Source organism: Prosopis cineraria, unplaced genomic scaffold (genome assembly GCF_029017545.1).
Source record: "Prosopis cineraria cultivar Desert tree isolate PC_DT_omini unplaced genomic scaffold, ASM2901754v1 PC14, whole genome shotgun sequence".
In the NCBI taxonomy this organism is placed as follows: Eukaryota; Viridiplantae; Streptophyta; class Magnoliopsida; order Fabales; family Fabaceae; genus Prosopis; species Prosopis cineraria.
Window position 1 is genome coordinate 8082464 of NW_026555345.1, and position 72089 is coordinate 8154552.

The window sequence follows — 72089 nt, forward strand, 5'->3', positions numbered from 1 at the left end:
ATGGAAAGGGATCAATTTCACAAAACCACACATTGTCACTGTCAAGTTTTTCAAGTTGCTAAACAAGCTGTGTGGAAGTCGATTCCAGAACCATAGCACCTGCCCAAAGAAAATATGATTAAAAACGTCACTTCTGATTTGTAGACTTGTTCATGAAATATTATATCAATGTTTATATGTTCGTGTGTTTGGATATATTAAAAATTGTAAAACTGAAATTTCCTTAAAATGAAGTTTACAAACTGAAGTTAGGATAAAAATCAGATACTGTAATGTAATTTATGTTTGAATAAAATATTCTTAACATGATTTATGTTTTGATAAATAAATACAAAAGCCAAAAGTCAAAAGCAGCTTCTATCCTAATCTTAAGTATGAGCCAAAATCGGTTTTCTTACAATTTCCATACAAATAAATTGTTTTCGATCCAATCTGACTTTGGGACCCAAAGCTCAGTTTGGATTTAAACCAAACAGACAATTTTATTAGCATCACTCAAACACACACACACACACACAAATTATCGCTATCAATTATTTGAATACCCGAGTCTTTAGCACCTGCCCAAAGAAAATATGATTAAAATTTGGAAAAACGGAGTTTTTATATAAGCTGAAATTAGGATAAAAGTCAGTTACTGTGATATAATTTATATTTGGATACATTTTTTTAATGTGATTTATATTTTTATAAATAAAAAAAATCAAAAGAAAGAACAAAAAAAAAAAAAACAGCAGCTTCTATCTAACTCAAGTTTGAGGCAAAATATAGAATTTTAGCATTCAAACACTTTCGCGTGCGCATATATATGTGGGTGTGGGTGTGGGTGTATATAATTTCACTATCAATTATGTGAGTATCAGAGCATTTAATTGGTACAAACATTGTGAAAGAATCTATTGGCTGACTTGTATGAATTATTTTGGCATGAAAAGTTGTTAAACCAATAAAATGTAGGCTAAAAGTATATATTTAGTTTCTTTAATTTTATATGAAGTTTTGTTTTAGTCCTTTAATTTTATAAAATATTTTTATAATTTTTTAATCTTAAAACTGTTAGTTTCATCATAAAAAAATTACATATTAATTTTTTAAATATTAACAAAATATTTTTAAATACTAACCTATTAAGTTTGATTTTACTAAAATAACAATGATTAGCACAACAAATAATTATTTTTTTAAGACTAACAATATTATGGTTAAAGAATTGAAAATATACTGTTTAAAATTAAAAAATTAAATTAAAACATTATATGAAATTGAATGATTAAAAATATACTTTAATCTAAAATGTAAGAATGAATTAAGTTGAATATACCGGATAATCCTGCATCATTCCTTCATCTGTTCTCTTCCAGCAACTCAAATTTTGAAGCTTCAAAGTCTCGAGTATTGGGAAGGCAATTACTTCAAGAGTACTTGTCGAGTTAAAAACATCTTCGATGTCATCATTATTTTCAATATGAAGATGTTTTAAATACTGAAATCCTCTCCCACCTGGATTGCATAGAACATCTTCGAGCCCACTGATTCCATCTAAATACAAATCTTCAACTCTCTCCAATAACTTTCGAATTCCACTGTCAGAGTGAATAATACTTCTATTGTTCTTCAACTCTAGTTTCAATGTCTTTGAGTTTTCATAATTGCCTTGCCATGCCCAATGATCTCCGATGAATATTCTGTATCTCTCCAAATTCTTATCTAAGAACAAGTCCTTTGGCAAAATAGAGGCATCAGGAATATGAATATCAAGAGAAGAGATTGGCAAATCCTTTAACTCGTCAAGACTTGCATTTGCGTTGCTATCATTGTCAGATCCTTCAGCTTCCCACTCGTTAAAGCTATTTTCCATGTGCAAAGCCTCCAATTTTTTCAATTTAGATAACAGTTTTGGTGGAATCACTCTGAGTTTGGAGCAATGGGCCAATTCAGCATTTGTAGAGAAGTCAATTCCCCTAATTCAATAGGCAACCTTTCGATTTCAGAGTAAGCAAGACTCAGGATTTTCAAGTTCTTCAAGCTTCTAACCTCTGTAATGTCTTCCAGAAAACAAGAGTGTAAGCAGAATGTTCTGAGCTTTTCCAGGAAACGGAGTGATGATGGTAGTGATGAAAACTTCATATTGCTGAAACCCAACAATCTAAGTTCCTGAGCAGATCTGAAAAACATACTAGGTATGGTCAAAGTAAGGTCTGTACTATTTAGTAAAAAGAATTCTAATCTTGGACAATTTAGCTCTTCTGGAAGGTCTCCAATATCACTTTTTTCCAAGCATATTCCCTTGTAACCTTCCAAGGCATTTTCATCTGGCCATTCATTCAACGTTCTATGTCTAACAATGAAAGCATACTGTTCATTGGAAGCAATCGATAGTGCAACATCTCTAATGACATCATGTATTGTAAAACTATGACTAGAAGAGCTATCAAGCAACAAGTTTGAAGCTTTTAGCTTACTTATAAAAGCAAAGATTCCATCCTGAGCTTCTTCCAAATTTTCTGCACCTTAAAGTAAATCTAGCCCCACTGAGTACATGAGTAGGTCTTTAACTAAGGTGTTAGGGGACAGCATAGCAGAAAGCAAGAAAATGGGTTTGTGCTCTGAGCTTAAATGATCATAACTCAACTTCAAAATGGAATCAACCTCTTTAATTCCTGTGGTGTTTCTTCGTAAAGGGTTTTTCAATCTTTTGAGGAAATCTCTCCATTCAGTAAGATCTTTTCCTCTCAGTGCTCCAGCAGGAACAACTATAGCTAATGGCAGCCCTCCACACTTTTGAACAATCTCAGTGGCTATAGTCATCAAATCTGGACTGTTTGAGTAAGTACTAAGTCCAGCAATCCTCTGGAACAGATCCCATGATTCCTTGTCATCCAAAACATCCACTTTGATAGTTCTTTCACATCTCATTTGGTTTGATAGCAGCTTTTCATTTCTTGAAGTCAGTAAAACTTTGCAACCAGCTTCTTCTTCTTCTTTTGGCCTTGAACAACCAGCTTCAGCATTCTCATGTATCTTATTATGATTTCCAATATCATTGATAAAAGGAATTCCAACTTTGGCTAAATCAAGCTCCTCCCATAGATCATCCAATATTAGGAGCATATTCTTCTCTTTCTTCATCCTCTCACACAAACGAAAGGCTCTTGTGCTTTCAGTTTTCTCATCAAGTTTCATTCCCAACATCTCAGCAATTTGGTCCTGAATGTTCTCAAGGTTCATGTTATGAGAAACAATTGCCATGCTCACCTTTTTAAACATGTTTTCATCTCTTGCTTTCTTTGCTACTTCATTTGCTATTGTGGTCTTCCCAACACCTGGAAGCCCATATAATCCAACCACACTAACACTAGGATCTTTTAGTGCCTCCATAATCTGCTTCATAATTGGAACTCTTGATTCAAAGCCTTCATTGCTTTTCTCATTGGCTGAGTCTGGAATAATCCACTGGGGAGCATCAAGATATGAAACTTTATCAAAATCTAGCAGTCGAAGAATTTCAACAACTTCCATTTTCATCTTCTTTGCTCTTTTACTTGTTTGATAGCGTGACCACGGATTTGAACATGATGTTTGACTACACCTAATGGTGTTTGCTTCGTTGTTGTTTTCTTCACTGAATTGTTGTGCATGCCTTGCAATTATCTCATCAACTTTACTCGTCAAGTTCTGAACTTTGGCAACAATGTTTTCCCCTCTTCTTTGAGCTTCATCGATTAAGTGTTGTTTAGTGCCTTGTTCATTCTTGAGTTCCTCAACTTTCTTCTTTAGCTCTTCAACGTTGCGATGAAAGTAAATCAGATAATCAACCTGTCTCTTAGGATAATCCCATAACTTCTCCAATAACTTCTCCAAAAACTTCTGAAGAGCGCATACACAACAAGTAGCAAGTTCCATTGTGAATGCTGTTGAGCAAGAAAATCCCAATTAAAACCAATCCTAAAAAGTCAATTTAGCAAAATAATAAATTTATTAGTAATCTTAAAAGTAAAACAAATAAACGAACAAACAAACAAATTACACTCTCACTCACCTCTCTCTGAAGTAAGTAAAGATAGCGAGATGTTGTGCAAGCTTCTCTTTTTCTTCCCTTTATCTTTTTATGATCTGAAAGTCAATACAAAGAATTGAAGCAAGTGAAGAGAATAGTTCACGCTAATTGGGGAAAAAAAACTTATAACAACGAAGAGTAAACTTAACAAATATAGAGGACAAAAACAAGTAAAATCAAGAGTGCAATACCTTAATCTGATAATATAGTTAGAAGAGGCTTCTCTTTTTCTTCTATTTTGTGCGCTGCTCTGAAAGTCAAGAATATGTGACCATATATATAAGCGAATGAATTAAGGCCGCAGAAAAGTCACACAAAACAAAACAAGAATGCTTGAAAAATTCAAACATGCATTTACCCAGTAACTATATCTGATGCTTTGTAATAATAATTAAATCCATGAGAGCCTATCATTCATCAGCTAATTAATTAAGAGGCATAAATCTATATTTTGAACTCACCGTTTAAACTAAACAAATGTGAAGTGAAGTTCCTTTGAGATGAAAAAACTAAAATCAGCCTCTCACGGTGCAAGACAGATGAAGGATATCACCAAAAGGGAAAAGCTATAAAAGTTAAAGGAATGATGAAAGATTAAGAGTTTGTCACAAACTTGATCTCAGTTTTTTTTTTTTTTGGCTGTGCAGCAATAATTAAGACGCGCAGAGGGAAGAAAGTGAATAAGAAGGCAAAAGTCGAAGTGTGTCTGAGAATTGAGATGAAGCAATATGTGCAGAATCTCTGTGAATGAAGATGAAGACGACGACGATGAAAGTCGAGACAAATGCTTTACGTTGCCAAAAGCTCGCAGCTCCCATAAAGCCCCAACGTTGTGAGAAGAAAGTTGTTTTATTAATTGTATGAGCGTGTGTGCGCGGGTGTGCGCGCGTGCATGTACTGTATAGTATTTGTCAAATGCTCAATTATTAGTGAGGAAACATCATATAATTAATGTTATCAAAAGTTTAAAATATCAATATTAATAATCACTTGGAGTTAGTCCCTTTCATCTTTATCATAAGACACCTTCAACTATACCTCACTGAAATTAAGAAGATGGGGGTAAGTGATTAACTTATTTAAAAATAGAATAAATTTTTAATTTTATTCCTATTTTTTATTTTTTTTAATTTATATTATATTTTCTCTCATAATTGATAAATTTAAATAGAAGTAATATTAAAAAAATGTAATTAATACTCATAACTTGCCTTATATTAAGGACAAAAAAATGTTTCTAGCTAGGAAGTACCTAATAACTCAAATGAAAATGAAGAGGTGAATAGTATTGGTAGAGGTTAATGACTTAAATTTAAATCTTTTTGAAAGACTAAAAAAATGTCGATATTAATATATTCATGAGCCACACTGATTATGAATTATGAATAGTGTAATTTATCTCAACCACGCACAAGTATATATACTAGGTCAACTCAAGTTAATAATTTAATATGTTTAATTAATCAACAACAACATCAAAAAGTCTCTATTACCTATATGTGTGTGTGATATTCGATAAAAATTTTAAGTTAGCAGTCAAGAACTGAGAATTTAACACAACTTTCCTTCTTTATCTGAACTTTTTAATATATTTAATTAATCATAAAAACAAAAACTACAAACTAACTGTTATTTTACATCCGACAAGGTAACATATTCTCTTCTCAAGATTAATAAAGCAGAGAGGAAAAAGATTATTATCAGCATATTTTTCTTTTATTCTCTTTTCAAAAGTAACATCAATATGGACCCAAGTGATGACTACTTATTTTTCACGCCACAAGGTACATATTCTCTTGTTAAACAAAAGATTGATTTATTTCAGTGGGAGAACATCAAGAATGGAAGATAGGGAGACCAATTCTCAAGAAATTATAGAGAGGATCAGCATATATACTTTTTTCTCCTCCTTCTTTCAAAGGTAATAGTTGTATTTATGTTTAATTAAATCACTAGCTAAATATTTTATGTCTAGACACTTGGTTAAACTTGACTAGTTAATTAACAAAAAAAAACTATATAAAATTGTTTCCTTTTCTCAAAATTTGGTAGTAACATTTTTAAAACTTAATAATGGGTGTCGTTAAATCTTATAATAACTTTACACTCCTTGAAATTCTTTATTAAAATTTTAAATAAATTTAGTTAATCTAATAAATCTAATTCATTTAAATTTAATTCTTTAAAGCAAGCTTTCTTCTTTTTAAAATCTTATGTTTTAAAAAGGATTTGATCATTCCCAAAAGGGAAAAGTACTAAAGTTAAAGTAATGGTAAAAGATAAATTAAGTGGGTCTATATTCTCAAAGAATATGAATAAATAAAGAAGAGATGGATTTTGACCTAAAGGGAAAAGCAAATATTGTAAAGTATTGCTTACTGGCCAAAAATAAAATGTAAGACATTAATAAAGTAAGCTTGGCTCTCTTTAGGTAAATACTTTTTTAAAAAAAAATGTTTGGTATGTTTTACTGTTATAAGTGTGGTATTTAAATATTTTGATAATTTATATGAAGAAAATAAACCGATGCAATTTGTTACAAATTGGGACTAAACGTTACATTCTTTGGTAATATAAAAATGGTTAAATTAATATTTATACTTTAACCCCTTGACTTTATTTAATATATAAAATAGATGGACCGTTTCTATTGTATTACACCATGAGAGTTTTGTTTTATAACTTTGAGTCTTTTATACATTGCATTTTGAGCATTTTTTTCGGAAGAAAAAGGGAAAGGGGAGAAAGCAAGGAGGAAAACAACTCAAAATATTCACTCCCTCCGTCTCATTTTATGAGACATATTTAAAGGTGATTTGGTGTCCAAAAATATAAAATGTTTTGAAAAAATAAAATTACATTCATGATTATTTCAATATTACCTTTTGTTATGTTATTCCTTGAATAAATTTCCTTCTCTCCCTTTCTTATTAATAAATAGTATTTTTGAAAGTTTATAAAAAATTAAGATTGTAAATTGTATTTAACAAACTTTATTTGTATGTGTAATTTTATCAAAAAATACCTTATAAATTGAGATAAGAATATTATTCAATCACAACAAGAGTGAAGAAGAAATTTACATTGATAGCGATATTTAAATATGAGCTAACTGGGTTTGATTATACCTCAACTATGCTCTCTCTAGTCCTATTTAATATTTATAAGTTGTTTTTGAAACCCAAAAAAAATCTTAATAAATATCATTAGCTCTATCTTAAAATTTAATAAGTTTCTGCCTCTAACCTTAATAATGACAAAAATAATTATTTTTAATAATTTTTTTAGTATTTAATAAAGGGAAAAAGATAAAGATGAATAGTACAAAAATTAATATTCTCTTAACTCTATAAATAGAACTAAAAAAGTACTCCATCCATTCAAAAATGTAAGACATTTTTTAAGAAGTTATATATTTAAAAATGTAAGGTATTTTTAGTTTTTCAAGGTGTAATAATCATTTTTTTCTAAAGTGTCCTTATTGATGATGACTTTATATTTATTATAGGGTATTTAATAAAGATAAATATAGAAAGATAGGGTTAGTTTGAAAATATGTAACTACTTTATTGAAGGTGAAATTTGATTAAAAATACCATACATTTTTAAACAGAGGGAGTATTTGTTTGTTATAATATCTCTTATAAACAACAAATTATACTATTGAGTCCAATAACAAATTAAATTAGACTAACTATACAATCAACATGCATTGATCCTCACAACTTAACAAATCAAAATTCAAATTTTCACTAAAAAAGGTTTTCATGTTTAGAATTCGACGATACCTCAAATAAGAGGATACCTGTAGATAAAAAAAAAAGTATGTTGATCCTAATAAAAAGGGTTATCACCAAAAAAAAAATACATATTTATAAATGCAAAATCTGCCTTTGAAAAGAATTACCTTCAATTAGATTCGAGAATGCTTGAATATAACTCAATTAGATAGCAGTATAAGGAAAAAAAAAAAAACAACCTAACTATACAATCTCCATAACCATGTGACATTATGGGATTTGGTTATAATTGATTTTGTAAACTTTAGATTCAGTCACAATTAATTATATATGGATTTTATTTCTTCAGAGATTATTTTGACAAAATGAAATATGTTTGTATGATTTTAATCGAAAACATTTTTAATCGAAAATGTGTTTTATTACATATGATTTAATTTATTTAGTAAATAAAAAACATAAAATATACATAAAATAAAAATCTAAAAATATAAAAAATGTTATAAGATGGGCAACAGTAGTAGTTCAAATTTTTACTGTATTTAAACACTTTTCGGGGTGATTTTCAAACGCAAAAGCAAGTCCAAAGCTGATTCTCTGTATTAATATGCAAATATTCGAAGTTATAGCCTTTTGCGTTTAATCAGCAAGTTACCCCCTCCAGTTTTTTATTGTTAGAGAAACTATTATTTTTAAATTGTATTTTTTATAAGCAAAATTACTCATTTTGATGACTCCCTATTTTATATTAGAATTGGTATGTTTTTGGTTATATTTTGATAGTCATCAATAAAAAAAAGAAACACTTTCTTGCTTTTTTTAAAAAAAAAAATAACTAAGTGCCTCATGTGAATTTATTGTAATATTTTTAAAAAAATTATTTAAAATGATAAAAATTAAAGTAAGCAAATATTATATTCATATTAATTAATTGTGGAAGGTGGAGCATGTATACATCAAAGCAAGAAAGAGAAAGGAGACAAAAACATAAAAGCAAAAGTTTCTACGCATTGTTAGAATTTTTAGAATTGCTCATTGGTGCCATGGCACCACTGAATGCAGAAACACACAATTTTATTTTCTATGTAAAATTAACCTGCATAACTCATTTTTCTAGACAAGAGAAGGCACTTTTCAGCTATTGTAACTAGAGAAAATTCTAAGAGAACAAGAGGAGGAGTCTTGAAGCTTGGGATCAAGAAGAAGTGGAGCAAATATTTATTCTACCTCAGTTTTTTAGTGTTTTCTCTTCTCCTTTTCCTTTATGCTGATAGATTCAAATCTTTTCTATGTTGTTACAGTTTTCATTTTATTTATGTGTGGTTAAATCTTCTTGTTTTAGAGGACTAAGAACCTAGTTATCTGTGTAAATAACCTTGGATTTACGATTTAGTTGTTGAGAAATGAAGTTTTGATTACTTATTCTTGAGCTATTTTGTTCTTGTTCAGTGATTGGCTACCACTAGGTGAGATTTAGGCTAAACTTTGAAAGATAAGACTCAAATTGGATCTTGAGAACTAGTAGCCTAAGATTAGTTTAACTAATTTGCTATTAGAACAAGAATGTATCTAATGAACCTAGGTAATCCTTATGGGTTAGGGTCTCTAATGCAATTAATTAATTAAGATAATAATTTATTTTAATTGAATTAATTAGGATCCTTAGTAATCGAAAGATATTTTGGATTGATTTAGATTCTTGGATTATCAAAACTAAATTTCAAGACAATTAATGTGGTAATGAGAGGGTTAGGAAACAAATAGGAGATTATGACTTTAGAACACTCTTCTCTTAATTGACTTTAGTTGTTTGTGGATTAAAAGTTATTTTAATTGATCACTTTTTATATTTTTATTTTAATTTTTCTAAAATTAATCTCTAGTTTTATTAGCTTAACGTGAATAAATTTAAAAATTTAATGCCTAATAACCATTTTAATTAATTTATTGAAGGATCAATCTTGATTTATTACTAGCTTCAATTACGACCCGTACACTTGTGGTGTCTTTTAATTTTTGTGGGCATCACATTTCAATAAGTATTTATTACACATTTTTTAAATCACCCTTCATAATATACATTAACAAGAAACAATTAATGCATAGTTATATTGATTAACACATGGTATCTTAGTCCTCTTTTTTATTTTTAGAGATAATTATTATAATTGATCAACTTTCTTAAATTGTGTGATACTTTTTTTTTTCTTATATATAAAAATGATGGGAGTATGACATACTCAAATATTATTAAAAAATGAATTCAACTATTATATATAGATTGTATTTAAAAAGTTAGATATATACTCATTTCGTTCAAAAATGAAATGCATTTTTTTAGGGATGGAATGTTAAAAATATAAAGCATTTTTAGTTTTTCAAAGTGTAATAATTGTTATTTTTTTTTTAAAGTACCCATATTGAATAAATCACTTTATATTTATTCTAAGATGAAACACTCTATTAAATTGAGATAAATATGAAAAGATAAGGTTAATTTAAAAACAAGTAACTGTTTTATTGAAAAGTAAAATTCTGTTAAAAATGCCTTATATTTTTTAACGGAAGGAGTAATAGTTTTGTAATTATAATATTATCTGCCAGTCATTCACTGTGACATAGTTATTCATTACACACATAATTAAGTTAACATAATTACTTTTCAAGTAAACATAAACCCAATCCATTCTAAAACAAGACTTGAAGAATCTTCACAAAGTAAAACGAAATCGGAATAAAAAGAACAAGACACAATTCTACAAGCACACACAAAATCCCATATTGTCTCGAATTTGTTATCACTCTAATGAACTCGATCGTTTTCGTGGACCAAACCTGCAGTTAATTAATTAATTCAAGTGCGCTTGAGGACAAATAATTGTCCCAAGGTCTTGAATGATGGGTCCAAAAGGAAGATGGATTCTGCCAATTTCTTCTCATAGCGATTGAAAATGTCATCCACAAGGTCTTGTCCGAAGTGTTCCTTGAAGACACCTTCCCACACGGCTCTCATGTGCATGCAAGCACTGCGAACATCTGGAAGTTGCTCGTTGAAGAGCCGAAGCAATAATTCTGACTTCTCAATTATGAACTTCCCATTCTTCTCTATCAATTCTTTCACTTCTTCTGATCCTGGCATGTACATCGGTATGTTGAACGAATCTACCAGCTCTTCCCCAATGAGTCCCTTCATTTTCAAAATATGTTAATTGGTTTTATATATATATATATATATATATATATATATGAGCTTATCAATTTATTCAGTAATGTCAAATTTGTATCAGAAATCAACCATCAGATAAATAAAGCTAAAGTGTGAGCTCCTGAACCAAAGAAACACAAATATTACAATATGTGACTAGATTTCTATTATATTAATTAACCATTCACTTAATTATTTGTAACATAAAGATAATTGGTTCTTCATTTAATTTTCCACTTCATTTCAATATTTAACAAAATTCATAATTTGCTGAGTAAGTTGGGCGATAAAATTGAGTGTAAGCGTTGTTAAAATCTAAGTCAGAAGTTACATGTTAATGTTAAATTTTGGATAAAATATGCAAAAAGGGGAAGAAAATTACATCTTTTAGAAGATAATGCATATGATCTGGTTTTGAAGTATGTATTTAAGTGAATTAATTTAGTCCCCCCCCCCCCCAACCAAAATATCATCTTACAACAATCCTTCAACACTTCGGCCTACACACAACTTACCTGTACTTTTGTTTTTTTTTGGTCAAGCCGTTTTACAGCGTCTGAATTCGGTGCTCATTACTTGCATGGCTAGGAGCAATCTTGGCCTCTCTGTTGTTTATTTAAATTAATTTTTATATATTTTTAATATTTTACATATTAATATAAAAATTTTTAATATTAAATCTGAACTATTCACAATACATTGAAATTGTTAGTTTATAAAATTTATAAATTTATGATATTAAATTACGTTATCCAGCTTATGTCTAAATTATCTACGTCTATCTGGACAAATGAATAGATTTATTAAATTTTTTTATATTTTTTATAAATTTTATTTTAATAAACATAAAATAAAAATAAATTTTAAAATGGTCCAGATCTCCTTAAAAACGATGAGTATCATTGTACTCATTCCCTAATAAATACTAAAGACAACCCAAATTTAATATTAAAATTTTTCATATTAATAAATATAATATTAAAAATATTTATAAATTAATTGAAATAAACGACAGAGATTATTTTAAAGTAAAATGGCTCCCGACCAAGCACCAAACCCCATTTTACATGGTTACCAGAACTATTCATATAGAAATATTATATACTCCCTTCGTTATCAAGTATAATATTAAAAAAAAAAAAATTGAAGTTGGGCACGCATGTTAAGAAACAATTTTGTGTATAAAAAAGTATTTTATCTTTCCGATTTTACCCCCGTAGAGATATGTGGTGTTTGGGCCGACGATTAATTTACACTTTAGTTGATAATTAAATATTCTGGGAAGTTGAAATATTTCTTATATATAATGATAATAAAGGATTTTCCTAATTTGTTGCTTATATCCCCTTCAGTTTTTTTTATATACAAGTCCACTTTCAACATATTTTATCAAAAATAAAAAAATTAAAATTAATTAAATTTATTTAAAATTTAACAAGTTTCTAACATTGTCTCTATTTAATAATATATACTTTTAGTCTGTACTTCCTCTCATCAATATTTAAATGGGATAAAACGGAAAACTTGTGATAAAATTTAATGACATGAGTTTTAAATAGAACAAAAAACCATTTTCTATTTGCCTTATAAATAAAATTAAAATATAGTTAGAATATGAGCCAACCTAAATCATATGAGTTAAGTTTGGGTTCAACCCTTTTTCATATGGTTTGAAAAAATTCAAATCCAAACCAACTCTCATGGATTAGTAGGTTAAATGAGTCAACTTACCAATCCATTTAATATTTTTTTGCTTGAATTTAAAAAAAAATTACACCCAAATGATTAGTTTTAATATGATATTCCATAAAGTTGAAAAAAAATTCACATCCTAAATGTATGAGATTGATCAATTCCATCATGATTCATTTTGAATATGATGTTCTTCTGGAGTTGTGGTGCTAAAACTCCATCCATTTGTATTCTTTAATAGTTTTTTTAAATTTTTTTAAAAATAATATAGGTTAAATAAGCCAACTCTAACTTATTAAAGTTAACCCGTCTGCTCAGAAGTTATTTAGCTAGTTTAGGCTAGAATAGATCTGTTTTAATCTGGGTTAATTTTTTCTAACCCAACTCAATCCTTTAATAGGTTATTGGGGTAGCTCATATTTCTATTTCATGTAAAGGAAGTATTTGATAATGGAGGGAGTAGATGCTTCAATAGGAATTGAAAAATCATGTGCGTGTGTGCGTGTGTATGTAGAGAGAGAGAGAGAGAGAGAGCAATTGTAAATTACCTTATTGACCATATCCACAAGGACATTCCCAATGATATTTGCATTAGCTTCAAATCTGTTCTTAGAATTTGGAGGGATACTGGGAATGAGAAAAGTGACGATACCTCCAGGAACAAGCTCTAGAGCTCTTGAATTCAAGACGCTTTCAATGTCACTTTCAAATTGTGCAGAATAAGCCTCTATAACTTTCTTGTCTTCACTCGTGAAGTAAATTTTGCCTTTATTATAAGCAGGAGAGTTCTTGTCAACTATATCTTGAGGCACCTTCGAGAGCCAATGAAGAGCATAAGATGAGTTGAAGACATGAATGCTTGATTCTGGAAACAATCTTCCATGAAACGAACCAGGCACAGCGGCTGCATAGTATTGCTTATCCTCAGGAAGAGACTTCAAAAGCGTGTTGAAGTCATTACCAGCATGATCATTGAAGAATACTTGAAATTCAAGTGATGAATCTAAACCATGTTCTTCAGATTGAAGCTTGAGGTTCACCGAGTCTATAATGTTTTGGACAGTGAAGAATGTGTTAGGTCCAACTGAACAACCCAAATCTGCTATACGAAAAACATTATTAGATGAATTCTGCAGAAGTGTTTCCAGATCAAGCTTCTCAAGAATGGCTTCTTTGATAATATCTTTAGTAATATTCGCTCCTGTTCGCTGCAAAACAAGGATTAAATAGCTTCAAACTTCGTGTAAATAAGAATATAAAAGGTCAATTCTGGTTCTTGGTAACACTGGCTAGGTAGGAACCTGATGGTTGGAATTTTGAGCATAGCTATCTTGGCCTTGTCCACCCTTCATTGGGAATGCTTTAGAAGAGTTGTTGTCTCTTTCGCTTGCCATATTTGTGAATTTTTTGAGCGTTCTTCAGTGACACACGTGTTTGATGAACATTATGCTCTCTCTGATATCTATATATATATATACACACATCATAAATAGGATTTGGATCTATCTTAAGCCCCTTCACTCAATAAGTGTCCTTATATTGCAAGATTACAACCATTTGATAGCTATAAAAGATTTTATCATATAATACTAAAAAAATATATCAAATCTCATATTTTGAGAGAACAACTCATATGAAGAGCGTTTTAATTGTAAGAAGTGTTTTAAATTTTTGGATATAAATATATCTTGTTAATTTTCAAGTATTGATGAAATTTAATGGTCGTAATAGAGATACTTATTGAATGAGTGGACTTAAGTCACTCACTGAATCCAAATCCTAGGTCACTCACTGAATCCAAATCCCCTTAAATAAAGTTATATCTACTTCGTTCATTGTTCATTATTATAATGTTGCGTGAGATTTTGAGAAGAAGATTCTGGAGCTTAATTAAGCAAGCATATGATCACACTGATGTACAATTAATAATATATTTATGTAAAATTCAAATTAATATGTCTGCTATATGAGGCCAAATGATCGGGTCTGATTCAGGAGAGTGAGCGAGCATGTACATAGTATATATTATTTAAATATCTACTGTGAATGAAATAAGTTATCGTGTATAAGTTAAACAAGTGGTTTGTAATTCAATTCATATAATCTTTGTGTATAAACAAATCTAGTTGTGATAAATTTATCCTTGTTCACCCCATACCTTAAGAGAACTTAATTAGTTTTTTTTGCGGGCATAAGATACTTCTCGTCTAAAAAAAAATTCTACTGAAATTATTATTTTCCTCATTAAGTATTCAGATATGGAAGATTACATTTTTTTTTAATTCAAAAATTTTCCTTATTAATTGTTCATATATGAAAGAAAATTTCCTTGATCCTTTTCTGTAATTTTTTTGTACTTGTCTGTAATTTTGAGACTTCTTTGTGTATTTTTGGTCCTTTTAATGTCATTTTTTATAATTTTCTGGTTAACTAATATTTAAAGTTAATATTTGTTAATGGTATAAGTGATATTGCATTGTTTTCAAAAGTTGAAGGATAATATTACATCAAAAATGATATTAGGGTCATATATGAACCTATAATTTAATAAAATTTCCCTCTAATTAATTTAAAATTACAAAGAAATTATAATAAGAAATCAAATTTAAATCATCCAAATCCAAATCTTCATTTCCAAACACAACATAAAAGAACTTTAGAATCTTTTTTGCAGGTAGAAGATCCGTCTAGCCTAGTATCAAAAAAAAAATCTACTTAAGTTATTTTTCTCATTAAACTTCATATATGAAATATTAGATTTTTTAATTCAAAATAATGTGTTTAAGTCTACTTTGGTCAAAATTTTCCTCGAATTCTGCCAAATGAATATCAACATGAATACTATGTATATGTAAAGTACTCGTTTATGATTTTATTTATAAGACCATCCACATTGATCTTTATAATATTATAAGGCCATTTACCAAATTTAATGAAATATTTATATTATTTTCAAAAATACTCTTATATTTTTCCTCTTATCTTAAATAATGGTTTAAATTTGATGAAGGTTAGTTTAGCGAATTGCAAAATTTTCTTAAATTTAATTAATTTTGACTAATTTCTTTACTTACAAGAAATTACTTAACCAGGTCTTCTAAAAAGGATCCCATGATGTGTACAACAATTCGTATTATTTATAAATCTTAAAGAATAATTTATTGTTGACGTCCCCCCGGGCCAAAAAAAAAAACATCGTGAAACATTCAAAATCTAGAATCAAAAAACTTATGTCTTGTTTGGTACATAGAAAATTTTTTATGAAAGTGAAGTGGAAGAGGAAGAGAGAGTAAATGAACGTCTTCGTTGAAGAAGATGAAGAACATATTAGGATGATGGCAAAACAGCTGCATTGGATGCTAGAGATGGTGACTTTGAGATGCCATGGAGGGTAAAGGAAGTGCAAGGGTAAAATAGTCACAAGGGTCATTGGTTATGACAGAACTGTGTTGCATGGGTAGGAAGGTAGAAGTGATCAGTTCCACCAATTTATTGATGGAACTAGATTTTCTAGAAAAGTGAGATCTCTATTATATCAAATAATTTATTTTTTCACTCCCACTCCCACTTCTTCAATTTCAATTCCATGCTACCAAGCAAGACTTTATCAACAAATGAAAAAAAATTTAAAAAATACAATATTTCCTCGATTTTTCTTGTGTCTTATGTATAGGAATTTAGAAGACATGTGAAGCATGAACCTTGCTTAATATAAGCTGAATTCTCATGGTACTAAATTTCGCCATTGCAAACCTTCTAATAAATTAATTAATGTATTAGTCAAAGATATGTTTGATTACCAAGTGACATGTTCCAAGTCAAAACGAGTGTGAAACTTTTCAAAATCTAGGAAACCTGGGATGACGGATCCACAAAATGACAAATATGAATATATATATATATATAGAGAGAGAGAGAGAGGGGGGGGGGAGAGGTGGGCTATATTACACTCCCTCCATTTCAAATTATAGAAAACTTTTGGACAAAATTTTACATACTAATAAACCTCATTAAATACACTTAACAACCTTATTTTTTTAAAATAAAAATATAAACTTTTAAAAATACCTATAATTTAATACATTGAAAAGAGAATGAACAAAAATTAATTATAGAGAGAGAAATGATAATATTAAAAATGGTACATTTAATGAAACCTTAATTTACTCAAAATGTCTTATATTTTATGATGAAATTTTTTTTCAAAAGTATATTATAATTTGAGGCGGAGGGAGTATATAATTTCTTTAAAGTTTGAATATAACTTTGTAGACTGTAAAAGCAGACAATAAACTCCTTGAAACTTTTCGTTTATACAAATAACAGTAATTCCTATACAATTAATTTGTCTATTGTTTTACTAAAATAATATAATATATGACAGAAAATTTATTTGTACATGAGTTAAAATTCAATGCAGCTATCTATAAAATTTTCTAATATGCCATTTGTTAATTATTTCATAATTAATTCTCTCTATTATTCCTTGATTAAAGTTAGTGCAGATATATATAAGTATGATTGAAAAAAAAAATTAATGATATGTTGAACCTTAAAAGTGACAAATAAATTTAAACAAAAAATTCTTAAAATTGATAGTTAATTACATGTTATAGAATGATATAGATTCATCCTGATGTCAAGTATATAATAATAAAACCTCAAGATTAAAAATTTAACAAATTATTTTATTAATAATTTCTACTTGTAAAGTAACACTCAGGAAGTTTTACCCCAAAAAAAAAATAGTAACACTCAGGATGAGAAAGAAGTTTATGAAGAACAAGTTAATGGAGTTAAAGTATATAGGTAACAAGCAAACTTGAATTTCATTAATGAATGAATTGTTGTGGTTTCAAGTTTCAACATTAACCACTACTTGGTTGGAAGATGGAAAATTTTTTATTTTTTAAAATTGTTTTAATATATTTTAGAGAAAACTAGAACAATGATGACACCGGGTGATTGATTATACTGGATATCGATTTTCAAATTTAAAGAGGCACGCAAATGAAGGAATATTGCAATATAATTGTGGAAGGTGATATTGTTTTGAAAATATATACAGATAATAATTTATTTTTGTGAAGTAAGATTTACGTATTGACAGTTAGCACATAAGAAAATACCTTTTTCATTGACTAATTAAAAAAATCTGAATTTTTTTTAAGCAAAAACTTTGAATTTTGATCATATCCAAATCCAACACTCCATGACAATCTTATCACTTGTTATTGGCTCTAGGTGGCACCAATACAATTTTCTTTTAGTGGTATAAACAAGTGTTTTTTTTAGGATACCATTTACGCTTCCGTGAAAATTTTTGGGACAAATTTATATTTTAACACTTGCTTTCTCATGGACAACCTCATGTGGTTTCTGAAACTTGTAAGATTGTAATTAGAAATTGAATTGATTATTTAACTTATGAAATTAAAGTAGTTGTTAGGAGTAGTTTAGAATACATTGGTGGCTGTAATAGTGCTAACAAAAATAAAAGTTCAGTAATAATAAATAAGATCTAAAGAACAAAGAAGAAAAATATATGAATTGTAATCTTTTAACATGAAAAATAATTATTTAAATAATTTAAAATTTGATAATCATTAGAAGATAATGACCTTAAATGATTGAATAATAAGAAATATAAAAAAAATCGATAACAATGCAATTTATATTTCCTATTTTCATAAGAACGTAGGTTTAAAATCTTACTATTAGTAGGTAAATGATATGGATCTTTGTAAGCACTATTTAAATCGTGAGGCTAGCTCGATCTAACCCTAATAAACTTTTTTCATACCTAATTCGTTTAAATATTATTTTTTGGTAATAAAAAAATAAGAACCAAAAAGAATAGAAGAAACTAGTGGATGATCATGAAACATCATCATCCCATAATGGAGTAAGGCTTTAAAGAAGTGTACACATAGTTAGGAGTAGTTGGAAAGGGACCAATAGTTGCAATTGGTTAATTGGAGTGAAAAACTTTTAATTATTTGTCCATTTATTTTACTTTTCAATAAATATGACAAGAATATTAGAGAAGCGGTTCGCCGATTGTTCGGTCTTAGGTCGCATCAAAATCTTATTTATAACTTATACATGATTATAATTGGTTTTTCTTTTAATTATTGATACCATTTGCTTTAATTATGTTTTTGTGTTGTAAATTAGGGGCTCTAGCAGATATAGTTCTCGTTATATAAAACCAAACTAAGCAAACAACTTAGAGTCCATTTGATTTTCTTTCATTTTACATTCAGAAAGTAAAATTTTACTTTTAAAAAGTTAAAGGTTATTTAAGTAAAATATTTTATAGGAAATCACATCTTAAAAGTACATTTAAACAGTAGTTGAAAATAAATTTCTAAAACATAATTATTTGAAACTTTTAAAAAATAAATTTAAAAATTAGGATGTTATTTGATCATACTACTCCAAGTTTAATCTCTTGTTCTTTTATTTAAAAATAGTTAATTTATTAAAAATATAATTATTATTTCAATAATAATAATTAGGTATCAATTTTTTAGCATTATAAATTAAATAATTAATCATGCTAATTTTTAGGATTAATGTATAATAAAAATTACAAATCTTTATCACATTTTCTAAAATTATAAATTAAAAAAATACAAATAATTAGAGATCAAATTTTTAGCATTATAGATCAAAATTTATGTTATTTAAAATCTTAATCAAATTTTTTTAAATATTTTAAATATATTATATTTGTATAATAAAAATAATAAATTATCATAAATCAATGTTCATTTTAATAATTATACATTTAAAATTACATTTTACTATCACAAAGCAAATAATTTTCAGTGTATCAAATTAACTTTTAAAAAAATATATCCAAACATAAATTTTATTACAATAACTGACTTTTATTAAATTGATTTTTATCAAATAAATTTTTGACAAACTGAAAATCAAATACACACTTAATATTTATTATATTCATTTTTCAATTCATATATATAGCAATATATATTCATGGGAAATCTTCACATATTTGTGACCATATGACAAATTCGAATGAAGTACATGCTCGCAAGGAATCCTCACCGATAAGTTTACGTCAGAATTTCTCACAGATCAAATATTCTTGAGAAATTCTCATGTTCAAACTCACATACAAGGACGCTGCTTAATTATACTAAATAGAAGTTGCGCTTAATGATAGATAATTCAGACATGGGCTTGTAATTTATGAAGGAGCTGTAAGATTCTGTCAATTTCTTCTCAAACTGTATAAAGATCAGATCCACAAGCTCTTCTCCAAAGTGTTGCTTGAAAAGCCCTTTCCACACAGCTCTTACGTGCATGCAAAATCCATGCACGTCTTGCTGACGTGTGCTTATAATAACACTATTAACTGATAGTACTGAATCTAACACTTGATCATCAATTTCAAAATTCCCATTCTTCTCAATCACTTCTTTTACCTCTTCTGATGTTGGCATGTAGATAGGCAAGTTGAAGGAATGCACCAGTTCATCGCTGATCATGCCCTAGATTTTGCAGAATATAATTAAGTAAACTAACTTATTATTCACTTTAAATCTGAAAATAATAGGACGCATTCAAATCCTCTAATTATAATAATAAGTAGATTTAATTTATAATTAGTTTACAGCTCACTTGTTTGAGCCTTTCGTTGGAAAAAAAATTATTTTTAAAGAAATATACGATATTTTATTTAAAATTTTAAAAATAATCCAATTTGGAAAATAAAAAGGGAAATTTTTATTATTATTTTAAAAATTACCTTGATTAGGTTTTAAAAATAATCAAATGCAATAGATAAGAGTAAATTATCATAAAAATACAGAGATCCATGCAAATATTATAAAATTTGAAAATTTCTAGATAAAAAAATCATTGTTTTTTTATAAATGGAGATAGAGGAGATATTATAAAATATGAAAATCACCAAATAATAAATCATTTTTTATGATTGTAACCGAATGCAAAATGAATTCTACTTTTTATAATTTTTTTCATGATAAATCCCTTTTTATAAAATCTTTAAATTCTATTTCGCTAATCTATCAAAATATGTAATACATGCCGTGAATTATAAAAAGTCAAGTAGAGAGGCTAATTACATGTTGTTACTTACCTTACAGACCATCTCCAAAAGAATATCTTCCATAAGTTTTGCAATATCTTCAAATCTGTTAACAGAATTTGGTGAAACACATGGAATGATAAGAATCATGATCCCTCCAGGAACAAGTTCTAAGGCTTTGCAATTCAAGAAACTTTCAATGTCTTTTGCAAATTGTGCAGAATAAGCCTCTGCAACTTCCTTATCCTCACTTGCAAAGTAAATTCTGCCTTTATTATAAGCATGAGAGTTCTTGTCAATTATGTCTTTAGGTACTCTCGAGAGCCAATGAAGAGCATAAGATGAGTTGAAGACAATAATGCTTGATTCTGGAAACAATCTGGCATGGAATGAACCAGGTGTTGCAGCAGCATAGTATTGTTTCTCCTCAGGAATAGACTTGAAAAGTGTGTTGAAATCATTGCCAACATGATCATTGGAGAACACTTGAAATTCAAGAGGTTTTGATGAACCAGCATGCCCTAATTGAACATGAGATTGTAGTTTAAGGGTTGTCGTCACAACGTCGATTATGTTTTGAACAGTGAAAAATGTGTTAGGTCCAACTGAACAACCCAAATCTGCTATACGAAAAACATTAGAGGAATGCCGCAAAAGTATTTCGAGGTCAAGCTTCTCGAAAATGGCTTTGACGGTATTTTTTATTATATCTGCTGCTCTACGCTGCCACACAAGGTTTAAACTTTAAACTTTACACAAAGCGCGCAAGTCATCAATATCAAAATATATCAACATATCAACATGTATGATAAAATCTATAAAAAGCTATCATACTATTTATAAATTATGAACGTTGCACTTTATCTCAATCTAACTTCATACGTGCAATACAAAGAATAACAGGTTTAATTATCAGGTAATTAGAAAGAATTACAATTCGGTCCCAACACTACTATAAAAAGAGATTTACATGAAGGATTCTTTTTAGTCTATGGGAGCACTTCAAAAACTCTCCCTATTCAGGCACCCCCAGTGTGTATGAGAGCACTTCCAAAGTGCTCATATACAAATTATACAAGAAAAATTATGTATAGATTTTGTGGATTTTACTTATTTACAAAAAAGTTGTGCGAAATTCAAAAACTACAATCACATCTCTTGGAAGACTTAAATGCAATTTGAAATTTATGTGTAAAGACAACAATACCCCTACTAGGAATACATTATATCAATCAAGTAATTTACAACTATTTTATCAATAATTTACAACAATCATTTCAACTTTTTTTCAAATATAACTTCACATATGTAATGATTAAACTGATTGAACATTACAATAAGTTTAATATTAATTGTACATAACTTTTTCATCAGTAATTTACAAACATCACTTCAACATTTTAGAATTATAACATCACATATCTAATAGTTAAACCGATCATGCATTATTAAAAAAGTTAAAATAATTGTTTACAACCATCTTATTAGTACAATTATTACTTTAATATTTTACAACCGTCATGCATTACAATTGTGATTTTACATATTCAATAATTAAACTAATCATGCATTACAAATAAGGTTATTATTATCTTTGCACTTTAATTTCACATGACACTTAGGTCCCAAGGGACCTAGTTATGATTTCTAAATTTTATGAGACTTAATTATAAATAAATATATTTCACATAACTTGTATGTAATTTTTCCAGTGATATAATTGCTATTTTATGAGTAGCGTGGGCTACAAGTTTTAAGTTATTGCAGAAGATTATAATATTAAATGCCTATGGGAGCCCTTATTGGTATAGGTGCTCCCATAGCTAGAAACTTCCTTTGCTAAATAAGCGCTTTGAAAAGGTTCGCCTCAATTTTTAGATGTTTTTAACATATAAGAGCTCTGATAAGGGTACCCCCATAAGTTTTTTTTTTTCTTTTAGTAACACAGATAAGGAAATTAGCTATTTTTTCAATCTATTTATAATTCAAGCTTCTATATTTAGATGTTAAATTTTAATATTTATATTGACGGGATTTGTAATTAGCAGTTTCCTCATTTATCTGAAACCTATATGTAATTCTATCCAGGAATTGCCACAAAAGAAAATTAATAACGTAAAGAATTGGATTGGGAATGAAGAACCTGCATGGTGGAATTTTGAGCGTAGCTATACTCCCCATTCCCACCATTCATTGGCACAGCTTCATAGGATTGGGTGCCTCTTTTTCTTTCCATCTTTGTGCTCTTTGTTCTTCAAAAACATGTATCTCACCAACATATTGTCTATATGGCTATATATACAAGGTGTGTAGACTAGGGAATATATTTTGGATAATTGTTTTTCATCGATTCCGATCGACACAAAAATGAACAAAATAATATCATAAAAAAAATTAGTATATTAACTGTATTCATCGACCTCAGGCAACTCGATCTTAACCCTATAATGCTTTTTGTCTTCCATATGTAAAACTAGGAGTATTTCATATAAGCTGTATGAGCATGGTGAAGAATATGTATGTACCATTGAAGGTGCAGGTTAAACTTTGAATTTTATAATGTCTCCATTTTCAAGGAAGAAAAAACAATTAGGACAAGCTACATACAATGGATCATGCGTAAATTATTCAGACAGATATATCCAGAAGAAAGTGATAAAAGCAAGCCAAATATGATGGACACAGAGATAAATACAAGCACAAATTAACTACATCTGCCGGCCAGCAAGAACAAGAAAGATATTACGAACTATTATTTTTTTCTTGCATACAAAATTTCAAGCGATCAGTTAGATTGAAAAACATGCCTCTAAAATTATAGAGTGCCAGCAAATAAATTTACAATCACTATAAAAAATATCATTACATTGGCAATGAGATTTGATATTATCTTATAGATTATATGTTAAATTCATATAACCTAGATTAACTTTTGTTGGCTAAAGAACCATTATGTTGTTACGGTAATGCCCCGTGATGGGTCTGATTTATACATTGTTTCTGATATGATTTAGCTCTCAATTTGAAGTAATTATGTTATAAAAATAGTTGGAAAATAGAATATATACTGCCTCACTTAGCACTTTATGTGTTTTGCAGAGAAAGAGAGTCGAAAAGGACCAAAAACTCACTAAAGAATGAAAAAAATAATCACGCCTCTTGTTATGTCCAGTCACAGATGAGGAAAAGCTGAGAAGGCTGGTACATGCTTTGACTGCAAGTGGATATAAGTACAAGGGACATGACCGCAAGTGAATGAAAGGTTAGTACACTTCGATCATGCAAATGAAATTACAAGGGCACGACTGCAAGTGAATATGAAAGGTTGGTACGCTTCGACTGCGAGGGAATGAAATTACAAAGTACATGATCACGAGCAAATGAAAGGTTGGTATGCTTCACTAGCGGGCAGATGAAATTGCAAAGGACATGACTGTGGGTGAATTATTGAAAGGTTGGTACTCTTCGACCACGAGCAGATGAAATTACAAAGGACATGACTGCGAGTGAATGAAAGGTTGGTATGCTTTGATCGCAGACAGATGAAGTTACAAAGGACACGACCACGAGCGGATGAAAAACCAAAGACTCATGGCAGCCGTAAAAATAGTCCTAATTAGGTTTTTAGGCTACAAAAGTTATGTAAGAAACCTTGAGGAGCCTAATTTATATCATACAATTTCATATATGAGAGCTAGGCGTTAAAGCATAGAGTCTGGAGGAATTTTTCTGAGTTGGAAGTTTTTTCTTTTCTCTATTTCTCTTATTTCATTTATTTTTTCTATTGGGATGTTTTGCAATAACTTTATGAGATCTTTCTAAACTTCTAATTAGGATAGGGAGTAACTTGGTTGAGATGGATATTTTTTTTAAATTTAATTTATTTATTTTTTCTATCTATGAGTTTTTGTCAATAAAAATTTATGTTTATGTTTATATTGATCTCTCTTGATTTATTTATCTTATTATATAGATGATCACTATATAATATGTTTATGGGTAGTTTGATGAATTGAGAAGTAAAGAACTTACCAAAAGTTAGAGAGATAGAGTAGATAATTGAATTTAAGAATAATTTAGGATCTATTGTGGCTTAAATCATAACTTTATGATCTAAATCGTAGCTAATTCAATATTAGTTAGACACATTGTAATATACTGGAAAGGTAATTATGATATTGTTAGAAACTATTGATAAATAAAGAGAAAATTAATAACCAAATTAGAGTAAGCCATCACAATAGATGAATCATAATCCTTAATGCTTATTTGATTGATTTGGTTCATCACTTTTTATCTTTACTCATATTTTGTGTTATTGATTAAATATTAAATCTCTTTTGTAAAAACTATAATTTGTTTTTATAAATAATAAAGTTAACTGTTTTTTTCTATGTTCGACTCTTGAAATACTTTGAGATTTTATAACGACATCAATCTCATATACTTGCAACAACAATTACCCTATATAAATTGGATTAACTATACAGCTTTTTAATGATATTTTAAATTTTAAATTTAAAATTCTTTTTATGTGTATATGTTAGGAAAATTACGTTTATCCCTATGATGTTTAACTCTAATGACAATATTATTTTCCTAATCCAAAAACTTAATTCAACCCCCTTGACAGCCCCATTAAAATAATTATCTCACTACCCTCCCTCCATATCCTAGAAAACTACCATAGCCGGCCCATATGCTAACACTTTTAGTCAATATTTGGGCCTGCAAACCCTTCTGCCTTTTAAACCAAACAAATCGACAAAGCACAAAACTATTAATTATGAAGTTCCTTAATTTATAATTAATTTGGACTCAAGCTTTTGTTGCACCTAAACTGGATGGAGCTCTTTCAAAAACATTACATATGCGTGTGTGAGATGTGAATTCAAACCCAAGTCATCATACTTTTTTTTCTTTTTTGCTATAAAAGAAATGCATAGACATATGGATGATCCAATTCCTAGTTCTCAAGTCTCAATGTTTCTAGTTCCTTCTAATCTTTTTAAGTTCGTGCGAACAATTTCATATTAATAATATAATATAAATGAAAGACTTGAAAGCTTTAAAATTTTCTGTTGATGTTTTGGAAGGAAAAAGTTTATAAAAGTGATTAAAAATATAAACTCTATATGCATAGATTTAGAAACTAGACATCTTTCTAGTTTCTAAGATGAGCACATTTATAATTATAATTATACAACTAAACAATAAAAATTATTATAAGTTTCATATATGGGTATATTCATATAATGATATTAATATCAAAATAAAAAAGAAAAATATATACATAGTAAATACAACCTTATGCTCTAAGTCCACTTTTTTTTTTTTCCTGCCAACCTTCTAGATTCATACAGGAGAACTTAGATAATTTTTCATATTTATTTTTATTTGAATTTTATTTTGTTTGATAAAGTATAAATTTCTTTAAAAACTAAAAAAGTCAAATAATATATACAGTCACAAAGTGTCTCATACCCTTATTGTCATAAGTGTTAAGATGTCTTCCTAAATCCAGCTTAATTTATACGTAAGTATTGGATCTGAAACCTAATATAAACGTTCTTTGATATTTCTTAGGAATATTAATTAAAATAAAAAACTCAGAAATGCAGTTTTTGAAATATTGTAAAATATTTTTTTAAAAAAATAGAATTGCAGTTTAATGAACATGTGGAAAAGGTTAAAAATAAGTAGGAAAATTATATAGAGGCGAAGAGAAATACAAAATGAAAATGTGTGTTTTCTGGATAGTGCAATAGCATAGCTCAAAAATCTGTTAAGCCCAACTCTTTCTCCTTCTCTTTGCATCATTTCTCGTTCTTCTTTCATCAACGTCTGGAATCCGATTGCAAACCGAGGATTCTGACGTCTTACAGCAGGTTCGAGCAGGTGCGGTGTCCACTGCCGATCTCCTCTCCGACGATGACCGCTCCGTCGCTGCTGATTCTTGGTCCATCAAGAGTGAGTATGGCAGCAGCATCCTTGACGATGACCAGCGCCATGCCGACGCCGCTGAAGATCTTTCCAACGCTAACTTACCAGCCGCCTCGGATTACAGGTCACATTGTGCTCACTCTTCTGCGTCTTCTTGTGTGGTTTCTTGGCTTTTCGTTTGGCTTGCTGTGAAGTAGGAATGAATCAGGTGACAGATTGGATTATTCTAACGAATTCAAATTACTTTTTGGGGGAGCGAAACTAGAGTTAATTCGTGATTTTTAGTTGCCTATCCATTTCCTTGTATCTTTTAAAGGACGACAGGTTTGTGAAGTGACAGTTATAAACCGGCACTGAGCAAAGTTGAGCTTGTTGACTATGATCCATGTTGTATGTTGACTAGTATTTTACTGACTATCAGACTATGTGTATCAATATATAAACACACACACACACACGATTAGTAAGTTCTGACTCCTCACTACATTCGATTTTTGGAGGAGATCACTCTTACTTCTTGATTTACCTATTGCTCATTGATCCTTGAATCACTCTGTCGTGTTCAGTTCGGACAAAGATGAACTTGATGCTGAGCCAGTAACATCAATGCTAGGATTTCAGAGTTATTGGGATTCTGCATACGCAGATGAGCTTGCCAATTTTCGGGAACATGGCCATGCCGGAGAAGTTTGGTAAATAAATTTTGACTGCATATTACGCTTCACTTATCTATATGAATTTTGATGGGTACTCAAGTGGCATGGGAACCCTATCCCTCTTAAATTATTGAGGTGGGAGAACCAACTCACTTAAGTGTCCCATAGAGCACTTCATACTACTCAATGTTGGGCTTTGGAGTCCCTTGGTACCTTTAGCAGTCTCGATCAAAGACTTCACTGCATTTGATCAATGCGTCGTCTGAACATACATCTGAAATTAAGGGTGCTCATAGCAAACACTTTGAGAAAAGCATGAATTTGATGCCCATATTCCACCTGAAAAAGTAGGATGAATGGTCTAAAATTGTAACACGTGAATAAGAAAATGAGAGTCTGGATACCTTCTTAATTCAAGATTAACAGGAAATTTTATTTTTGGGAGTAGAGATTATGAACTCAGAAATTTTTACAAGATGTTAGTACATAGGAATTCTTAAAGTTTATAATAAACAGATTAATTACGCCGTTTCCTTTTGGCAACTTATCTTTTTTAATTTAAGAAATGATTATCCTCACGTATTGTGTAGGTTTGGAGCTGATGTGATGGAAACAGTTGCATCTTGGACAAAAAACTTATGCATTAACATTTCTCAAGGTCACATGCTGAATCATGCTCACAATGTCAGGGCTGAGCCTGCTGAACAAGGAAATCAGCATTTGGCTAGTTGGAGTGTACTTGACATTGGGACTGGAAATGGGCTGCTTCTCCAAGAATTAGCTAAGCAAGGGTAATGTTTATCTCATTCGCATATGTTGGTGTTACCATGGTATGAGCAGTATTAATTTGAAGCTATAAACAAAGCAGCATGATCTGATGTCATGTGACCTGTGATGGAGGTGGCTTGCATTTGCAAAAGCTTTGTTTCACTTAAACTGTCTGAAATCATGCCATCTGCTATTTATTTTGGAAGTAGGGTTCTAAGTCTAACATGCAATGTTCTAGGAAACAAGTTATTTTTTATTTTTAGTGTTTGCAGTATGCATATAATGGATGATGATCTGCATGGTACTAAGTAGCTAAGTCTGCATATTTCAGTTTCCTATCCCATCAAGCTAGAACAATCTTAGTTGGAACCTTTTAACTATCTATCACGGTATATTACCTGGCCTCCTTAGGTGTTCTATATCTTAGTTGCCTTCATAGAGAAGAGGCATGAAACTCTTAAATCTAAAATCCCTTGCCTGAGGTACAAAGCAATCTTAGTATTACTATAGATTGAAGTTATTACTGTTTCTGCATTTCAATTTTGTATACGTTTCTTCCCAGAGGAAGCTATTATTGTTTTAAGTCCTATGCTGAAGTGTGTCCAGGATTCTTGTAATTCCTCCTAATTATAGATTATAATAAAACTACTTATGGGCCTTAACTTAATTGCCAAGGTTGAGTGAAAATGGGCCCTTGGCATGCTTTTGAGAAGCTCTATAACCAAGTGGTTATAAGAGTAATCCTATCTGCCCTCTATTGTCTTAATCATAATTGAGAAGTAAAACCCTGTTTGGTCCCATGCAGATGATGTATTTCTCACTTCTTGTTTCGGTCGCTTATGCGTATTTCTCAATTGGATTTCCCACGAATAAAACTTTATATAATGTCCCATATGTGGGGACCACTATTAGTGACAATTTTATTTGTGAAAGACTAAATGAGGAATGCTCATATGAAGGACCGAATTGAGAAGGCAATTCTATGAGAGACTAAATTGAGAAATACTTCATGTGTGAAGACCAAAGTAGGGTTTACTCTGAAATTGAGTTTCAACATATGGTAGGCTTATCTTTTGTCCTCCCCCCCCCCCCTTTCAAGCACGAGGGATTTTCATCTGAGAGGATGTGTATCTTCACTGATACACACTCACACAGAAAACTAAAACATAAAATCTTCAGAAAGGGAGCCTGTAAACATATAGATTGTTTCATATTTTCTTGATAATGAAACTAGGTCCAGTTTTTTTTTCCATGAAATTTGTGCATTGTTTTTGGGGTGATATTGCCATAATTGCGTAAGTTTAGTATATAGGAATAATGAATGCCTAAACAAACCCCTCGCATCTATGGGTTCAGGTTCTCTGATTTAACTGGCACAGACTATAGTGAAGGGGCCATCAGGCTTGCTCAAAGTCTTGCTAATCGTGATGGATTTTCCAGCATTAAGTTTTTGGTATGACCAAAACTTCAAGATATTATGGAATATGGATTGTTTTGTGTTTATTTGTGTGCGCTTTTGCATGTGCATGTGTTCATAATTTTGTTTTTATGTTTATTGTTTTGTATTCTAATAATGATCGTGTAGAAATTCATCCTTTTTCTTCTGAGATTATTTCTTTAGATAGAAACAACACTATGTAGACAATAAAAGGAAGAGCAAACCCTTCAATTGAAATACATGAATCTATAGAATAAGATAACCACCTAATAAAAAATAGATTAGATGTATGCTAATTGAAACCAAACATCTAACCTATTGAATAGAACAATAGGAATCAAAAGTATAATTTTCCCAAATATAAACCATCTCCAGTTTCCTTGAAGCCTAACTGTGTTTTGATATTCCTTGATTTTGTCTTAACTGCTCCTAATCTCTTCATTTGTGAGGAAGATCAGAGGAAGATCTCCCAAGTGGAAATCAACGTGACAATTGGCAGTGCCTTCCAGATTTTCTTGTACTGTTTCCATTTGAATCCACTTCTTTGTTTTATTGGGGAGGGATCTATATAGATGGTAAACTAATATAATTTGTTATCAGCAGCAGCAGCAACAAATCTTGTCCTACTAGGTATAGCATAAAAAATACATGGATGGAGTAGAAGTTTGGACGTAACCTCTACCAAAAACCATGGGCAAATACAATCCTCATTGAATAATTGCACTTGGGTGGAATGATGAACAAGAGGAGAAAGAATTTTAGGTCAACTTAAACTGGGAATCTGGGACCAAATATGTTTCAGGCAGAATTCTTTCCTTGTATAGTTGTATTGCCTTTTCCACTTTTAAACTAAACTTTGGGGCCCAAAGGAATGATTGCTACTCCACATTGAATCTTTCTTCCTAATAACCTCGAGAGAACCAATTTATGTTGTGAGATTAGATTTGAGTATAACTATTTTCTGTTTTTTGGGCCAACTTGAGTGTGTTTGACTGACTAAATGCTGTAAAATTATCATTGCTGCAAAAATGGTTTCTTGTGGATGATTTTTTTTTTTTTTTTTTTGAGGATTTTATGAAATGTAAAACTGATGGCCAGAATCTTAAAATCATTTCACAAGTCTGACTGCTGAACTTGTTTGGAGTAATTCTACAATTTTCTAGCAATGTACTGAAAGCAACTTGAAATTCTTGTTGACACATTGTTCTTAGGCGGGCCAACAATTTTTTCATGAATACAGGTTTCTGTTATGTGATGATATTTGACTTTCATTCAAATTATTAAAGTCATATTATACAGCTAGAATATCTAGAGTTTTGGCTTTCTATTTTTTCCTTAGCATCTCATTCTTGTATGCAAGTTGTAAAAATACGTTCATTTTGACATGTCTAATATAAATTATATTGATTTTAATTTTAATTTCAAGGTTGATGACGTCCTTGAGACAAAGTTAAGACAAAAGTATCAACTTGTCTTGGATAAAGGGACTCTAGACGCTATTGGATTGCATCCTGATGGTCCTGTCAAGAGGTGAGAAAGCCATGTCCGGAAGTTCTATTGGGGTATTGTTATTAACCTATTATATAAAACAACGTAAGAGTATTTCTTCCTGGCTTCAGTTCAAATCATATTTGCAGCTTGTTTCCTTAATACAACATATTAGATGAACGGCAATTGGTTTGTTTCTAATTGATCTATTTTCTGCTTAATTATCTCCTTGCATGGTCCTGACAAATTATGATATCGATTTCTAATTTCCAGAATGATGTATTGGGATTCCGTGTCAAAATTGGTCGCTCCTGGTGGATTACTCATAAGCACCACAAGTTTGTTTCGTGTTGATTTTTGAATTTTTGTCCTCGTTTCAATATTTATAGCAAATTGTTGGGGCTTATGAACTAGCCTCTTTCAAAGTAGGATTCCTTGTTTTTCATTTTTAAAGTCACAATTATTTATATTTTTTCTCCAGCTTGCTTTCTAGAAAGCTCCACTGTTTTCATGACATAGACGCAAACGCAACTCTGCTACTTCATGATGTTTAACTCCTTGACATTACACCTTTTCTGTTTCTTGTTACTTTTGAAGGTGATCACATCATGTAACAGTACAATGGATGAGTTGGTGCAGGAAGTGGAAAGTTTTAACCAAAGAGTTTCTAATGCACAAGAACTCGAGACATTAAATGACCGAGAATCATGCAGGGAGCATCCATTTCGATATCTAAATCACGGCCGTTCATACCCAACATTCACGTTTGGCGGATCTGTTGGTTCCCGTGTGGCCACTGTGGCGTTCCTCAGGAACTGAAAGAATCTTACATGTCACGGTTAGGATTTTGGTTACATGTGTTTATCTTCCTGGTAGTGCGCGCGCGTGGCTTGGAGGATGATCCTAGTTTTTCATGTTTTGTTTTGGACAATGATTTGTCCTAGTGACCTTAGGAGAGTTCTTGTCAAGCGGGCTTTATGTACGTATGTATGTATGTATAAACTGGGTTCTCATCAGGGCAATGGTCCAATAGAAATATAGAATTGATACTCAGTGCTACCATTGTCAATACAAGAAGGGCACATGAGAATTTAATGAAGATATTTTATTATAACATTTATTCTTATGCAAGAGAAAAAGTGAAGACAATGATAGAAGTCCTACTCGCTTAATTATGAAGAATTTGGTATAAATTAGATGTTTTATAGGGATGTAATCATGTATTTAAGGAGTGACAGAAAGTGTTTGTGTATGCACAAATTTGACCTTTTCTCTCTGTATCTATGATATATATATATATATCCTATTTAGATGAATCTCGTGCTCAATTCTTAGCCGATAGAAAGTTATAAATTATCAAACAAAGACTCGGTCAATTCTTCTGATAAATTATACCACAATAATTTTCTAATATGGCTGTTTGATACCGACACTACCATTATTTAATATTTAACCAAATGAAATGATTTGCCTCATTCCACAGAATGCCAAAGCATTGTCGCTAAGCTAGGATTGAGCAGCAAACAATAATTACAACACCCAAAGTTTTATCCTTATATCCCTCCTATGAAGGTCCTCCTGAACCTCAGAATAATTACATCAACGTTAGGGTGTTAAGGGAATCCACAAAAGCATTAAAAGAGTGCCAAAACATTGCGGCAACAACAAAATATACAACTTTTCACTAATATGACAGATTATCTCACAAATCAATAGCATGAAATCAAGGATTTTATGATGGTATAGTGTAGAATTGTTGAACTAGAATCACTTTGCACACAATGCCGTAGCCGAGGCCTCTCCAATAATCAAAATTCTCTGTATGAGTCCCCAGAAGGTAATTTGATGATTTCATCAACACTCACTATATCAGTCGTCATACGAGGAGTGCGGAGCAGCCGTGCAGCCAGGGTCGAATGGGTCTTCAGACCCACAGCAGTGCCAGTACTGAAAAACTTTACCAGAATCAGGAGTATTCATGGTGCCACCTTGATACACACTCTCAAACTTCCTCTTTGTCTCTCCTGAGGGAGGGAACAGAAAGAAAAGCAAATCAGAGCCACCTTAAACCAGACAGGAAGTTATTTAAAAGAACAACAAATATTAAAGTTGCACAATTTTTCACCAGTAGTGATTGGAAGAGACTCAAAAGAAGGCATTTATATTATGTTCTGAAAACAATTAAACAGGATTTGCTTCTGCTTCAATATCAGATCCACCAGCGAACCTTTTGCACAATGGTAATATGGTTAGTGTTCTATCTAAAATCTCAACTGTCTTTGAAATCCATTTCATGAGTTGCATTTACTGATGCAGAGAATACCAATTTAAGACAGGCATTGTTAGGCACGAGTTCTGATATCTGTAGTGTTTCTTCAAATCCACGTCCATGAGTCTGATAAATGAGCCCTCGAGCTTTGTCAGCAGAGAGCAGACATAAAAATATGTTGTTAACCTGTAGCACATGCTTTCTATATTTGAGTTTCCTATCCTACATCATTAAATTTACATTAGTTTAATATCATATGCATCCAACCATATAGCTGCCCTTGGTAACAGGATAGAAACTATAGGATAATCATATTCAGAAGTTCACTCATCATTTTGCAAGCCTGAACAAGCTAAGTAACAACTAACCAACAGCCTTGATGAGAAGAATATGAAGGATACTTCTAGCTGTGTTCAGGTATCACTTACTTAATAGTTAATAGTCATGTAAGGAAGTTATTTTAAGCTTATTGTGGCCAAACATTCTGCGGCATTATTCAGCATTTTATGCATGAGTTTTTTTTTTTTTTTTTTTTTTTGCCAGAATTTTATGCATGAGTTTAATGAACATATCTCAAGGTGCTAGAACAAGGATCCCACTTCCATATTCAATGAAGCATAGACAGTCCACAGACAATTGGCATAGAATGGACATCAACTTCAAAAAATATGGAACATGACACTACAGGTGTATATTTATGCTGAAATTTCTGTTAGTGATACACCTCTAAAGAAAAAGAAAACTGGCTTCTATGTTCTAGCTATCTTACAGTATTTTTTCTAAAAAAAAAATCTAATAAATCATAAATACACATTATTTTTATTCATGTGCAATATAAAACATTAGGAAAGGAATTCAATTGCCTCGTCATGATGAGTTTTCCCTTGTTTATTCCCTTTTTTTTTTTTTTTTGACAATTCCCCTCTCTTGGGCTCAGCCATGTCTGACTCAAAACCAAGGCATATTTGTTGTGTGTCCAGGCCTCATACGGTGTGTTGAAGCCAAAATAATTTTTCCAAAGTTGATACGTCCATATGCATGTAAGAAGATTATTGATAACATGTCATTGAAGTATCAGTGTCAAGACGTGTTAGACACACAACACATCGGAAAAGAGGTATGTCTGAGGTTAAAGGTTCATATCAAATGTGACCTTCTGAATTGATGACCAAATTAAATCTCACAAAAAGAAATAGAAACAATGCTCACAACAGCCTAAAAATATTATTTCGTGATTGCAACAGATTTGATGGGGTACTCCTAGTCCTATATAAATCCATAAAGTTTGAGGTAATTTTGTGTCAGCTATGGCGAACTTATATATCTTGGATTCTGGGGAACATGGATTTAGAAAAGTCGGTCGGTTTGGAGACCTTTGAAAAAATAAACTACTGCTCTTACTCTTTTCCTTTTCACTACGTAAGTTTACCAGTTCATTAGATGAATAGAATGTTGAAATGTTTGAAGTATCCTGTACAATTATCTTACATGGGTAACAGTCACATACATGAGATTTTTTCAAAGTATAATGACTTCATGGATAAAAGTATTATGAACTACAATATAAGCATTAGAAGCCCTGACCACATTCAAGGAAATTTTGAAGCTTCAGCATATTAATTTAACGGGAGCAATTTCAACGGACTTCTAAACAAGCAAGCCCCGAAAACCAGAATTCGAACCTCGTTGCTTTCAAACATGGTAAGATCTTCTATCAATTATTTCTTCAATACAGTTTGGTTTCTCACGGATAAGAAATGAGAAAATACCAAGATATCAACACATGCAATTTTCCCAATGGCCTACAAATCCGTCAGAAAGCAAACCAATTTGATAGTGCAGCGCAGGAAACAACATTACACATAATAGCCATCATAGAAGAAAGAAACAAGAAATAAAGCGAATTCAAAGTACCTCCAAAATGGGCAGTGTGAAAACGACAAGCAAGAGGGTGATTGAGTGCAGGGTCGTATTGGGCTTTGCAATTCTTGCAAGTTCTGAGAGAACTGCTGGATTTTTCGTCCAAGCTTGAAGAGCATCGAATGGAAGGGAATTTCAGCAAGCCAATATTGGCCTTCGAGAAGGATATGCTCTTGAACAATTGCGGAGCAACAGGGAGTTCCAGATGCTGTAGAGAGCGATGAGGGGCCGATTGAGAAGAAGAAAGAGCCATGGACATGTGGATTTTGCTCAGTGGAATAACAAGTCGCGCCAGCTCCTTCTATTTTTTAATCTTATATACTTAAATTATTTATTTTCAATTTATTTTTCATTAAATCAAAATATATAATTTTTATACATTATTTATTTTATAATAAATTTTTATTATTAATATTATTAACACTTTAAAATGACTTAATTTGATTTGGTTAGAACAAAGTACATTAGGTGTATATAAAGTTAAATATATAAGCTTTTCTCTTATTTTTTATATGCCCATTGGATTGAATTAAATTCAAAATTAATCGTCAACCCTAATTGAAGATGGCTTTTTCAAAAAAAATAAAAAAATAAAAAAATGTTTACATTTACACAAACTTAAACACAGAGTCCTCATGCTTAAATAGTAATAATTTCTTACACTAGAAAAAAATATAATTAAAATTTTTTTAGTTAAAATACATAAAACTACTTGAATTTTGAAACAATTACATATAATCATCTCACTTTTAAAAGTTTAAAATTAACCCCCAGCCTTTAATTTTGTTTTTCAAAACCTTTTTATTGTTAATTATGTTATTTTTTTCATGAGGGTTAAAATGTCATTTAACTAAAAAATATTATTAAACCAAAATATTATATTGTATAACTATTTATAATAAATTTTTTATATTTTTTGAATAGTTGAGACATTGATAATAAAAAAAAGTATTATTATCACTGTATAAAATTTTAAATATTTTTGTGTATATTAGTTTTATTCATTTTTTTGTTATTAATGATGTATGATTTTATTGCTTAAAAAGATAAATTTTTATTTATTTTTTATGTTAGATTAAAGTTTAAATATTTAAATATTAGATAAATTTTAAAATTTATATAACATGATAATATTTAAAATTTTAAATATTTTAGCCATGCGCATTACATTAATCTAACATGAAAAATAAATAAAAATTTATCTTTTAAAACAATAAAATCATGCACCATTGATACAAAAAAAAAAGGATAAAACTAATATAAACATAAATATTTAAAATTTTATACAATGATAATAACATTTTTTTTTTGTTATCAATACCTCAACTATTCAAAAAATATAAAAAATTTATTATAAATAGTTATACTATATAATTTTTTTAATAACATTTTTTAGTGGAATGATATTTTAACCCTCATGAAAAAAATAACATAATTAATAATAGAAGGTTTTGAAAAATAAAATTAAAGGTTAGAAGGTTAATTTTAAACTTTAAAGGTGAGAGGGTTATATGCAATTGTTTCAAAATTCAGGGAGATCTTATGTATTTTAGCTAATCTTTTTTAATGCAAAGCCATAATATAAGTCATGCAAAAAAAAAAAACAAAAAAAAAACTAGATCAAGTTAGAGCTTAGAAAGGTCCTATGTTCAAGAGATTGATCATGTAAAATCGTTGTGTTGAACATCTCACAATTAGCGTGACAAGTGAGCCAGTTAGCACATCAATTAATTTCTCTAAACATGTGAACAAAAGTAATAATTACATCTTGCATTAATGAATCTCTAATCCTTTTTAATGTAACTGTAAAGAGGGCAATTCGGGGAGAATTTATTATGAATGAGCATTAGGATCTTTATCAAAACAATGAACACACTAATTTTAAGATAACTAATGCTTCAACAAAGTATTGGCCCTTTCAAGACACTAAAGAGTTTTGCTATCATACTTGGTTAAAATCCAATATATTTTGTGAAATCTTTTATCTTATATTAAACCACCACAAGTTGCAATCATATTAAGAATAATAGCGCCGTCGATATCTAATCTAACCTGACTAAGCTGGGACCAGAGGATGAAGATTTCTCTGTTTTGGAATCAAGTTGTTCATTCTTCCTAAATCTATCCAATTGGAAAAGTAACAATGTTATGTTGTCCAACGCAATGAATGCCATAAATGTGGAGCAAGTGTCATCGCAAGTCTTTCTGGATCCCCTATGAGACAAGTCTGCATATCTCAAATTTCGTGTCACATCAGCTTTTTTTTTTTTTGGGGGGGGGGGCAAATATGCATGGAGTTCATTATCTAATCATTTTAAAAAGACATATCCAACGTTATGTAGAACTATTTTTATTTTAAATGGAAAGACACAAAGAACCCATTATTTTAAAATAAGTTAGTGTTTACTGCCAAATACCTTAATTATTTTTCAAAATAATTTTAAATTTACAAAGTAGTTAATAAATACTCCTTGTCCTTGTATAATATTAGTAGCATGACTCTTAAGAAAACAAACATACTACATTTTAGCAGTGTTTTGAGACGCAGACTAATTCAAAAGGTCAGGCTAGTTGAGTCATCACCCAGTGAAGAAAGTGATGATTCAACCATTTAACTTGTTATAATAGTTAGTTCGGGTTAGCTCACTATAACTTGAGCTGGTTTTGAAAACTCAATGAAAATTCAAAATCCGAAATTGTTGCACCGTTTTGATCCCCTTTTTTAACTCTAATTTTAGTAATAAATTTTTTTATTAAATTTACTATTGAGTTATTTTATGATAAAATGTTGACCGCATGATTTATTTATTGATATTATATGAATGAAAGTATAAAAAAATTGAAAACTCATTTACTTTAAAATAACAAATAAGGTAAACACACACACACATGAGAAATAAGAAAATTTAAATTTAATATGTTATAATTAAAAAACTTTAAATTGATAATGATATTATCAATATTTTTAATATTTATACACACATGTATGTATGTGCATATAAATATTATTTTTTATTTAATTATTATATCATCAATTCAACAATTGATCTAATCTATTAAATAATAAAAATCATGGATCATAGTCCTTTCTTATTTATCATTTGGTCCGATTTAAAGAACATTGCTATTTAGTGTAGCCAAATGAACCGGCAGAGGAGAATATGTATGGGAGAATCATATGAACTCCAAACAGATATTATTGTGTTTTCTTTTTCCTCATTTTAATAACAAGAAAAATTCTTTGATAGACTAGATTTACTATATTATTTATGATCTATTTAATAAAAATATGACATTCAGATGATATTAAATATAAATTAATTTTAACATTAATAATAGTAGATAAAGACGTAAAAAATTAAATTTGTATTTTATTTTAAAGATAAAATTAATTAAAATAATGTTATAAAAAATTTTATTTGAATGAATTAAGACATTTTAATTGAATATATTATAAAAATGTGGAATCTAAAATTTTCTACAATAACAACCTAAAATAAATCACAATCATTTGGGCCAACCTCGACGAACAAATCTGAATCCATATAAAAAATTTAGGGCCAAGGTAAAAAAATAATAATAATTTTTTAATGTTTGGATCTATTTAGGAGGCTTGAAAAAATTTGGGTCAAGCCCGATCATGTTCAGGCTTAGGACAAATACCCAAAAAATAAATTTTTTAAATATTAATTAATTCTTTATGTTTTATGTCATTTTATACTAAAATATCATATATTTGAGTGCATTACTATAGTTATTTTTAAAAAAAAATTAAAAAAATTATATTTTCATATTTTCATTATTTTTAATCAATAAAATATCTCAAAATAATATTTAAAATATATTTTAATATTGATTTTTATTTTTTAAGACCCATTTTTTACAAAAAGAAGTTGAGTCCTATGCATCATTTGTGTATATAAAAAAATATATTTTATATTTTTTATAAAATAAGATAATTAATTCTAAAGTAAAAATAATTTTAAAAATAACATTTGAGCATGTATGAATTCTTGATTCTACTACTAGATAAATATAATAAATAGAATAATATTCTTAAATAATCAGTTGGTTATCATTCATATCAGATTTAGTAAAAAATTAAGAATAAATTAGAGTAAATACCCATTATATGTAAAGGTTAAATAATATAAAAATTTTAAAAATTAATATTTTACTCATAATTAAATGATTTTGTTTTATACAATATAATGATAGCTATTTTTCTCATATTATTAAAAATAAAAAGTACAATTTATCCAAAAATTATTAAAAATTTTGAACTAATCAGGATAATAATTTTAAATTAGTGGTTTAACTGTAATTGAATTGCGATTAATTTGATCATAATTAAAATATATAAGATATTTATATCAAAAAGCAATATTTAAATAACTAAGATATTAATTTATAAGCAAAGAAAATATTCATGAATAAATTACACATAATAAAATAAAATAGTAACAGAGCTATTTAAGTACAAAGTTAATAAGTTATTATTTTTTTATTTTTTATTTTAAAATTAAAATAATATTCTATACTTAATAGAATTATTTAAAAATTAAAATTATTTAAAAATTAAAATTGATTCAAAAAATAAAGGAAAAAATATTTTTTAAAAGTTTTGAGTATCCAGGCCGACTCAAATAAGCCTGAAGGTGTTAGGGTTGAGTTTGGCTATATGAGCTTTTTAGAAAGGGTATTATATTTTAAATTCGATCCAAATAAATCCGACTTGCTCTACTTATTGGCTCTAGGTTATCAGTATAACATAGATCTAGCAAGTCACATCATCATTATAACTCATGAGACTAGGACATATAGACATTACAAACTGATATAAAATCAATACTTCTCCAATTCTATATATTAATCACTTTGTAGAAGTATAATGTGGTTTCATTTTATAAGTCACTAGTAGATGGGATTATTTTATTTCAAATTAAAATTTCTAAACTACCCTTGAAAAGTAAGAGAGAGAAAGATAAAAAAATATTTAAAATTATATTATTTACTTTTTGTTTTGTACTTGAGGGTTATATTTAAAATTTTACTTACTTTTATTCTTATATTTTTATTGTATATGTATTGATTAAGTTGGTAGAAATAACTTATAAATAGAATTGGAGAGAGTATAATATATTAAAGGGTAAAGTAGCAAATCTAGCCACAAACTATTTTTTCAGGAGCATCTGGCAGTCTAAACTATCATATGGTGCAAAATAAATTATAAACTTTCAAAAATGAAGCATTCAGTAGCCTACCGTTAACTTCAGCTAACAGATATTATGTGAGGCCTACAATGACACATGGCACGACACGAGCATGATATATTAGTATGATAAATATGCAAATTTAACCACAAACTATTTTTCGAGGAGTGTTGGCTAACCTTTACTATTAAAAATACAGACCATCCAACACTTTTCTCTCAATTTTAACCAAACACCATTTATTTTTATGCTTATGAAGCTCACAAAGCATTAATTTTTTTAATCTTTTTGCCTTCGTTCTTAATATAAGCTTCAAAAGAAGAGGTTCAATGAATTCTTATCTGAAGACATTTACAAAGATGATGCTAATGAAGTATAAGCTTGATTTTACTATATATGGAAAAAGCTTGATTCTAGCTTAATTTAATCATAAATTATTTCTTCTACTTTGTTAGTGTCTTCTTCATGAATATCTTCAAATAAGAACTCTTTAAACCTCTTCTTCTCAAGTTAAGATTGAGAACGAAGGCAATAAGATGGAGAGATTAATGCTTTATGGACTTCATAAATATGAAAATAAAAACTGTTTGGTCAAAATTAAGAGGAAGGTGTTGAGTGATCTTTTTTTATAATAGAGACTACCTAACGTTCCTTAAAAAATAGTTTGCGGCTAAATTTGCACCTTTACCATACTGACATATCGTGCCTGTGTCGTGCCAAATGTTATTGTAAGCCCCGCATAATATTCGTTAGCTGAAGTTAACGGCAGGTTACTGGATGCTCCATTTTTTAAAGTTCATTATTTATTTTGTACCATATGATAGTTTAAGTTACTAGATACTCCTGAAAAAATAGTTTGTGATCAAATTTACACTTTTATCCTATATTGAAAGAAGACTTCTATGTGAGACATTACTTTCTCTTGGGAACATGAGCAATGATTTCAATCATCAATGAAAATTCCACCATATGTTTTTGGATCATGATAGTTTTCAAAGTAAAATGATGCATACCTGAATTTTGCTGGATTAATTCAATATTGATAACTCAATTGACATCAACAGCATTGCCACTTCTGAAACACTCATCCATGATGGCCAAAAAAAAAAAAATTAAATAAAATGTTTTTTTAAAATATATTAATTATTATCTCAACATTGCTGTTGGATTTTTAAGGAAAAACTACATTGACAAAAAAAAAAATTATTCACAAACAAGAATTAATAAATTCCGTTAAAAAAAATTATATTTTTATTTTAACAATAATTCATTTTATATTGATCTTTATTTGTGAATAATTTGTATGAGAGATTTTTAGATGTGATTCTCCCAATTTTTAAGTATCCTTGAAGGTTTCATCCCTTGTTGAACTTGAATTTTTTTTCTGTACGATGTGCTCTTGTTTAAGCATATACGTTTGTTATATACAATTATTGGCTAGAAAACTAAAACCTCATCTTAAAAATTACGCCGTAAAATTTGATATAGAGAGAAACAAATAAGCAACATGAAATGAATTAGTTTTGACAAAATAAAATATAAGTTTATATTGAAGAAAAATAAAACAAGAGTGATTGAAAAGATATTAAGAATGAATGAACTACAGGTTTGAACACAACGAGTACAAAATCATAAAACAAACGTGATTGATAATTTAAATTATAACAAATGAGAATTGAAGGTTTGAACCCTACTAATACAAAATAATAAATATGAAATAAAATATATACAAAAAGAAAAAAAAAACCCAATTACTTTTTTTTTAATTATATTTTGCGTTGCATTCTGATAGTGGTAGAGAAATAATTGATGTACACATTTTTTCCTCACTATCTAACTATAAACTCAGCACACTCTGCTACATGTGTATGTTTATATAAATATATCAAAACCTTCTTGACAATAACCGCACTTCTCTCCCTCGTTAAAAAAAAAAACAAACAAACAAACAAATAAACTACAGTGAGAGGATGGTCTTAATGAGAATGCTGGAACTCTTAACAGCAATTTGTGTGCTTAAATAAGATTGCATACTTCAAATCATAAACTTTACAAAGAGTGAAGGATTAGCAAACTAGCCTCATGCATGAGAATTCTCCTATCTTTTATCATCCCTCTGTATGACATGATCATCTGAAATGCATGCTTTTACCACATCCTCAGCATGGCGGTCAAATTAGCTCTGAAAATATAACCAACCATGAGCATTTTTATTAAACGTCACAAAGTAAAAAACACTGGTTGCCAACTGAAACACAACAAAAGTGAATGATGATATCTTAGAACATGGACATTATGGTTAAAATCATCTTCTTTAACTATAGCTACCTAGCTCTTGTCACTCCATTCACTGCAAAATGAGACAGAAAATTCCAGCAGAATGGACATCACAAAAGGGATCATCAGACTTCAAATATTTTTGGTAATTTACAAATGTAGCAATATATGGAAGATGATTTATCTGCATAAATATGCATATATAATAATTAATACATGCTAAGTAATTTTAGGTGCTCGAAAGTCAAACATTAAAAAAAAAAAAATCAAATAGACATGAAGGAACTTGTGTTGCACATCAGTTTTCCATGACTTTTCTACCACGAATTACCTCTAACAGTAAACTTCCAAAATAAAATACATTATTATTTTGTATTCAAGTTATCTAGGTGTCTCACAGAAGGGATAAATATACCCCATGGTCGCAGTTGTCAAAATATAGTTCATTTGCAGCGAGTGCAGGAACATAATGACAATTTTGTAAGTCTTGAACAAGAAAATAACGTATTCAGACAACAATGTTAGTCTGAAAGTGCTTCCTCTTTTTTCTTTTTCTTTTTCTTTGTAAAAGATATATCCGCCACACACGCGCATACACACACAGAAATATTGTGACATTAGCAGTAATGTTCTCAATAATACTTGGACAACATAAAGATAAAGAAATAAAATAAAATGCAAATCTAATGAAAATTGATTATGAATTCAACATAAAGTTAAAAAGGTAAAGAAAATTGCTATAATATTTTTCTGGGTGTGGGGGGCAATAAAATTTAAAAGAACAAACATCATAAAACAAATGGATACCATTGTTAGCGATTCACTTTCCAGTTGTCAGCAGAATTATGGAAGGTATCTGGATTTACCATTGCTTTTTGAGTTTATCTTGTTTTAGTTCACTAATTTGATAGTTGTAAAATTTTGAAAGCCAAAACCCCCGTTAGGAATCACACAGTAAGCATCTAAACTACCCTATGGCTAAATAAAAGAAAGCTTATCTAGTTCTGGCATGCTTGTGCCTCCAGCTATAAGTGTGATTGATAGGTTGGATGTTATTATGCACCCCAGCTTTGTTAATTTATGGAGTTAGATGCTGACTTCTTGGATTAATAAAGATTCCCCTGACCTTTCCATCACTTTCTACTTCTTCCTAAACCCAGCTTGACTTCTATCCATGCATTAGAGAAAAAAATGGAGAAACTTGCATTCGTTATGATAATAAAAACCCAACATTCCACCTCACATAATTTCCTTTTCTCTGATATTGTGAAGCTAAGACTTTCTCTCTCTCTCTCTCTCTCTCTCTCTGTTTTTTTTTTTTCCTATGCTCTTTTTTCTCCATGCCTTTCATCCATAGAGTTTGAATACTAGAAATATTCATACCTCACCTCAATCTTACCACCTTCAATGACTCTAGGTGGCTTTAGACCTCAAGATTTTTATTTGGCCATTTGTACTCAAATGTCAACATTGTTTACAGTCAAACTCTAGTCATCCTTTGTCCAGACTCCATAGGACATGAGTATGAAAAAGTAATCAGCAATGACAGTCACCATCGGGCCATGACTCATTTTGTCCTTCCACCCTAATAGACAATATCCTCTTGCATTAAAATGTATCAATGGAGTCAGCCAAAAATGGGGTTAACTAATTTTATATTATCAAATGTTTCACTTATGATGTGGCCTGTATTCAATACATGCACATCTCCTGGTCATTACACATTCAAAAACCTCATGATACAGGAGCAAAATCCGCGTAACCCTAATCATGGGTCTAACAACTTAATGAGCATGCAAATATGGTGACAAGATTGCCACATTTCTGAATTTTAAACCAAACAAGGCAGCATAATGAATATATAATTGGAACAGGAGGGGAAAGGAATCATAATGAAAAAAAACTTTTGGCATATACCTGAATATAAGCACCAGTCTTCACATGCCTTTGAACCAGCATCAGCAATGAAATTGACTATAATTCTAGACTGTTCAGAATCAACTTACAAGTGTTCTGAAGCTATTAACCTTTTGCCAAAACAAGAGCAGAACTCAAATTGCACGGAGTTCAAGATAAGACGAACTATTCATGACTAATGATTAATGTGGCTTTCAACAAATTTTATAGGTATAGTGATTCTATACAATCATATATTTCTATGGGTTTCTACGGACACATCATCTTTCTCAAATTGAAGAGAGTATCATAATGCCCTTCCCCAGAGTGGGTAACAAAAATGACCCTTCTCTGCCATAATTCACGGGAAAAAGACAAGCATAAATAGCCTTGATCTTATCATGATATCCTAAGGATCTCATTTCTTGTCATCTTTGGATAGAGGTTCCCATAAGAATTCTGCAATCTAGAGAGGTTATAAATGTCCTTTGGGAAAAAAAGATCTTTTCCTCAACTCAAGATCTCCAAAACAGATATGCCCAATCCCATTCATTACCAGTAGTCTCCACATGAACATAAACCACCTTTGAAGTGGTGAAATCGGTTTGAATCCCTAACAACAATGTATCTTTGTTCAACGAGTGATATTAACTTGATAAAATTATGGCAATCTCCACAAACTCTAAGATTTTTCACAATTTGAATGGGAACTTCAGGAACTGTAGCTATTAACCCAAAGGCAATGGCTAACCTTTCACTATGCTGAGAAAGAATGGCTTCTTTGTGTTCATCCTCAACATCATGAAACACATAGTTTGTATCAGGTTGATAGCCTGCATCCTTCAATCTGATATTTAACTCAGCAAGTTTTGAGTAAATCTGGTCTGACATAGGATGTGATAAATCACCAGCCAGGAATGAGTATGTCTTGTTTTTTACTTCAATCCAGCTATACCCTGCTTCCTTTTTCACTCTTCTCTTCTCCATTAGCTTTCTCACATTGGCTCTCTCTTGCCACTTTCCTGCCGCAGCATACATATTGGATAACAGGACATATGCAGCTGAGTGTTGCGGTTGAAGTAAAATAAGTTTTTCTGCAGCAAGTTTTCCAAGGTCCATATTTCGATGTACTCGACAAGCTGCCAAGAGAGTACGCCACACCGTTGTGCAAGGGGGAAACGGCATTCCATTTATAATATCCATGGCTTTGCCCAGCAATCCTGCCCGGCTGTATAGATCAATCATGCAAGAATAGTGCTCCATTGTGGGGCCAATGTGATGATCATTGACCATCATATTAAAATAACGTTGCCCTTCATCCACCAAGCCAGCATGGGTACAGGCAGAAATGACACCAATGAATGTTATAGCATCCACCTTCATGTTTTGATTTTGCATTTTCTCAAATACCTCTACAGCTTTATTTGCATGACCATGTTGTGCATATCCAGAGATCATTGAGTTCCATGAAACCAAGTCCCTCTCCCCCTGCCTCTTGAAAACTTCATGTGCACTTTCAATATTGCCTCTCTTTGAATACATAGTAACAAGGGAACTACTCACACACAAAGCATTATTTAATCTCATTTTAATTGCAAAAGCATGGAATTGCTTTCCCTGTTCTGCTGATGCTGTCGAAGAAGAACATGCATTGATGATGCTAGAGAAGGTAAACTCATTTGGTTTAATCCCCTCCCTTGACAATTGGAGGAAGATTTTAACAGCTTCTTCAGTTTCACCTGTTTGTGCAAATCCAGCTATCATTGCCGACCAGGCAATTATGTCCTTAGCTTCAATAACCTCGAAAACTTTAACAGCATCATTAATATATCCTATCTTAACATAAGCATCTAAAAGTGCAGTTCCAACTGAAGATGATTTCTCGTAGTTAGCTTTGATAACCACTGCATGTATTTGGAAAATGGAAACAGCATTTTGTACTTTAAGGATGGTAGAGTATGTAAAATGATTTGGTTTGACACCCTCCCTCCTCATCTGGGAAAACAAATTCACAGCATGCTCGGTGTTACCATTCTGCAAGTATCCATTGATCATAGCAGTCCATGACACCACATTCTGACCCCCACTCATCAAGGACAAAAGATGATAAGCATAATCCGTTTCTTTGCATTTTAAGTATGCATTCATCAGTGCAGTTATGGTACCTTGGTCATTTGAATACCCGCTCTTCAAAGTCCTACAATGTAGCAATCTTACGAAATCCAATTCTTTCAGATTGGCACATGACTTGATAATGCTACCAAATGTCGATTGAGTAGGCTTAACCCCTGCAATTTGCATGTGATAAAACATTTCTAAAGCTTGCAAATCCTGCCCGTTCGTCACTTCTCCTGAAATCATACTATTCCAAGAAACTGAATCCTTGCTCTCCATACTATAAAAAATAGCTCCAGCATCTCTTAACATGCCTGATTTTGAATACATGTTGATTAGAGAATTGCATACAGGTGTCATAGTCTCAAAACCATGTTTTATAACCATAGCATGGATTTGAATTCCTACCTCCACTGCACCGTGGTTGGCCAGAGCTCCGATAATGGTAGAAACAGTATAATGGTTAGGCATATATCCCTCAACTCTCATCTGACAGAATAGTTCCAATGCATGATCATCATATCCATTCCATGAATAACCTGAAAGCAACGAAGTCCATGAGACCACATTTCTCTCCTCCATCTCGTCAAACACCCTTCTCCCATCTCTTACACACACATTTTTCATATACATATCAACAAGAGCAGTTCCTACACTGACATTCTGTAAAAATCCGGACTTCATACATTGACAATGCACTTGCCTACCCACCATGCCGTCAAGAGAACTAGCACAAGCTTTCAAAACGCTGGACAAGATGGGCCCTTCAATGGGTAAACCAGAACGACAAAGACGCACAAACAAATGGAGAGCTTCCCGGGTTTGGTCACTTTGAGAGTAATAGAAGAGCAATCGGTTATATTCTTTAAGGCCTCTAAGAGGCATTTGATCGAACAATTGATGTGCAGCTTCCGAAGGATCATGTTCCACACTACCCGAGAATCTGGGATCGACGGCAACTGCATTTGATTGAAATAGAGGTCCAGTATGATACTGAATGCTTCTTCCACTTCTAAGGATTGGGTTTGGCAAAGTGTTTGTGAGTAATCTCAAAGACGGATACGAAGTCATATTACTGATTGATTCTGAAGCCTTGACGGCAAGAAGCCGCCGATAGAGGGGGTGCAAGTGCAACCATGTGAAACGACGTCGTTTCTTGTTGGAGCCTGTAGCTAAATGCCTAAATCAACTTATGTGCGAACTGTGAGCCAACTTATTACCGGACACATACATACAATGATACAAACAAGCTCGATCTATTCCAGATTTAATATTTAAACGAAACAAATTATTTAAAATATGATTAAATATTTTTATCAATTAATTAATACTAATCCACGTGATTATAATTTTTTTATTACTCATATATTTTAATATTGGAGATAATTTTATTCACAATATCATCGAGTATTAAATATAAATACTTTTTTATTGAGAATTTGAATATTGATTCATTATATTATAAAAAATTAATCTTTTTACTAAACTTAACTGTGATTAGTCATGTGATTTAAATTTTAATCCTACATATATCCCAACAATGCAAGAAATTGACCATGGGGATTTGAATTTTTATAATTGTTGTTTAATAGTTTTTTAATAATATTTATTTTGAATTTTGTCAATAATAATTGTGATAATTTCTTAATATCAAAATTTTCTTGGGTCAAAATTCTTAATATCAAAATTTTTTTTTCATTTTTTGTGAAAAAAATATTTCACCTTTTTCTGTGCACAAGAAAACGTATTTTGTTATGTTTGCCTAATTGCATTATTACATTTTTACTAGTACCTAGTATTAACGTGGGCTTATCCATAGTTAAATATTTTTTTTTTTTAACCATTGAATTACCCAGAAAAAGCGAACAATTGACCTTGAGGCGACGTCGTTTCCTCAACTCATAGTTGCGACCGGACCAAGCCGAACAGATCGATATCGCTGCCCTCGTTGCAACCTGAAAAGATCAGAGAAGGGGCTGACAAAATTGTCGAATAAGCACACGCAGACCCCGACCTCCAAGCCAACGATCCAAAGAAGATGGAAGTTTCTGTTGCCTATGCGGCCTCGACGTCAAGGCCTGTGTGCTTCAATCATGGTCTATTTCACTCACAAATTCGTTCTTTTACTTCCACTAAGACCACTGATTCCATTGCCACCGGTCGCAATAGCAAGGGAAGAAGGAAATCCGTTTCTGTAGCTAACGCCTTAAATGGCTCCACTACCACCAAAAACACCTTATCGAGTAACTGGGATGTTGACCTTTGCCAAAATTACTCTGCAACTGCATCTCCATGGCTTCCAAGATTCGAAGAGCTTGATACTACCAACATGCTTCTCCGTCAACGAATCGTCTTTTTGGGTTCTCAGGTTGTTTTTTTTTTTAATTTGTTGGTATTCCTTTTGTTATATATCTGTTTTGATACGTTCTGATACTTATTCTATTCTACGGCAAGATATCATTATATTTTCAAAGTTTTGGTGCTTCACAGTTTACTGATTGATGATTCATCCCTTTATAGGGGAGAGTTCTTGTTTATTACTTGTTACATTTTAGCCCACAACTCTATTTTTCTTTCATGATACTAATACATGTATGCTTGCTTTGGTATATTTTAATTATATCTCGAGAGATTCACTAGTCAAGCCCCTTCTTCCCTTCACCTCGGAATAAAAGAAGTAAGAATAAGAAGAAACAGATATTAGAGACCAAGCATAGAAAAGGAATTATCATATAGTGTTTGGTTATTTATTTGAGCAGGTGGATGACATGACGGCGGATTTTGTAATTAGCCAACTGTTGTTTCTGGATGCCGAAGATCCCAAGAAAGACATCAAGTTATTTATAAACTCACCTGGTGGCTCCGTTACTGCTGGTATGTCAGCTGAGTTTTATACTCGTATTCTGCTCTCTTGGACCTCTACTTCTGCTTATCTGCTTACCCCTGAGTGTCTGCAACTAAGAGTCAAAATCAACATTTTAATATGATAGATTTGAGTGGTAGAGCCACCATTTGTTAGACTAAGACTTTTTCATGAACCAGAATACCAGATATGCACTTGAACTGAACTCACGTTTCAATCTGGCAGTTCACAAATTCTATCTGTTCGTACCAGACTTGAGTTGTTCAAGTTTCAATGTTAGTGGATTGTTTCTTGTGAAAGTTGTTTGCAAAGATCGCCATTTGTCTACTGACAGAAATTTACGTATATTATAAAGCTAGCATGTATTAAAATCAACCAAGTTTTTTGTGAGTCTTATGGCTTACTATATTTACTCATAAGCACAACAATTTGTTGACTATGACAGAAGTGCTAAATCAGATCTATGAAAATATGTAGCTCATTATATCAATGATTAAGTTCTTTCCATGAAGAAGGAATCCATGGAAATAAGCTAGAAAGTAGGAACTAAGGTCATGTTTGGTAGGATGGAGCCATCTTGGGGAAAATGGGAAAAGAAAGAATTTTAATTATTGTGTACTAAACAATTAAGATAGAGATTTCTTTCTCCTTGTCCCTTTCTTGAATCTTCCTTCGCTCATGCCAGACATGACCTAATTTTTTACTGAAATTCTGACCTTAAGTTTATTTGCTTTTTTATGCTTGTTGGAGCTAGCTAGATTATGCAACAGATTTTCAATTACCTAGGAACAACATGTTAAGAGTTTGATGAGATATGAAGAGGCTGTTTTTCGTAATGAAGGACAGGACCAAAATGCAACCATGGATTAAGATTGAGACTGCCCATTGATCCTTTCTGTGAAGGAATTTCATTTAAGATTTCGATGAGTTGGATGTCTTGGAGAATTTAACAATTCTATAGTTTAGATTAAGAACATGATAACCAAGCATTAGTTGATAGAGGAATGAATCTAGTATAACTCTCGAGCTTACAGCTGTCTTCAAAAACATAAGTGAAGTCCAATCATGGTGATTTTTGAGTGGATTCTCGATTCTTCTAGAAAAGACACAATGTTTTAAAGGAAAACCATTTTATTTCAGTCACTCTGTGATTAATAAGCATATCTTACCCTGTCAAAAAGTGGTTGGTATTGTAGAATTGTAGCTAATAACTTTTAGGATGTAAAATCTGCTATATCTAAGTACAGTGTGCACTTACAGAGTGGACATGAGCCATGATGAGATTAGTCGACCAATTATGGTCAACCTAAACAAACTCTGCAGTGGAGGCTAAGGTATTATGGGATGCCTAGTTCTTATGGAGAAATGGGTCGTTCTATGGGTTCTGAATGGTGAAGGGTTTTGACTAATGAGGAAGTAGTTTAGACTGTTGCCGCTGCTGCTGGGATATCAATGACTCTCAAGAGGGAGCTAATTGGTAGAGACTAAAATAGAATGCGATGTCTGTGTCCAAGTCTTTCTTAGAGTAATATGGGATGCTCTATATGATATTTAAGTAAGTTGGTTATCCCAATCTGACCTCAATAGCTAGCTTTTGAAGGAGGGTTCTCCATCCCTCTTAAGAACCATTACTCTATAAAAAGAATTATGTAGCCATTTCAACTATAGGAAGCATTTTGATTTATTTAATTCCACAAATCTGAAGTATATCTAGGCCTTCTGCTGGTAAGATACCTCTGACCTCATTTCACTGCGCGCAGGAATGGGAATTTATGATGCCATGAAGTTATGCAAGGCAGATGTTTCAACCATTTGCCTGGGGCTTGCTGCATCCATGGGTGCATTTATCCTTGCTTCTGGTACTAAAGGGAAGAGGTATTGCATGCCAAATGCAAGAGTTATGATCCATCAGCCACTTGGAACTGCTGGTGGAAAAGTAAGATAACTTTTGCTGGAGCTATTTTCCATTCATTTTCACTGAAAACAGAAAAAGCATGGGTGAAAAAGAATTTGGTCAGGTTACCTCTGAATTGCTTGAAAATAGGAAATCAAATGCCAGAAGAACATTTGTAGTATTTTCAGACCAGTGATGGTAGAAACATGGGATAATATACTGATACAAATGTTTGGTCCCGGAAACAATTTTGAGCCTCTTGAACTATTTTGCACATGCCATGACCTTCTGTCTCGTTTAGGTTTTTTTTTTTTTTTTGTTTTTGTTTTTGTAAGAAAGGAAGACAATTTTCTTGATGTTGAACAAGGAAATCCTAGATTCACATGCATTTCTTCTCAGTATATATGGTAGTGTATGTGTCACAAATTATATGTAATTGGACTAATAAAAAAACCTTCAGCTAATAATGATATTCTGGTATAAAACAAAGTTGATGATGATATTGCAAAACCGGGCCTGTATAGCACTATCTTTTTTGGATAGAAGTCTCTTACCTTGAATTCTTTTGTTAAACGTTCCTGTGTATACCACTAAATGGTAAATGCAATTACAGGCTACAGAAATGAGTATTCGTATAAGAGAAATGTCATACCACAAGATTAAGATAAACAAAATACTATCAAGAGTGACTGGAAAGTCTCTGGAGCAGGTTAGTTATCTACCTCCTCATCTTATTAGTAATTTTGTTCCATATCATAGTTGTTATCCACCAATTCATTCTTTTAATCTACAGGTTGAAGTGGACACTGACCGTGATAATTTTATGAATGCTTGGGAAGCGAAAGAATATGGATTGATTGATGGAGTTGTTGATGATGGCAAGCCAGGATTAATTGCACCAATTGCAGATGCAAATCCACCACCAAAAACACGGGTATGGGAACAGTGGAAGGTTGAAGGAGGCCGAAAGGCGAAGAAGAATTTGCCCTCAGAGCATAGGTTTTTGCAGAATGGATATAGAGGAGGCCAGGGAAATGATGGCGATAAAGGCCCTGAACAGGAAAATGAAACACCTGCAGCAGTATGAAACAAATATTTTATTTTCCTCTTTACCCTGTAGCTCTCCTTAAATTAATTTGTATTCGTTATCTGCATAAGATAAATGGGATTTCACTTTCCCTGTCAGTCACATGCCATGCAGAATCTAGATTGTATTATAGTCAAGGTTTTTCTGAGCACCTCAATTGAGTATAATCTCTTTTAGTTTAGTTGTTTAATGAGTATAATCTCTTTTTTGTTCTGTGATTAATGATGAGCCCAGTTTGGTTTTCCTGTTTCGCGGATTTTTTTTAATTACATCATCCGATACTTTGAGAAGCTTGAAAATATTATCATCATCTACTTAAATTAGCCTAAAACCTTATTGTGCGGCACTGTTTATTTTGAGAATAAGTACTGACCGTTGTTGAGCATAAAATATCTTGCTCAGTTTTTTAATTTTTTGGTAGAATCTTGCTAAGTTCTTTATTTACTTGAAAATAGAGTACGAAAACCACAAAATTTGAAAATTGTCTCCCCAATTCCTAACAAGGTTGGACCGTTTGATTTCTTCTGTATTGGACTGGATTTAAGCCTTTTAAAGCAGTGAATGTTCTTCGTCAGTAGTGGTTTTTTATTTTCTTATATGTATTCTTTTATTAGATGCAATTTTATTTAAGGTATTATAAAATACTAAATGTAAACATCTCTTTTAATAAAGATTCAAATATTAGTTTGTTATGTTATAAATAAATAGTTCCTCTTACTAAACCCAACCTTTATCAGTTTAAGTAGTGAATTTGCTGTTGTTAATGTAATGAATTTAATAAGCTCAAGGAGCTTGTCATACTTATTTTATGAACAGAAAAGAAGCCTGTCCATTCTTCATTCATGAGTTTATAATTTTGGTTGCCCTCCTAGTTAGATTGTAAAGCGTGATATATACATATTGCCTTCCTCTGAGACTGAGAGAAAATGGTTTATATATATATAAGCACACTTTGGTTGGATTAACATTACTTTTTTGCGGCTTCTCCAATGTGTTGCATCAACATTAATATTACATGCACTTAAATATTGAAAATTGTATTTCTGGCCAAAAAAAAAAATATATTTAAAATTGTATCACAATTTTTTATTTATTAAAATGAAAACGACATTACAATTCGAAATATATGGTAGAAGTAGATAGTACAATTTTAAAAGTAAATCCATTTGAATAAATGTTAATCAATAATAATAATTTAAAAGCAAACCTTCTAATCCTGAGGTTCCAAGTATTCGTTAGACTCACAATGTATGCTCATAATTATGTAAGTTTCCATCTTATGCATTCATTACACAGAAAAATCAAATTCATAGGGGAAAACGTTTTCAGATAATTAAAAAAACTATATAAACATATATATATATATATATATATATGTATATGTATGTAGAAGTCATATTTGGCTCAAAAAAAGCAAGAAGTCGATATCCAAAAAGGATGAAGATCCAAACAAGTCAATCTTGAAAAGGAAATGCCAGATTTTGTTTTTAAATCTAAGATTTTAGTAGAAGTGTTTATGAGATTGGATTGGGGCGGTTCTTTTCTGTATTTCTCCTAAAAAAGAATCAGAATTGAATTTTTATCTCATTCAAGGCGCGGGTGAAACGGGACTAGGAAATATCATAAATAATGAAAGCCTTTTAATGCTTGCTTTGTGACATTAAAATTATAAGTATCAAGATCTTTTAATTTTGCTGCCCAAAAAGATAGCTAATTTTTCATGCAAATTAGTACCTCAACCGTCTTTTAAAGATAAGGAATTCCTGAAATCATCAACTGCATGACCTCATGTCATAAATTCATATTTGAAGACACAGTGAAAACAGGCATATTCAACTTTTGGTTTGCAGCACATATGATTTTTGTTAATTAACTTATCTCCCAAATCAACAGCATGTGCTTCATCATTTCATCCATATATTTTAATACAGCATCCTGTAAGGTAATGGAGTTTATATACATTATCATTAATTGAGGACAGATTCTATTTTCCCTTTTTATTTATATAGTCTACTGCTAATAAAAATTCATTTTTTATTTTCGTTTTTGCTTTGAAACTTGTCTCCTTATCTTAAGACTCTGGTCCTGGATGATAGTAATAAAACACGTCAAAATTTTGAAGAGGTGGATGTACGTCTTAAAATCTCAAGATATGTTGCGCTTTTATTTTTTTAATTCAATCGAAGTGAAATTATATATATTAACAATATAATATACACACACTATTATTTGGGACAGGATGTTCTAACACTAAACCCTTGTCTCATACTTTTTTTAGCCAAAACAAACCTATGCCAACATGACTAAGACAGAAATGAGCCGATTGGGAAAGAACTCCAATAAACGCTTTTAGCTTCCATTGATGTCTTCACACAAGTGCAGATCATAACCAGACTCTAATACTAATTGTTAAGAAAGTAGGAGCATCTTTCATCATCTTCACACAAGCAATGTAGGGTTTTTATAATCTGAGTCATAATTAGATTTTGATACTGCTTGTTGAAAAATAAATAGGGAGTGCTACTCGAAAAGGATATGGAAAATCTAAATTAGGCAATGCCAAAAGGGACAATTTTTATATTTTTATCTAATTGATAAATGATACTATACAATTTTACAACTCATCATCCATGTCATTCTTCTCTCTTACAAATTACCAGAACTGTCATTAAAAAGTACTGTGCAAGCATATATAAGCAGTAGGAATGGCTAGTAAGCAAAAGATTAAAGTGTCCCAATTACACTACAAAAAAATGGTGAATTAGTGACAATTTTTTTGACACTAATCCATTGCTAATTCCGTCACTAAATTAGCAATGGAATGTTCCGTCGTCAAAATTCTATTATTATTCCGTCACTAATTCATTATAAATAATTTATCGACAGAAAATTCTGTGGCTAATTTTGGGATATTTTATTTCAATTTAGTGACAGAATTTGCAATAGAAAATTTTACCACACAACTTTCTGTCATAATTCCGTCACTATTTCTATTATAAATTATTTTTAATATATATTTATATATAATTTATTTAATAATTTATTGTTATGCTATAAATAAATAATTTAAAAATTATAATTTAAAATAATAAATTATTTTAAATTATTTGTATATTGTTAACAATAGCATAATAGCGTCTTGTAATTCATGTAGCCGACCCCACCTAGTGGGATAAAGGCTTGTTGTTGTTGTTATTGTTGTTGTTGTTGTATATTGTTAACAATAACTTAAATTGTATACTTAATTATTCTTATTATAAAATAAAATAAAATAAAATAATTAATAAAGAAAAATTTAAAATATTATATATTATATAGACACAAATTATAATATAATATATAATGATAATAAAATATTTTTAAATTTAATATTAAAGTTATTATCAAAAATAATTTTTTAAAAATTAAATGTAATAAAAATAATTATTACATATAAATTATTTTTTTCATATTAATAAATAAATATAATGTTAAAAAAATAAGTAAATTTAAATACTATATTTAATAATAATTTAAATAATGTGTGTGTGTGGTTAAGTATTATATATTTAATTTATCAATTAAGATTGAAGATTCATATCAGCTTAACTAGTAATAATATGAACCCAAAGGCACTAGGAATGAGATTGTGGGTTCGAGCTTGGCCAAAACAAATTAAAGGTAATAATATTTGACATGACAGTGGCAATGAGATGGTACTAGTCCATTGGGTGATGAGGCAATGGTAAGGTAGCATTGATCTACCGGGTGATATGACAATGAACAAAGTCAGAATAACTTATTCTTATTTAGCGACAAAAATTTTCCATCAATATCCCGTCATTAATTATTTCCTTTCTTGTCATTTGTTTATGACCATATTGTAGGCCCCCAGCTTTTGTGCGAACTTCATCCTACATAGTTATAAACTTCATCATGCTACTCTCCTCTACTTCGTAAATGCTTTCCTCCACTACTAACACTCTAAAATGTGTCTCGGATGGATCTTTGCATGATGCCTCTGCTTGCTTCTCTTTATCCTTAATTTGGTGATATTGCTTCTGCACTACCGGCTACTCTTCCAGCACTGTAACTTACCTCTATTGTTCATTCTCTACTCGAGCTTCAACATTTCCATTAGCATTCTCTATTATTTCCTCATTTTGAGCACGAGAATGTTTCGAGGGGCATAGTTCTGATCTATGTCCATAAACTTCACACTTAGTATATAATAAGTGCAAACCTTTATATTCTAATTGGTAACCTTCACCATCCAAATGGAACCCAAACATCAATTGCTTGCTAACATTAACTAAAACACATTCTAGCAAAATGTCCTCTGAGTTGACAACAGGTGTGAATGTCTACCTTGATCATTTTACCAATCCTATTGCCAATAAAAGTGAGTGCTTCATTATCATAATACTCAAGAAAAACCTTCAAAACTCTAAGCCAGCATGCCACTTTGTCTATGGTTGCAGATTGAGGATTGAATTTTGGTTCCCAAGGTCTCACCATGAGGTAATGATCATAAATCATCCAAAGGCCTCCTATTAAAGCTTGAAAGTAATCATCCTTGTTTGATAGTTTTATAACAAAGTAGCCAAAACCAATGTTGATTAGTCTAATAGCACCCTTCTTTAACCATATAGCTTGGAGACATGATTCCAAAGCAATAAATCCAATGCTTCTATATATCAATTTGATAATAACCTCCTTTTTCCAAGCCTTGTAAAGTCTTTTCTTTTCTTCACTTTGTTTGAGAAAACAAAGTTGGAAAGTTTCTCTTAGTCTCTTCAATGGTTTGAAAATCCAGTTTGTTTTTTTCCAAAATGTTTACATTTGTTTTTTTAGCTTTATGAAACATCAAATTAAAACTTATCATTTAAATGTATGTTTTTTTTTAACTCATTCAGAAAAGATTAAATCAATTGGTGATAGGGTTTTGTATGAAGTGTATTCTGTTAAAATCATTTTTGTCCTACTTAGAATTGCTATAAACCCCCTCCCTCTATTTCAATTGATGAAAAAGAAAAAACAAAAACCTCACATATCCACTACATTTCTCTCTATGCAAGGTAATGCGTCTCTCTTTGTTTTTTTTTTTTTTTTTGTTATGTTTTTGTGTTTGTTGAACCTTAGAAGGCTGGAGGCTTATTTTTTTCGCAGGTGTTTTCTTAGGTCCCACTACTAAGGGTGAATGTTCCTTTTCCACTGACTGATTTATTTACTTCTCTGAATTTTTTTACTATACTTCTTGAATTTTCAAATAAAGCTTTATCATATTTCTTGTTTTTCCTAGATGGCTAGAGGCTTTATTTCTAAAATGAGGCTGTATCGATTTTTCTTAATGAAACTGAGAAAAAAAAACCAAAATGATCAATCTTTTAAAATATTCTTTGCACAAGTTGAGTTATATCAGAGCCATGTGTCACAAGACCATTACTCTCTCCCTAAAAGGTTAACCTATTAGGGTGTACAGTTTACCCGCTTGTATAATGAGGACTGTAAATATTGTATTTTATTCGGGCATTTTTTAAAATTTAATAAAAATAATAATAAATAACCAAAAATATATAAAAATACAAAAATAAAATTTAATCCTTTTTAGGATTATATTTTTTAAAAAATAATTAATAAGGTTTAATTTTATTTTAAATAATCTTTTGTTGGTTAGGCTTTTATTTCTTTTAGTTCACTAAAATAATCAAAAAAATATAAAAATACAAAAATAAAATTTAATCCTTTTTAGGATTATATTTTTAAAAAATAATTAATAGGGTTTAATTTTATTTTAGATAATCTTTTGTTGGTTAGGCTTTTATTTCTTTTAGTTCACTAAAATAATAAAAAATATAAAAATATAAAAATGAAATTTAATCCTTTTTAGGATTATATTTTCAAAAGTAATAATAATAAGAATTTAATCCTTTTTAGGATTATATTTTTAATCTAATTTCTAAAATTAATTTAAAAAACATAATAAGAATTGAAAAAAATATAAAATAAAAATAAAATAATCATATAAGGGCCAGATGTCACAGCCCTAAAAAGGGCTTCCCCTCTCAATGCTACTCACAGGTGAAGAAATGCAGAGAGCATGTTCACTCTCAGCCCTAAAACTTAGTGGTACGCAATAGAGAAAGCCGGAGAATAAGGGAAAAGCACTCAGGAGATCAGACGCGTGTGCAACAAGAAAAGAGAGAGCAGAGCAACAAGTGTAGATTGGAAGATCAGAGACCAGACATGACAGGAAAAAAAAAGGGAAGCAAAACACATAGCAAAGCAAAGAGAGAAAGCACATAAGCTCTCTCCTCACGCATAAGCTCTTCCCTGTTTCTGCTTTAAAAGGGATAAAGGATTGAAAGAAAAGGAGAACGGATGAGGGGACCGAGAGTAGGAGAGAGAGACAGAGAGGGAGAGTGAGAGATGTTTGTTGCAGAAAACAAAAAAAAAGCACATGGACGGACAAAAATGCAGAAACAGTAGCATGCATGGGATGTGGATTTTCAGGCTGGAATGAGAAAGCACAAATGAGCAAGGGGAGGAGAGATCAAGAAGGAGATGCATGGGCACAAAGACAGAGACTGAAAGCGATAAAGAGCACATAAAAAAAGGTAGAACAAAGCAGAAAACCAAGAGGCTTTGAATGACAGAGGAAGAAACAGAGACAGAGAGAAGAGAGCATCTGGAGAGAAAGAGAGAAACAGAGATGGAGAGAAAGAGATAGAGAGAAGAGAACTTCTGGAGAGAAAGAGAGAAACAGAGATGGAGAGAAAGAGACAGAGAGAAGAGAGTGTCTGAGATCAAAGGGAGATTTTTGAAAAAAAAAATAGAGATCAAGAGCAAAGAAGGACCGAAAGAGCAAAAAAAAATTTGGAAAAAGGGAAGAGTGACATCTGGAAATTTTTTTTGACGAGGAACACAAAGCAGAGAAGAAAGGAGTCAGACAAACAAGATAAAGGGAGAGCTGAGTTTTAAGTGAGTAATGATTTTTGCATTTACATCCTTCTATGCTTATGTAATTAGAATCCTAGATCTTTCTGGTATCCGTTTATGTGTAAGGATGAGGCGAACTAATTTATCTCTTTTTTTGTTTGGGTGATCTAATAATTTCGTATCTACTTTACAATGTTTAAAAGAGACAATATAATATATAATGCTTGCTTTTCTTTCCAGATCCATATGTTTAACAGATGTTTGATCATATGTTTGACTGTGAAATATTGTGTTGAAAGGAGTTTTTGGCATATGGATTTTTGTTGTTGCTATTTTTGATCTCTTTTTGTGGTGATCTTGCATTAACAATTAATTTCATTCTCTTGGGTTGGTTCTCTCGATAAGAGATATAACGGGCTAAGAGTGCACTGTTTATGATTCCAAATGAATTACCTCATTATCAAAAATTATTTGTACTCTTCCTCCTTTATTTTGATTTCTAAATTCAAGATTAAATGGATTATATTTTACTGCCAGTAAGCCTCCCTCAAGGTTTTATGGGATTAGTACAGTGATAAAGGAAATTTTAAAATTTGTGATTTGGATGAATTCTTTTTACAGGCATGATATAAAGTGATACGCTTTCCTCCAATTTAAGCCTGTTTAAATCTACTGTTGCATCATAAAATTTGCCACTCATGTATTAAGCTTTATGGCCTTTTAGTGATATAATATAATTATGGCCAAACACATATGCTCCCTTTTGCATTTATGGGAACCGTTGTTTTTTTAAAATTTATTTTATTTATTTATTTAAATATTTTAAAAAAAATTTATCCAGAACGTGTTTCCATGACAGAGAGATTTTTAAGGGTTGAAATATGAAAAGAAAATATTTATCCATTATCTATTTGTTGTGTGAGATTTTAAGAATCTCTGCAGGCATTTAAAATCTAGAAGGATAATCTCATATCATGTAAATCAATGAAGTTTCCCAAATATGTTCACATTTATCGACTATATCTTTTAGTCATGTGAGATTTTTGAATCTCCATAGGCTTTTAAGATAATCGTATTATCGTATGAGTCAATAAGACTCTACAAATATAATGATTAAGTTTTTTAAAATATATATAAATTATATATTAAATCAATTAAATTAAAAATATATTTAAAAAAATGTAATTCTTTTATCATGTGAGATTTTAGAATCTACGCAGATATATAGAATAATTGTATTACTGTATAAGCCAATAAGGCTTTACAGGTATGACAATTAAGATTCTTTAAAAACACATATATACATGCTTAAACAAATTATTACTAACACTCAAAAATATAAATAAATTAAGTTGTTAAACTCTTTTATTGTGTGAGATTTTGAAATCTTCATAGATATTTAGAATGATTTCATTATCGTATGAGCCAATAAGGCTTTATGGATATAGCGGTCAAATTCTCAATCATAAAATATAAAAAAAATAATTTTAAAATCTTTTCTTTCTTTATTCCAAAAATTTAAAAATTGAGAAAATAATTGAAATTAAATTACTTTTTACAATTTAAAACACACATATCAATTTTAGAAATTATTTTATTTACAAAATAGTGAATTATTTTTAATTAATTTCTCTTTAAAAAATACTTTCGCGAACAATTTTTAAGCTCGAACTACGTGAACTTTGATTCCTATCACAGGGTACGTAAGCCTCAGAGTCAGATTTTAAGTCAAGTTCTTCCTTATAAATAAACAAATATTTCTCACTTAATATCATTTTTATATCAAACACATGAATATTAAAAAGATAATTAAAATAATTTTAAAATTATATTAATATGGCACAACAAACTTCAGGTAACCGTTCTCACAAACAGGTGTTATGGGGTGTCTAACACTTTTTCCACACTCAATCAACTCTCAAACCTACTTTCTGATTTTACAAACCATCCTTATCTTCCTTTAATTGATTTTCCAAGATTTCTCTTAAAATTTTAGTGGCAACTCTCATTTTAGCCGGTTCCCCCCCAGCAAAGGTCATAACCTCCGCTCGTGCGTCATCCACGTTGTATTTTCTCTGGGTGCAACAAGGACCCTCCCTAAGTCCCTCTAATATGAGACATAACAACTCTACCAACTAATCAATGATGCTCCCGTCACAGGTGGTCCACCGACTGAGTAAATTTGAATTTGACTTTGATACTACTTTATCACGGAACCATGACTGATAGCCCCGTGATGAAGTGGTATTAAAGCCAGAGCTAGACCTAAGTTTATGTAGAACTCTGCCAACTAATCCATGATACTCCCGTCACGAGTGACCTATCAACTGAGTAAATTTAGATTTGACTCTGATACTACTTCGTCACGAGACCATGACTCACGGCCCCATGATGAAATGGTATCAGAATCAAAGCTAGACCTAAGTTTGTGTAATCGTGGGCTCCTTTAGTAGGCCACTCGTGATGAGGGAGTCAAGGATTAACTGAAGGAGTTGTTGTCTCCCACATCAAATGGACTTGGGGAGACTCTTGGTTATATAAGGGGGTGCGCTGCATGTCCCAAAAAGTTACTAAGCAAACTTTAATTGGACTCTAATATTACTTTATCATTGGGCCATTATTCTCTCTCCAAAAAGCTAACCTATTGGCTGTAATGATGCTCTACAAAGCCCTTTACAATTAACTAATATGGATATAGCAATGTGCTGTGGTGTTCCCATTAGTTGTATTCCTAATACGGACAGTAAGTTGCAAGCTTTCGTAGTTATATGAATTGAATATTGTGAAATAGATTTACACAAACTAATGCAAATACTACCATTATTTGCACATAATTGGACTTAATAATGTTTTGAATTTCATTTTAGAATCAAAAGAGGGGTTAGAGGGTGTATATAAACATTGCTTTTATTCTTATTTAGATATATGAAGTTACAACATGATGTTTCCATGTTTTACTAATCACTCAAATCATTGTCGTCATAAGAGAAAATCTCAATTATCATGTATAAACATCGGATCCTAAATTGAAATTCACCTTAAGCCATGCAAAATTTTTATGTTTGCTTTAAATTTGGTGATGACTGCAACAATAAATTGTCTTGTATAGACTGCAAATAGAACGTGTTAATAAAATGCAAATAGGTTCAAATTGTTTGATGAGTTCTTTTAATTCTTTCTAGATCAGTGCTGGTTTTATGTTTCTTCATGTTGTGATTATATTAAATCTTTTAATTTTAATTCTAATTGTCTTTCATCTATTCTTACTCACATCATAGAGCATGTGTGACGACACTTCATGCTACCTTATAAATATCCTTCATATCTTTAAAATTATTCTCTTGGATGGAGGAGAGGCCCTAATGATGAGCTATGTTTTGTGAGGTCAAAGAAGTAGAAGATTTCATAAAATTGAACATATTAAAAGAATTTTGCATATGGAAAATAGTCATTTTCTCCACATATAGTAAATGCAAGCTTATTATCTATCTTGATCTTAATGTGAGACAACTAAATTAAAAAATGTAATCCAATTTTAATAACTCTAACATGATTTCTATAATAAAATTGCAGGGTATTCTCAACTTTTTTCTCTCAATCACTTTTCAAGTGCCATCAATAGTTAACTCAAACATAGCACTCTTGGCATCAAATCTAATTATATTTCTTAAGAGACCTTCATGAAATTATTATATCTAGGATATGATAGTGAGGACAATTAGATAGCAATGTCTTAAACCGCTCCCAATACTCATATAGGAAATCCCTATGCATTTGTTGACGACCAAATATATCCATATAAATAGAGGAAGTGCAATATGAAGGAGAATTATACTTCAAAAAAAAAATTTGGCCTGGTCTCATATAATAATAAATCTAGAAGGTAATCAAAGGAAAAAAGTTCTATACAGACAATGATAATATCATGATTTTAAATCAACAATAAGATAGACAACTTTTATAAATAATTTTTATATTTAAAAAATATGTAATGAAATATTTTAAATTTATATAATTTTTGCTAAATAATATTAAAAAAAGATACTAGCAGAGTTATGGACAACTATTTTAAAATTAAGAGTTAAGATATAATTTTATCCTTGTAGTTATTTTTTTAAGAGCATTGAGCACCTTATATTCTTAAGAAGAGCAATTTTACACCCAACTATTTTTTTCAAGGAGCAAAAAACTCTTTTTATTAGTCAACCATTAATTTTTCATTTTCTGCTGACATGGCATATGCATGAGGTCTACACACAATGATATATAAGACTTTGATCGTATCATTTAGTCTTAATTTGCCCCTAAATGTTTTTTTAAGAGCGTTGAGCACCATAAAGTCTCTTTCTAAGAGTACCAGGCACCCTAAAATCTTATTAAAATGAAATTTTGATAAATATTGTTAAAATATTAAGTATTTTAATTTTTAATAGTTTAAATATTATTATTTAAAACATTATACCACCCAATTTAATATTTTAATATTTTTGATATTTTATAATTTTGTATTAAAAATGAAGGGAATGAATTTTTTTCTTCTCATCTTTTTCATTTTTCTTTTGTTAAGTAACTTTTTTTGTAGCACATTAATAGAATAAGTGATATCTTTTAAATAAATATTTTTGTTGGCATATTGTTATTTATGATTTTACTCGTAACAGTGCAACTACAGAGAGTATTAAATTTGGATACTATAATATTTTGGAAAGAAATCATTAGTTGATTAAAAAAATTACAGAAAATGACATAAAAATTTAAAGAGCATAACCAATATTAAAAAATAAGTAAGTTCTAACATTCACAAAAGGTGTAATGATTCGGGTATTGTCTCAAAGAGAATCTCGAAGATTGATATACAAAAAAAAAAGAAATTATCTATAAATTTATAAAATTCTAGTTTTAATTATTAATAATATTAAATTATTCAATATAAAAATATTTAATATTTTAGCAATATTTATTAAATTTTATTTTAATAAGATTTTAAGGTATTCAGTGCTATTAGAAAAAGATTTTATGGTGCTTAAAGCTCTTGAAAAAAGAGTTTAGGAGCAAGTTAGTATCAAAAGATATAGTCAGAGTCTTACCTATCACTGTGCATGGATCTCACACACGCTACATTAATAGAAAATAGTAAAGTTAATTATCTCCTAACACAAGGGCATTTTTTAACCTCAAAAAAAAAAATAGTTCAAGGAGAAATTGCCCCACTTAAGAATATATGGTGCCCACGTGTTTCTAAAAAATAAGTACAAGGAGAAAATTAGATCTTAACCCTAAAATTAAATTGGTTATAAAATATGAGAATAAAGGGAAAATCATGTATACGTATTGCTCACCGAAAGTGCACGGATCATAGCAAGTAATATAAGATGAGTAAAGTATTGTTCCCTCGAGGATTTGTTTAAAAATGATGATCATTAAGCAAAAGACTAGGTGAATTCAACTAAGTTAAGCCAAACATAATTAGGAAAAAGTTAATTTTACAAACTAAACTAACACTAAAAAATAAAGAAGTAATTGATTCACATACTTCAAACACAAATTGAGACTTAAGATTATTTAACTCCCTTGCATTTTATAACACCAAAATTACCTCTTCTCATAAATGCTTCTAATGAAAATAAATGCTAACTTAGAGTTTTAAAAATATTTGAACAAGCTTTCTCAAGTCATGAACAGGTATTTAATTAAATTAATTGCTCAATCTCTTGTTACAATTAATAAAACTCAATTTTAAACACTAACCCTAATGTGACTATGTAAGGCTAGCAATTATATTATCTTACTAAGAAAACTATCCCTTCAACATGCAAATATCAAGTTCTTGCATAATTTTACCCAAGTTTTATACTTAACCTAGCCCTCTCAAGCATCAATTAAGTGAACCCAACATCTAAATAATGGCCAATCACTTAAAAGTATTAAGAAAAGAGTAAAATAAACACATATATATCATTAATCACAAAAAGAGAAGAGGAACATAATGTTAATCCATACAAGGGTTCAAAATAATCCTAAAGTAAAGAGTTTAGCTACTCATAAACATCAAAAAGCTATAAATACATAAGATATTCATAGCCATTACAAGATTACAAGAAAAGAAATGGAGAAGAAGCAAAGGAACTGAAGAAATGGAGCTTCAAATCTCTTCAAAGCTTCAACTTTTAGACCTAGCTCATCCAAAGCTCAAACCCTTGCATAACAAAGCTCCCAAAGTGTCTTCAAGTGTATAAAATGCGTTCTGGGGTGAGCTCTCCACATATATATGTCCTAGCCAACTAATTTTTGATAAATAAAATGCAGTATTTTTCTGACGGTAATAAAAGTCACAAACAAAAGTCGTGACTTTCTTACGACTTTAGCATTTTTGAAGTGTTTTCATAATTAACAAAATTTATCCTTTTTGCACTTGATTTTTTCATCTAAAAGCCTTCCAAAAACATCAACAAAGCTCCAGAAATGCATCTAATCAAATCGTAAACCAAAATAACATGAAATTAGACTGAAAATATTAAATTAAAACTAAGAATGCAAACCCAAAGTAAAATGCAATTTTTTTAATTTGAACAATAAAAATATATACAAATGAGGAAAAATGAATTAAAATCTAAAGAAACTATGATAAAATGACATAAAATTCTAGAGGTTAATAATATGTAAAAGGGAAGATCAAAGTCAAATTATTATTTTCTAATTTTGAGAAAACTTAAAATTAATAAGAAGAATAATTGGAATATATTGAAATCAAAATGAAAAAAATACACATATAGTTCTTTGTTTGTGTGAGAAAGAGGGAGGGGGGCGATGAAAAGTAAAGGTTCTTTTGTTTATAAATCCTTAAAAAACATAAGAGGTTCTTTAAAAGCTGATTGATATGTTCCTAACTTATTAAATATCTTGTCCAATTTCTCTTTTTTTTTTTGTACGTGATAATATAAAAAATTTGATTCATTCCAAATCTTCAATTTTCTAAAGTTTAGTTTGCGCTTGGGGATTCAAATCCAATTAAGCTAAAATTAAATAAATCACACATCAATCACTTATGTCAAATTATTTAGCAGCTTTTGCAAATATATCCCATATTATAAGGCCAAACCAAACAAACAACCTAACATTTATTATATTTAATATTATAATTAATTTATTGTATTTGTCAATAATATAAAATTATATATTAATAATAAACCTCTTATAAATTTTTAAATTTTTAATAATAAATCATTGTATATCTATAAGAAACCCCTTGTATATCAATAATAAAATTTTTTATATTAATAATAAATTTTTTATGTGTCAATATAAACCGGCCACACTCCCAAATTTTTAAAAATATGGTTTATATTTTCTTAGTACAAGATTTTTTCTGGATAAATTGGTTCACTGGCCCAAAAATTCTAGTGACCAAAAAATATGGACCAAATTTTTGAAAGTTTGAGATTATGGGCAGTTTAATATTGATATGCAAGAGATTTATCATTAATATACAAAAAATTTATTCTTAAAAATTTGAAAATTTACAATAGATTTATCATTAACATACAACACTATATCATTAATAAATATAATAAACTGGTCATAATGCGAAATATAATAAATATTAGGTTATTTTTTTAGTTTGATCCTATAACATGTGTTATATCTACAAAAGCCTCATTTTTCTTTTTACCAGTAGGCCGAATAATCCAATTACTTATTTGTAGAGTGCAAAATATCTTGTGAATCTCCCTAATATAATTATTGGAATCTAATAATAAAGTAGAAGAAATAATCATGTAATCGACTGTGATTATCATTAAGCAGCAGTGACTGCGTATAAATTCATAAGGTTGAAAGTTCAAATATTGTGAATTAAAAAAAAGGTAATATGCATTGATCTCACTTCTGCTTTGCTAAAATTACATATACCTCCCTCTATTTTTAAAACCTACACTTTAATTTATTCTTAACACCGCTAGGAATATTGTATTCTGTTGAAAATCCTAAAGTACTTAATTTAAAATTATTAATTTTCCCTTATGATCTAATTGTCTACTCTTTCTCCCCCAATTTGAAAAAATTTAAGTAATCAAGTATTTTAAATAAATAATTTAAAAATTTAATTTCATTAAAAAATTTAACTGTGTTTGAATTTTTTAAAAAAAATTACTAAATAACATTTACATAACTAAAAAGATATAATATATAATTAATATATGTGTGTGTGTGTGTGCATGAATACTTTTTGGATAATTGAAATAATTTTTAGACAACATTTATATTTTAAAAAGGTATTTTAGTCAAACATATATGACTTAATGGTCAGTTAATAGTTATGTGGATGTTAATGAAATTTTAAAAATAGAAGGGATATTTGATATCAGAGTATTTTCATTGAACTTGACAATCATTTAAAAGTTGAGACATGTATAACAACAATATAACTTGAAAATGGAAAGCCATTCGATCTTTCTATCATTTTAGTCAAAGAAAAACATATATAGCTAAGCATAAAAGATTTGATGCAATGAAAATTAATTAATGGACCTACCTAGAATTCATTTGCCATCACAGAGAGATGATGCAGCGGGAAGAGAAGAAATCAGATAAACAACAAAGGTAAAAGCAAATAATCCATCCCATTTATAATATATATTATATATACAAACATATATAGAGAGAGTGGGGTGTTGGGGGGCAGTGTGTTTGAAGAGTAACAATTTTAGTAATCATAAAGCGATTAGAGGGCTAGTCCAGATTCTAGGAATGTAATGGATTATTTAACAATATAATTCAATTTAATTTTTTTTCATTTAAAAGTAAGACGAATAATAAAAATAACCTCTTAATAGTTAAATTTGATTAACAATTATCTTTATTAAGAATTAATAACATATAATAAATTTGATTAACATAAAGATATAAAAAATACATGTATAATTGTATAAATTAATATCAATCAACATATTGATATAAAATACTCCTTTCGTCCTATGTGTTTTCTTTCTGTTATTCCATTACCTAATATCCTAGAAAACTTGGGATATTATCACCACCTGTCCAAACTAATTTGACTCTTGTTGTATGGTATTAGTATTACTAATAGTGGCTTCATGGGTATTTTGAGGATGCCTTTAACATTTTTATATAAGGCATTTTTTTAAATCTTATTTTGTCCCTAATTAGATATGGATATCATACGGATATCATGATATTTTTGAGAAATTGAACAATTTTACCTTTATATATTGTGTTAGAAGGGATAGGAGATTTTAACTATGTGCTTCATCTATTATCCTTGAAAGGAATAGCTCTCTAAAGAATAAAAGAAATAGATATGAAAATGAAAGTTGTGAACAATATTTTTAAGGCATGTGCAATACTTTCTTTTAGACTTAATTTTCCCCCAACTTATTCTAATCTCTAGGTGCAAGATTTGGTTGATACCAAATATCATTGAGGATACCCTGAAGACCACTGTGTAGTATGGATTCAAGCCAATAGTATGGATGGTAAATATCTTTTAGAATAATTTAATTTTATCTCTGGTACACTCAAAAATAAAGACAATAAGTTTCAATAGTTGAATGTTAGAATAAAAAATAAGTGATGGTGAGGGGTATTTATTATAAATAACAAAGCAATGCCTTGAAGTAATATCTTTTAAGTAATAATAAAAGTCTTTACTTAAAAGTCATAACCCTACATTGATTCATAACCCTATGCTGATTCATGAACAACCCAATATCCCTATATTGGTTAATGAACAAACATAATTTAATAATTAATATTAATTAAGGGTTATTTATAATAATTACTTTTCATGAAGGGTAACGTTCTTTTAGTCTATAGGAGTTTTCTTGAATACATTTCATTTCACCAAGTGATATTTTTTAGATTTTTAACTTCCAAAGGTGCCTGTAGAGATTAGAGACATGATCTTGGTGAATATATGTGATTCTCTACATATAACACTTCCTAAAAACTTCTTAATTTACTAAAACATAACTTTTCAAAAAGACATATCTCTTCATTTTGAAAACATTCCAATATAAGGCATAGAAAGTTGTTCCCCTATTGGTCTATCTTTTTGAAGAGAATTGTTAGACTTGGTTAGAGATAGTTTTGTAATGAGATGACTATCTCATTATTTCATTAGTTGACAAGCTCCTCATTTTTCCCTTAGAACTTTTTTTTTTTTTAATACTATTAGAGACAACTGAAAAATTGTTGTGGTTTTATGTGTTTTAACTAAATAATCAACTTTTATTAATATGAAATATTTGGTTTAAAACAATGGTATGTATATAAAGAGTGAGGGAGCATGTAAATATGTAATAAACCATAACAACACTAATCATGGATAATGTGATTCATTATTCAAAATCCGTACAAATGCAATTTCATTGCTAGAAAGCAAATGAATGAAATGTCACGCACCACCCCACGATGGGAGATAAGAGTGGAGGCCCAACTAATATGAGAGGTCTTCACCCATTTAATGAAGCTGCACAAGAGAAGGTTGGACGAGGCAAAAGCCGCAGAATCAAGAGGCCCACTTGGAAACTCCGATCCATTGAGGGCTGGGATAAATGGTGCGAGGGTTCTGTTATTTGTTGATTGTTGTTGGAATCTTCTTTCTGACACTTTCTCTCTCTTCTTTCTGGGCAAATCTTCCGCTATTTTCTATTGCCGTTATGTTTGATTGCCTTTTGCAGATGAGTTGTAATCGCGAGGTTGAGCTACAATAATACAACTCTTCCACTTGCTTGATGACCATTACCTGTTGATTGTGACCGAGCGTGACATAGAATGAACAGAAACATAAAAGTAAATAGAAAATGATTGAAATGTGAATATTTATGAGAGAGAAAAATAATTTAGTTCATGTGATTATGAATGATGGTCCATAATATTTTTGAAGAGTATAATGATTATCACTTTTATAATATATAATATTAAATTTTCTCATACAGAGAATAACGATTTAGTTCAATTTTATTTTTATTTCTTTAATCCATTATATTTCTAGCAATTAAATGAGAGCTAAAAGTTCAATCTTTCTAGTAACATACAGGCGGTCCCTTTCAAGTTTTATTATGTATGTATATGCTCTTTGCTTTCCCTCTAATGGTTAGAAGGGTTGAAACGCTTCTGTGATCGAATTTACATATGTCAGTCCATTCTTCTTCTTTAGGGTATACGTAGGTTCACTTACAGTTCCATCTCACAGTTACCTTCAGAAGAGAAAGCATAGAAGCTAGGAAAACTATTATACAATCAATTAATAGTCTAATGACTATAAATTAATAATTAAATGTAAAGTAAAACCCACAGGTATTTTAAGACTCAAAGTCTTCTGCTTTATATATAGTTCTACACAGAAGAGAGGGCACATATAGATATATATATATATACATATGATTCTCGTCAATAAGACTCAGGATTATATTACTTCATGAACCCAGAAAGATAGCTTCTGAAAACCAATCGAGAGACAGCTTCTAGACTTTCTTCAACAGGCTTACATTCTGTGAGACTATATCCTTACATAATAAATTAGGTCTTCACCTGCAGAAATCAGGAGGTCAACGAAGACACACAAGGAAGAAATGGTTACTTGTTAGAAATGTTTCAAAGAATAATGAATTCGGCGTGCGTGCGTGCTATATACAGTGATTATACAAGATCTAATCACTGATCTCACCCTCTATATATGTTAGTTATTTGTCCAGCACAACGAGCCCATTTTTCTCCCAGGCTGCGAAAACCTCCTGCTGGGTGTTGTAGAGTCTCCCTTCAGGGTCATAATAGTACTGCTCAATAATAGGTTAAACACATTTCAATCTTTAAGTTCGTTACATATGAATACACACACACACACACACACTTCATGATTGTATTGGAACATCTAAGTACACATGTCCCCATTTTGCTTTATATACCTTCGAACAGTTGTTGATGAAGAATACTGTAAACCATTATCATGTGTACTAGAAGATATACTGTAACTAGCAAATACACAAGTAGTGCGTGATTTCTTCGAAACAAAGGTAGAGAAGGGCAAAGCAAGTCCAAGAGGAGTGTTTAATGGAGTTTTTTCTGCCTCCTTCCATGAGGTATTTTGCCGAAATTAAGAAAAACTCTGTTGGTTTTAAGAAGACGATGATGCAATATGCGAGCCAGGCAGCTAGCTAGGGCAAGAAGTGTGCGATAGTATCAACAAGTCCAAATCAACAAGTTTAAATAATCGAGCTTAGTTTACCCAATCAATTTCTGATTTTACAGATTAAGGAGATAGCCAGGTTCGTTCTCAAAGTAAACTTTGATGGAGAAAAATGCAAGGGATTTGCACCAGTTAAAAGGAAAAGAAGAAGAAAAATGAGTATTGAATGAAGAGTTTCGAATTTGATGTTACTGTGTAATGCAGAAATCGACATGCAGATGGTATATGAATGATTTTTCTCTAAAATTGATCCAATCTTCATAAAAGTTTGTTTCTTTGAGAAATGGACCCCAGAAATTGCTTGCAAGATTTCAACTTCAAACCCCGAACAGATCGAGCAAAGAAAATCTGGAGCGCCATGT

General features: G+C 30.4%; 8 protein-coding genes across 9 annotated transcripts in view; 2 read left to right on the forward strand and 6 right to left on the reverse strand.

The window, feature by feature from the left end:
• LOC129292171 (uncharacterized) overlaps positions 1-1346 on the reverse strand; it is a 4148-nt gene extending 2802 nt beyond the window's left edge. The window contains exons 1-2 of one of the 2 annotated variants that reach the window (XM_054929718.1): positions 1322-1346; positions 1-99 (exon numbers count right to left, since the gene is read on the reverse strand). The exon at positions 1-99 is cut by the window's left edge and continues 615 nt beyond it. In XM_054929718.1, the coding sequence (XP_054785693.1) occupies positions 1-99; positions 1322-1339 (117 nt within the window). In that variant the 5' untranslated portion in view covers positions 1340-1346. Of the gene's footprint in view, positions 100-1321 lie in introns of those variants that run through there. The other variant, XR_008588874.1, reaches the window with a different exon arrangement.
• A 559-nt stretch (positions 1347-1905) lies between these two features.
• LOC129292299 (probable disease resistance protein At1g52660) lies at positions 1906-3903 on the reverse strand. The gene is made up of 2 exons (XM_054929878.1): positions 2540-3903; positions 1906-2428 (listed from the first exon to the last, which is right to left on the reverse strand). The coding sequence occupies exons 1-2, from the start codon at positions 3901-3903 to the stop codon at positions 1906-1908; spliced, it is 1887 nt and encodes a 628-aa protein (XP_054785853.1).
• A 6501-nt stretch (positions 3904-10404) lies between these two features.
• Positions 10405-14157, reverse strand: LOC129293582 (loganic acid O-methyltransferase-like). Its single transcript, XM_054931620.1, has 3 exons — positions 13996-14157; positions 13243-13902; positions 10405-10984 (listed from the first exon to the last, which is right to left on the reverse strand). The coding sequence occupies exons 1-3, from the start codon at positions 14086-14088 to the stop codon at positions 10652-10654; spliced, it is 1086 nt and encodes a 361-aa protein (XP_054787595.1). The 5' UTR covers positions 14089-14157; the 3' UTR covers positions 10405-10651.
• Positions 14158-19857: 5700 nt separating this feature from the next.
• LOC129292300 (loganic acid O-methyltransferase-like) lies at positions 19858-23013 on the reverse strand. Its single transcript, XM_054929879.1, has 3 exons — positions 22921-23013; positions 20829-21500; positions 19858-20217 (listed from the first exon to the last, which is right to left on the reverse strand). Exons 1-3 carry the CDS (start codon positions 23011-23013, stop codon positions 19858-19860), a joined length of 1125 nt encoding a protein of 374 aa, XP_054785854.1.
• A 3553-nt stretch (positions 23014-26566) lies between these two features.
• Positions 26567-32311, forward strand: LOC129293527 (uncharacterized; the record flags this gene model as incomplete). The annotated part of the gene is made up of 7 exons (XM_054931537.1): positions 26567-26844; positions 27287-27412; positions 27967-28167; positions 29501-29597; positions 31009-31112; positions 31344-31395; positions 31668-32311. Coding segments are annotated over 7 exons (1080 nt in total), but the record flags the coding sequence as incomplete, so codon positions are not given.
• Positions 32312-32552: 241 nt separating this feature from the next.
• LOC129292651 (uncharacterized) lies at positions 32553-35529 on the reverse strand. Its single transcript, XM_054930243.1, has 2 exons — positions 35254-35529; positions 32553-33094 (listed from the first exon to the last, which is right to left on the reverse strand). Exons 1-2 carry the CDS (start codon positions 35516-35518, stop codon positions 32940-32942), a joined length of 420 nt encoding a protein of 139 aa, XP_054786218.1. The 5' UTR covers positions 35519-35529; the 3' UTR covers positions 32553-32939.
• Positions 35530-44815: 9286 nt separating this feature from the next.
• On the reverse strand, positions 44816-47913 carry LOC129292594 (pentatricopeptide repeat-containing protein At2g27610). Its single transcript, XM_054930170.1, has one exon. It carries the CDS (start codon positions 47829-47831, stop codon positions 45198-45200), a length of 2634 nt encoding a protein of 877 aa, XP_054786145.1. The 5' UTR covers positions 47832-47913; the 3' UTR covers positions 44816-45197.
• Positions 47914-48682: 769 nt separating this feature from the next.
• On the forward strand, positions 48683-52846 carry LOC129292105 (ATP-dependent Clp protease proteolytic subunit 3, chloroplastic). Its single transcript, XM_054929624.1, has 5 exons — positions 48683-49128; positions 49520-49634; positions 51384-51559; positions 52131-52226; positions 52311-52846. Exons 1-5 carry the CDS (start codon positions 48799-48801, stop codon positions 52602-52604), a joined length of 1011 nt encoding a protein of 336 aa, XP_054785599.1. The 5' UTR covers positions 48683-48798; the 3' UTR covers positions 52605-52846.
• The last annotated feature ends 19243 nt before the right edge of the window (positions 52847-72089 follow it).

Coding starts and splice junctions, on each gene's coding strand:
- LOC129292300 (XM_054929879.1), bottom strand. CDS start 23,013: ATGGAAAGAAAAAGAGGCACCCAATCCTATGAAGCTGTGCCAATGAAT. Junction 21,501..22,920: donor CTCAAAATTCCACCATGCAG/GTTCTTCATTCC, acceptor CTTGTGTGGCAG/CGTAGAGCAGCAGATATAAT. Junction 20,218..20,828: donor TTTTGGAGATGGTCTGTAAG/GTAAGTAACAAC, acceptor TGCAAAATCTAG/GGCATGATCAGCGATGAACT.
- LOC129292105 (XM_054929624.1), top strand. CDS start 48,799: ATGGAAGTTTCTGTTGCCTATGCGGCCTCGACGTCAAGGCCTGTGTGC. Junction 49,635..51,383: donor TGGTGGCTCCGTTACTGCTG/GTATGTCAGCTG, acceptor CACTGCGCGCAG/GAATGGGAATTTATGATGCC. Junction 51,560..52,130: donor TTGGAACTGCTGGTGGAAAA/GTAAGATAACTT, acceptor ATGCAATTACAG/GCTACAGAAATGAGTATTCG.
- LOC129292594 (XM_054930170.1), bottom strand. CDS start 47,831: ATGACTTCGTATCCGTCTTTGAGATTACTCACAAACACTTTGCCAAAC.
- LOC129292299 (XM_054929878.1), bottom strand. CDS start 3,903: ATGGAACTTGCTACTTGTTGTGTATGCGCTCTTCAGAAGTTTTTGGAG. Junction 2,429..2,539: donor TTAGTTAAAGACCTACTCAT/GTACTCAGTGGG, acceptor GTTGCTTGATAG/CTCTTCTAGTCATAGTTTTA.
- LOC129292651 (XM_054930243.1), bottom strand. CDS start 35,518: ATGTCCATGGCTCTTTCTTCTTCTCAATCGGCCCCTCATCGCTCTCTA. Junction 33,095..35,253: donor TCACACTGCCCATTTTGGAG/GTACTTTGAATT, acceptor TCCCTCCCTCAG/GAGAGACAAAGAGGAAGTTT.
- LOC129293582 (XM_054931620.1), bottom strand. CDS start 14,088: ATGGCAAGCGAAAGAGACAACAACTCTTCTAAAGCATTCCCAATGAAG. Junction 13,903..13,995: donor CTCAAAATTCCAACCATCAG/GTTCCTACCTAG, acceptor CTTGTTTTGCAG/CGAACAGGAGCGAATATTAC. Junction 10,985..13,242: donor TTGTGGATATGGTCAATAAG/GTAATTTACAAT, acceptor TTGAAAATGAAG/GGACTCATTGGGGAAGAGCT.